This window comes from Barbus barbus (assembly GCF_936440315.1).
Source record: "Barbus barbus genome assembly, chromosome: 26".
Classification (NCBI taxonomy): Eukaryota; Metazoa; Chordata; class Actinopteri; order Cypriniformes; family Cyprinidae; genus Barbus; species Barbus barbus.
Window position 1 is genome coordinate 26,065,872 of NC_136754.1, and position 69,660 is coordinate 26,135,531.

Consider the following 69,660-nt stretch of genomic DNA (forward strand, 5'->3'; position numbering starts at 1 on the left):
TTTCTTTTTATATCATAATATTCACTTTTCATTTCATGAACATGACTTAGTACGTCATCATTTTGTCTTTTAAATGTCATAATTTTGACTTTCATCTCACAATTGACGTTTTATGTCATAGTTTCCATTTATAATCTCAGAAATAGGGCTTATTGCGTCAGAATTTCGACTTTTTGTATCCTTCTTTTGACTTTATGTCTTAATTTTTATTTACCAAAGCACTGTTTTTCTGTGTGGCCTAAATGAGCATAGCTTCATGTGTCTCCACCATGAGCCCGACTGCAGCGCGCTGCTCCGCCAGAGGAGGCGCTCGGTCCTCAACAGATCCTTCTTTCCTCGATCAGCTCGAGTGCCGCCGCTGGCAGTTTAACGCGAGGAACTCCCGAACTACTTCGGCAACCCGTTACAACGGTCGACATGGCGACCGAGGAAATAATCAAGCGTTTTCTTAAGAAAAGATGAAGAAAGCCGATACACAGTAAGAATGAGTGAGTGAGTGAGAGTGCATTTGTTATTTTGCGCCTGTGGCTTGCAGAGTAGCGCATTTTGCGTGCATTATGTGCTCGTTTCTGGGTGTGGACCGCACACGGCTGCTAGCGGCTAATCTGATAGCACGCTTGCAACATTTAGCCGCCCGGCTAGCCTTGTGTAGCTTTGGCTTGAGCTATTTTTTGTGTTTTCAGTCAGGTTTGGTGGTTAGTTCGTGCCATATGCAGATTTTGGCGTTGTCTTTGTCAGTGTTTTGGATTTCAGCCGTGTAGTCGATTGAAATAGCAATTCGGTAGTCAATGTAGCTTATTATCTTAGGGAGCAGAGCTGAATGCTGTGTTTACACGGGCCTCCGCTTACAAAAATAGCCATTTACAGTAATCCACGTATTTGCATGTATTTTTTTTCCACATGTCATGTTTCCGCTACAGTGTTTTGACAGTGGGGTGGATAATAATCTAGTGTTTTGGTCGGGTTCAGCGGGTGCCGTGTTACATAATCGCGGGATCTCTTGTGGTTTATCCTAAACACATATCCCGTAAAATTTCGCCTTTATCCAGTGATTTACGCTCATTTCACCTCATATATTAGGAATGTGCAAAGAACAGCCTTTTGGAGTCGGTTTAACTCATTGTCTATACTCGCAATCCTTGTAAGAATTTAAGAGTGTATTTGCTATTAGCGTATTCAGTCCAGATAGAGATAGGAGCCAGTGAGCATTGTGCTAGCTCAATAGCTAATGGAGATGGACAGAGGAGAACAATATTAAACTTAACCAGTTTGGGTTTATTTTTAGCAGCTAAATTGTGTTAATTATGCACGTTGCTATCAAACGTGTACATGTAATTGCTTGGAACTATATGAAGTTGAGTCTATTGACAGACGAGTTAGCTGTGGGTTGCCTGTTTACTTGAGGCAAAGCACCACAGGTAACTATGGTAACAGTTTTAACTAATAAATACCATCATATCATACCATTTTTCTACAGACAATTTAAAATACAAGGTGTCTGAAATGTTATGTTTAAATATGCTAATTAACTATCTAATTAAATAAGTGTTGCTGAAGTGGAGATTTCTGGCTTAGTAAATGAGGGAAAAAAACGAATTTTGAGAGAATGCTTTACTTTAAAATTTAAATATGTATTGTATTTGTAATCTACAGATGCAGATATAGCAAGTGTAAAGAAATAAAATAATTAAATGTGTATTCTCTGTGTTTTCTTTCCACTAAGCTGAAAGAAGGCATTTTATGGAAGCAGAATAGGCCAAAATCTTAAAAACATTAAAAACAACAACAACAAGAAAATATCAGCTCAACACATTGCTTTTCAGAAATTAAGAAATGATCCCACCTCAATAGGGTTTAAACAATTTCTTCTTGTAATAAATGTTTAAATTGTAGTCTTTTTGTTAGTTTTCTTGTTTGTTGGGGTAGCAACAGCTGCCAGACGTGGTTGATTGACAATGCGTCAGTTGGTTCCTGTATTTTACTGTGTAATTGTTTTGGTTAATAATGTGCATCATGTGAACCCATCACTAAAGATAGACTGTTTTCTAATTTCCATGTTTGTCAGGTTAATCATCAGCTGCATCTCTTTTGTTACAGGTTTCAGGTTTCACACCATGTGATGATCACCCGGGACGTGTGAACTTATTTAAGAACTCCTGTGTTCAGAAGATTTTTTGATTCCAGTGGAATCTTTCATTTTTTTCCATCTATTATTCCCTTTTTGTTAAATGACACACCTAGTCGCACACACACCCAAAAGAAACCCCCCCACCCTTGTTTACATGTAGAACAACCTTGCTACGATGCCTGTACAAGCTCCACAATGGACAGAGTTTTTACTGTGCCCCATATGCACCCAGACGTTCGAGGAGACGGTGCGTCGGCCCATCAGTCTGGGTTGCGGCCACACCGTTTGCAAGATGTGCCTCAACAAGCTGCACCGCAAGGCTTGTCCCTTTGACCAGACGGCCATCAATACTGACATCGAGCAGCTGCCCGTCAACTCGGCCCTGCTACAGCTGGTCGGGGGTCAGGTGAGGCATTTCAACCATGTTTACTGAGTAGCATATCTAGAACTGTGATAATGGTGATTTTTATACCCCAGTGTCTGATTTAAAGCATGCAGAATGCTAGATCTAAAGACAAGATGCCAAAATAACATTGCATGATTTCTTGTAATGCACATCTATGAATTTTCTTATACATGCAGTATTTTTTGTGCAAAGTACATTAAAATTAAACAAAACAACATCCTTGAGCATGGAAACTAGAATTACACAAAAGTTTCATCCAAACTATGCCAACTAAGTTTGTTTCCCAACAAAGATAAAGGTATATACCCTGTCTAGATTTTGCTGGGGAAAACAAATAGTCCTCTCTCTTTTATGGTTTCATATTTTTCCTGATATTCCAAAGCAACTGATGATGAAGTTTGGAAGAAAGATCTTATCTTTCACACAAGCAAGACATTTAATCTACAAACTTACTGGACTTAAAAATGAGGAGAGATAAAGAGTGAAAAACAAGAGATTTTTTTAAACCTGCAAACACACATTGTGACCAGTAAAATTACTAATAAATGTTTATATAGCCTAAATAAATACAAAAAAAAAAGACTAAGAGATGAGAGTGAGACGTGAGTGATTGTTTGGGAAAAGTAACGAGTGATTCCATGTGTAGTTCAGTTTTCCATTTTTGGGAAATACGTTGACCAGATCACAAGACTTGGGCTCACGTACCCCTCCTTCAGCACAAAGTGTTTCCATATTTGCAATATTTAGTTGCTAAAGTGCTGTTTCTTATGTAAATACTTGTGTTCAGTTATCATTATTTTATTTTTCCATTGTGGTGGTGCTCTACCGCTGCGGTATTGCGGTTGTCTCCCTCAATAGCGCAGCCCTAAGCATAACCACAGTTTTTCAGATCTATCACTGTGTGCTTCATTTAATTTGTCTTTTTCTCTCAGGTGCCCAAACAGCAACCTGTGGCGCTCATTACGTGTCCAGAGGACACCAAGCATTATGATGAGGCACGGCAGTGCGTTGAGGAGCTGGCCCTCTACCTCAAACCCCTCAGCAGTGCACGAGGTAATTGACATGCTCTTATTTCCAAGCTTTTTATTTTATTTTTTACGTAGAACAGTAGAACAGAACATTAAAAAAAACAACCAAGCAAACAAAACAAAAAACAAATCCAACCCTAAATACCAGTCAGACCTTAAAAGAAAAAAAAAAAGGTACAATGTACATTCAGTACAATTCTTCAGCAGGAGTGTGGAGGTTAGAGCACTCCACGAAGGTTAGAAAAGGTTGCCAAGTGTTAAAGAATCTCTTATTTGACTCCTTCGTTGAGCATCGGAGCTTTTCCAATTGTATGTTATACATAACATCTTTAATCCAGTGTTTGTATGTTGGAGTCTAAGGCCGCGTGCACACTGCAGTTAAATTCAGTTGTCAGTTTACTCCTTAATCGCATTCTGTACACATAAAATGTGTGTACAGAAATACGGGAGTGACAACCGCATTCTACAACTGCATTAACTCCTGAAAAATACAGGTAGTGACAACTGTGTTTACAGAAATTCTATGCAGTGTGTACAGAACTGAACATCTAGTTATTAATGACGCATTTAAACGTGCATCAGAAATTAGTCTTCGTCTGTATGTGAGATGCAAGAAAATAACAGTGAAAGAAGTCTTAACTTGGCACATTTTGACACGGGGCTAGCTGCGCTCATGAGCCCTGGGGTAGTGTCAGTGTTGCCAGATTTTCATAGCTAAAAAAAAAAACAAACAAACAAGGACAGGCACAAAAAACATACGTCTCATATCCACGACATACTACTTTATTAACTCAAAGTTCCTGCCTTTATGAGCTAAGACCAAACAACATGCCTAAAAGGGCTTGTAATTGTGAGGACATGGCAACACTGCAAGACGTTTAGCGCTCTCTAAAGTAGCCTCCTGAGCATAAACAAAGCGCTGCATGTCTGTTAGCGGTAGTTTAGTTCAAATCGAGGGACAAAAAGAGTCTTTAGCCAAAAAATGGCACATAACAAACGGCTAAATTTTCATTCACTCCTGCAAGATGGCAAAATGTTGCTATGGTTACAAATGTGAGAGTGAGTGCCGTGGCCTAAGAGTCTTTCCATTTATATAAAATTAACCTCCTGGCTAGAAGTGAACAAAAAGCAATAACATCAAACTGAGATCTGCTTAGATTATAGTCTTGAGTGGCAACTCCAAATATTGCTGTCAGCATGGTCGGAACAATAGTTTTACCAAACATTGTAGAAAAGGTCTCAAAAATGTAACCCCATTATTCTAGCAATTTCTGACATGTCTTAAACATGTGATATAGATTGGCAGGAGCTTGCTTACATGGCTCACATGTAGGATTCACATCACTTTTAATCTTTCCCAGTCTGTCCTTAGACCAATGAAGACAATGTACAATTTTAAACTGAGCAACCGTGTGTTTAAGGCTAATAGAGGAAGAATGTATTCTCCAAATTGCTTCCTGCCAAGCACCATCTGATATTTGCTCCTCCATTTCTTTTTCCCATTTTTGTTTTAAAGTTTCTAAAGTATCCAGATTATGTAGATTAAAGGGATAGTTCATCCAAAAATGAAAATTTGTCATTTACTCACCCTCAAGTAGTTCCAAACCTGTATGAATGTCTTTGCTCTGCTGAACACAAAGGAAGATATTCAGAAGAACGTGGGAAACAGAGCAGTTCTGGGGCACCATTGACATCCATAGTATTTTTTTTTTCCTACTATGGAAGTCAATGGTGCCCCAAAACAGCCTGGTTACAAACTTTATTCAAAATATCTTCCTCTGTGTTCAGCAGAACAAAGACATTCATACAGGTTTGGAACTACTTGAGGGTGAGTAAATTATGACAGAATCTTTTATTTTTGGGTGAACTATCCCTTTAAGAAGTCCATAGACTTTGCTAATGGACTGTTTTTCTCCACACCTATGCTCTAGAATAGAATCAGACAGATCGATGAAGACATCTTAACTGATATGCTCTTAAAAGTAGTTATGCAATTTAATGAATTTTATAAAAATCTTTATCTGAATTTTCATTTAGCCAAAAAAGAAAATAGTTTATTTAATAATCTGTTAGTTAATCAAATGTAAGAATCAACATTCAAATAATAAATGTTGAGTTTCATGCAAACATTTAAATTTCATATTAGTCCATTTATATAAACTTATATAATATGATGTTTCTACTCCAATTCGTTGTTGAAATATAAGTATTTAAAGTGTAGCTGTAATTCAAACTTCCATTAAATAATGAAGATATCACTAACAGGTTAAGTGAAATTACATTGAATTTGTAATGTAGTGCACATATTTAGCAAAATGCTAATTTCTAGAGTTATTTATTCTAGCTAACTAATTGCTGTGCAAAGGCAAAAGACTGTAACTTCGATTTTGGTCAAACGAGTTATTGATATTTTTGGGACATTTAAGACATCCTTTATCATGTGCATAACTGATATCCTTTATCATAACTGCATAATTATCTTGAGTCAATTTCGTTGTTTTTCCAAGAACATAATGGGTGGTCTCAACCATAACTTCGAAAAGCCCCGGTGTTCTGTTATACGGTGTTATAGAACACCGTATAACACTAGTTACGGTTCTTTCACTTTGTTTGGAACGCTCAAATTGAGTTACAAGCGTTCTGCCTTTGTTTAACTTAAAATTAAGTTACGGTTACGGCTTGGAGTTATACGGTGTTCTGTCTTTTTTTACTGTCCATTAAAGTCTGCCGCATTTAAATTACGGTGTAGACAAACAAATTAGATCGCGATCTACCAAACAGCGCCATATAACAAAGCACTGTAAAGACTACCTTGGCAGCAATACGTAAACGAATAACCTTTTAAAGAATTGTATAGCCTTTTTTATAATGCAGATTATTCACCAGGCTGTCACTACTAATTGGACGTGTGTGGACTCTTTTACAGTCTATGGTGTGGACTCAATCATAAAATCAGTAGCCTACTAACAGTTCGCAATTAAATCCTTATCCTACCTTTTCATGTAACCAGATAAAATCAATCCATGGCGACGGACGTCGTCGGAGATGTTTAATCCACAAGCATTCTGAGCATTATTCCTGCTTCCTCGTTCGTTTCATTCGGGTCAATATAAAAGCAATTATGCTATGTCTAGCATTCTTTTCAGTTACTAAGCATAGCAAATAAATTGTTTGCAAAACGGTTACATGTTTTACTTTTTGTCTGCTTGTTACTGTCAAAAAAAACTTTAATACAGTTACATTACTATTCAATAGCCTATATGAGACAGCCCATGGTCACTAGATTTTATACAGGTGTTACTGTAACGTTTTTGTAAATGGTGATCAGCAACCAAATATTGATAATGTGGAAGTTACCGCCTTTTGCCTTGGTGTGACTTCTCACTTTTTGCAGACAATGCAAAAGCAGAGTGCAGTAACTTCAAAATAGGGGTAAAAAAAATAGTTTGAGCCCACAATTTTCATTACCAAAACATCTAATTCAGGGTTTCCGTGGGGTCTTAAAAAGTCTTAAATTTAGTTTTATCAAATTTAAGGCCTTAAAATGTCTTAAATTGTACAAGAAAGTCTTAATTATGATTTCAATAGGTCTTCAATTTGGAGACCAAAAGACCAGAATTGCCATATGGCTGAATATGACTATTAAAGGCTTCAAAAGGCTATGATTTCATTAAATAAACATGAGCGCTGCACGTTCAAAGTCCGTTGCTGCGCTGCTTTGTATACGGTCTTTACCTGGAAAACCGTTATTTCCGCCAAACCCAAAACCTGCTGGCAGAGAATGATTCAGTTAGGTTAAACTAGTGCGCGTACCAGTTTCACTGCATGATTCAGTCTATTAAAATACATTTAGAAAGATCACACACATTAATTAAACGTTTAAATGATTCGCTTCAATCACAATGACTCGCTTATTAACGTTGACTTATTGCCACCTACTGGCCCTTTTAATTTCACATTTAATGTATCTTAATTTTTAAAAAATAATTTCAAACATCAGTTTTCAACGTTTTATGTTTCAAATATCAAAACATAATTTATGCATTTGTAACTGTAGGTTAGCATTCTATGTCCCTCTGAGCTGCATTAAACTGTGTAAATGCATCTAAATGCCAATTCAGATGCATTGCAAAGATTAATTTTGTTGATACTGATTTCTTTTGCTTGGTAACAGCCCAAATGCAAGAATTTGACTCAAAAGGTGATGCATACTTTTAGAAAAAATGTCTTGAAGGTAAAAATGCCCATAAAACTTATTGGAAAAGATTAATTACTATCACTGCTGTGAACTGACCACACAGAATATGAAGAATATCAAAAAAATTGAGGAGTCAGCTGTCCACGGTAATCTTTAAGATATCAGCACAATAACACACTCAGCAAAATATCGTCTAATTATCGTTATCGATAAAGTCCCAGAAAATATCAAGATATAATTTTTTGCCAATTTCGCACACCCCTAATTCATGTTATTTAATTTATATAATAATTTATTGATGATAATTGTTCAAATCAATATTATTAATGCTTTTGACTTATCCATTTTCTTAAAAATGGTTTAAAGACTGAAATGTAAAGTTAATCATTTTACAAAACTTTTTGTTTTTGTGAAAACTTGTATCTGAATTGTAAATTATGCTTTTTACAGTCATTTTACAGTTTAATATGGTACTATAGACATTGCCCTACCCCGCTCATATGGTACTAATTTTATTTGTACAGGTCTTAAAAAGTCTTAAATTTGAGCTTAAAAATCCTGCAGATACCCTGTAATTGCCAAATTTCCAGTGTCCTACCTATAATAATTTGGTTGGACAAACAAAAAACTTTAAAGTATTTTTTCTCACTTTCACACTATAGCAAGTTAAGGTCTTTTGCCTTTGTCGGGCAGTATAGATATTGAAATGCAATGTTACATGACATCTTTCTACTGTTGAAACGCTGATTGAACAATTACATAAGAAATGTTAACGTTTAAAAAAATAAATTAATTTAATGATAACGTTTGAAAAATCTTACTCACGGTGTGGGAAAGAAATAGTTGCTGACAGTTAGAATGTGTCAACAGACAAGCACTAATTAAACATCACTGTTTCGGTCATTTTACCAGAAGATTGAGTTCTATAATGATTTAAAAATGCCTCCTCACAATTTTGATTTTTTAAAAATGAAACCTGTTCACAGAAAGCTTGATAAAAATACACTTATTAAATGGTGTGAATTTTTATTTCATGCCAAGAAAGCATGCCAAGTACAGTGATGCACATTTTTGACTGTATCTAGGGGTGGGCTTGAGTAATGCTGCTCAGAGCATGCTGAGCCGCCCCATGCAGAGGAAGCTGGTGACTCTGGTGCACTGTCAGCTGGTGGAAGAGGAAGGACGGGTCAGGGCCATGCGGGCGGCCCGTTCTCTGGGTGAAAGAACTGTTACTGAGCTCATTTTGCAGCACCAAAACCCCCAGCAGCTCTCCTCCAACCTGTGGGCTGCTGTCAGAGCCAGAGGCTGCCAGTTCCTGGGCCCCGGTAAGATGATGCTTTAAAATCCTGTTCACACTAACATGAATAGTCATCGCCAAAATTTGGTCTTGTTGGAAGTTCTAGTGTCTTATATGTGACCCTTTTTTATCTACAGCCATGCAGGAGGAGGCACTAAAGCTGGTGCTGTTGGCCTTGGAAGACGGATCCGCTCTTTCCAGGAAGGTTTTGGTCCTCTTTGTGGTCCAGAGACTGGAACCAAGATTTCCTCAGGCCTCCAAAACCAGTATTGGACATGTAGTTCAGCTCCTCTACCGTGCCTCCTGCTTCAAGGTAGGTGCCTATAATTGAGCACTTGATCTCATCTTAGCTTTTCGCAAGTATCTTATGAGGTGTTTTTTTGCAATATGTTTTCTAATTCATATCCAAATCAGTTGGGATTATTTCGATTTTGATGTTCTTAATGTGCAGATTAACTTTTTCTGCACCTCGACAGCTTATTTGCAATAACATTAACAGCTGTAGCTGTGAGGTTTCAGTTGAGTCTCTTCTGTCTCGTAGGTGACTAAGCGAGATGAGGATTCTTCGCTGATGCAGTTGAAAGAGGAGTTCCGCACATATGAGGCACTTCGGCGGGAGCACGACTCTCAGATTGTTCAAATCGCAATGGAGGGTGGCCTCCGCATCGCTCCTGATCAGTGGTCTTCTCTGCTGTATGGAGACCAGTCTCATAAGTCTCACATGCAGTCCATCATTGACAAGGTATAACAGCCATCTGTCTGCACGGCTTGGGAATTTTCTGCACTTTCAAATGCCAGAAATAGTGTTATGTCTCAATAATGGATGAAGGGAATATGACTGTTTGCCTTTCAGCTGCAGACCCCGGCGTCGTTTGCTCAGAGTGTGCAGGAGCTGACCATCGCACTGCAGAGGACGGGTGACCCTGCCAATCTCAACCGGCTAAGACCTCACCTCGAATTGCTTGCTAACATCGACCCAAGTCCAGGTTTGTTAAGACAGACAAAAATAATATGATGACTGAGCATCTGAAATACTGAATTAAAGCTTAGCGGTATGACGGAATATGCAATGACATTGGAGACATTTATTCAATTTATTCAAAGAATTGAAAAATTGTATCATGATTTACACATGGATGATTTAAGTAGGATTATGCTGTGGAAAATTGATATGCTAATTGGCATAACAGGAATTAATTACAATTTTAAAATAGTTTACAGTAGTAGTTTTTTTTAACTTAATGCAATAATATAAAAACATTTAGAATATTCGCTAGAATAAATTAGCTTTTAAGGTGAATTTAAAAATGACTATATTCTGATATATACTGTGAAAATAAATTTGTATGAAATTACTCCTAGTGTAATTTAAGGTTTAAGATCATGGCACCCACCCCTAGAGTGAATTAGTAACGTGCACCTGTTCTGTTCTGTGATCAGTTTTGCTGTGATTCCTCTTTATTCAGATGCTCCTCCTCCTACCTGGGAGCAGCTGGAGAAGGGGCTGGTGGCAGTAAAGACGGTGGTGCACGGCCTGGTGGACTTCATCCAGAACCACAGCAAGAAGGGTGCTGACACGCAGCAGCCACCACAGCACAGCAAATACAAGACGTACATGTGCAGAGACATGAAGCAGAAAGGAGGCTGTCCCAGAGGAGCCAGCTGCACCTTCGCCCATTCTCAGGAGGAACTGGAGAAGTGAGCGCCGTTGCATGTCTGCTTAGTTTTAAACCACAAACTTGCTTAATACTCAATCTCATTTGGTGTTCTCTTTGCAGGTACCGCAAAATGAACAAACGTCTTGCTGCACGAGTGCCCTGCACCCCTGGCCTGCTGCCTGAAGAGGTGGTCGCACTGGAGCCTGGGAGAAAGGTCTCTACGCTTACCAACGGGGGCCCTCTTCCCCATCTTATCCCCAGAGGCACAGACCCCTCCACATATGACCTCTTACTCAAGCCCAAGATGGACGCTACTAGCCTGAGTGCTCCTGGGTCGCCACCCGACTCGTAAGCCTTTGCTTCTCGTTCCCTGCTTTTCTGTCATGACTACAGTATCTACATTTTTTTTGACTGAAAGAGCAACAGCAAAAGTGCTGAGATAGTGAGAAGTTGTGCTTAGGTTTGGCTTTAACAGGAAGGGACAACATTTTACCACTGACTCCTTTCTTCCTCTTGTTTCTCTTAAGTTTGGATAAATCTAGCTTGGCCCTGACACCCCACCCTGGGCCTCACCTCAGGGCGGAGCACTTACCCATGCCCAAGCAGGTGCAAGTCATGCCCAGAGGTGCGCCACAGATGTATCCACAACAGCAGCCCGAGCTCTTCTATCCAGAGCAAGCCAGACCTCCTCCCTCAGGATCTCAGTATGATGCTCAGTACCGAACAGGTGAGTGGATTTGCTCATATGGATGGTTGTCTGAACAGATTATGAAGTCCTCTGCTCACAAGATTCTTGGAGCTATTTAATGCCAGTGTTTTTTTTTTCAGAGTTTCATGCTAAATTGATATTTAAAGTTTTCATTTAATACTGCAGGGCTTAAAGTTCTCCGTGCCGGATCTCCGGCATGCAGCGTTTGGCTGTGGAAAAATATAATCCTACATTAAAAAAAAATAACTTGTTGATCTCACTTTCAAGTCCATGAGTTCGCCTCAGAGGAGCACAGCTTTCACTCTCAACCAAACTAACATTACTAGCCAATCAGAATTTTTTGCTCTTATAAACACAAGATGCGCATAATAGTATTCAATTGCAGAGTCGCAGCCCTGATGAATGGAGAAACGAGACGCGTTAAAAAAGCTGTGAGGCGCAATGGTGAAAGATGTCCATCTAGCATGGCGCATATTTACATGGTGAAACTAATTAAAAAGCAGCGGAGCTTTGTAAACAGCTCAGAGTAATCATTTCATCTCCATAAGAACGATATGATTCCCAGATCAAATTTACAGGGATTTTTGAAAAGACTCTGTTCATACATGATCTCTTAATGGTAATTTGCTGGTAATTTACCAGTAAAGACTGTATGTGTGAAAGGGGCTAAACTCTTCCTCTGCATATGCTGTGAATTTGAATTGCTTAGCGTTCATCTGGGATTACAGTGTGCATTATCTCACTAGATTTGTAACGTAAATCATTTATAAACATTTGCCAACACAGGAGAATACATCAACCTATGTCTAAATATGCCATGTATTGTATATCACGATTTCAAAATAAAAATTTGAGTTTGCATGTGGCCAAATATTAAAATTTAATGGAGTTAAACATTGTTTAATCACGCTGTAAAGTGAAACGTCTCCATGCCGTTGGCGCCCTCTGCAGGTATTTGTTATAATACTTAATGTACTTAAGTTGGTTATGTTCATATTATGTATGTGCAAACTACATTATGTATTTTAGCAGTGTTCTTCAATAAAACCATGCAGTTACTTGGTTTAGATATTTTATTTGAGCCAATTATTATTACCTCATCGTTAGTGTATATATAAATAGTCATACTAAAGCCTGGTTTTCACTTAGGCCTGTTTGTTACTAAAAAATATCAGATTACTCAATTGTCAAAATAATCAGTAGATTAATTTACATAGTTACAGCCGTAGATTAGTTGAAACATTTCAAAATACAACTGCATTGTTTTACTTTTTGTAATTAAAAGACAAATATTTTGTCATTGAAAATTTCTTAAAAATAGTATTAAAATATTGTCTCGTTCTAGTGAACCAAGTATCTGTATCTCGTGAGCTAAGTGTGTTGTGACACCCCCTAGTGTCGATAAGCAGGAATATAGCTCATAATTTTCCACTTGTATGATATAGCTTTCATTCTTCAGGTCAACATATATATTCATGAAAAAAAAAAGTTTGGATAAGGAAAGCAATAACTTTCCCATAGTATCCTTTCAAATATTTAAGTTGCCACAGTCATATGCTGCCCCCCGCCCCTCCCCCAGAAAGAAGTTCAGACTCAGGATTTTTATTTTTTTTGCTTTAACCCCTTAATACTGTGTACGACTGTGTCCAGGTCATTATAAAAAAGAAGTAAAGAAGAATTCTGGGTACTGCTGACCAACAAATTGAAATTAACTAGGCTAATTTGTTAAAATGAAGCTGTGAGGATGTATATGCTAAATAATTAACTTGAATGTCTCAGTTGATAATTGTCTTAGGGTGTATTTACACCAGAAAAGTCCGATAGTTCACTTGCTTTGGTCCAGACGAAATATAGTTAAATATAGTTATATTATATAGAAATAAAGTTTTTTTTCTTTTTCGTTTGGTGCGGTTCGCTTTCACACTGCCCTTTTTGCAAGTGAACCAGAAATTATAAACAAAACCACACGTGTGCCAAGGTCATCCATTCATTGGACAGAAATTCTCAAGCATGGAAAACAGGAAGTGCAAAAACAGGCTAATCATGGAGATCTTTTGTAGTGCAATTTTTATTCTTTTACTGATTTGCTGTTATGAGATAGGCTACTAATGCAATATGAAGAAACTTATGAGCATCAAATGAGACAATGTCATACGATGTATTTACGACTTGCCGAAAATAAAATCTATAGATATAAAATACTTAAAGCATATCAAAATGTTAGTTTAAACATTTAACCTAGATATATGTGCGACTCAGAAAACACTAGTTATTTAATAAATAATTAAAATATCTCCTGACTATTTTTCCCAGACACATTCATTGTAACTTTTGCTGCGGCTTTGCGCCAAGCTTTAGCCTGTTTAGTGCGCTCATGTCTCGTTGCTATGGGTGCTATATGGTCACAAACACTCATAATTTACACGTGTTTTAAGGCGATTGCTAGCAACAGCATTATATGCGCGACTCGTGAGCTGTGTGTTTCCGAGCGTGCTTTCTGCAGTTGGGTCGGATCGAGGCCGGGTTCATAGTCACATCTTAAACGGACCGTACCAGAGTTTGTTTGGAACTGAGACCACCTCTTCTGCTGGGTCTCGGTTCGGTTGTTTGGTGCGCACCAGAGTGTGATTGCTGTATTCACACCTGCCCAAAAGATCCGCACCAAAGGGGGAAATGATCCAGAGTTCGTTTTAATCGAACCAAACAAGGCAGGTGTGAATACATCCTTAGTTTGAAGTTTACTTAAGTCTAGTTGCATATTTCTGTTGAGGGGAATTAGGCCTATTTTTAATTTTCAGTTTAATTGCACATTTATTGTTTGTATAAACAGATAAAGCAATAAAACGCTAAAAACTGAAAAGTGAGTTCAGGCATCACAAGATTATAATTTACCTAATGAATAATGGATATCCATTAAAAAATTAGCTTAAAGGCATAGTTCACCCAAAAAAAAAAGAAATTCCTGTTAATTTACTCAGCCTCAGGACATTCAAGATCAAGCAACACAAAATTAATACCTTTGGCTCCTGACGATATATTGAGGTCTTATGAAGCGAAACAATCAGTCTGTGCAAGAAGCCACTGTAATTATTTACAACATTTTTACATGTAATCCATAGTCTCAGCCAGAGTGATGTCCGGTTTATGAATGAATCATTCTTTTGAAGATGTTTTTGTTAGTGAACTATATAAACCAGTTCGCCCAATTGGAGTGAAGTGTCTGAAACTGTTTGTGGCTTGAGCAAGATTGCATTTATTTGTGTTATTAAATTATTTTTAAAGATTAACTTTAAGTGAGCATTAGGTGGTGACAAAGGTAGTATAAAAAATAGCAGAAAGATTTAACAATTACTCATACAACATCAGCCAATAATAAAAAAGCCATGTAAAACTGATATGATTCCAATTTGTGTATAATGTCTAGACATGTATCTATCTGTGCAACTTTCTGTTTCTGAAACCTGCTTTTAACAGATGACAGTCCATTTCAACAGTATTTAAATGGTTTTAAACAGCTCTTGCTATTTTTATCAAGTAAGACCAAATACAAGAGTACAAGGACAAGAGAGCTGTTTCTGTATTCTGTTGTCCAGTCTATAGACTGTCCGTGAGCGCCATCAAGTCATAGTTTTAAGGAACAGCAGCAAAACCGTGCATGTGACCAAGTGCAAATCTTATGAATTGGCAAATTTTCTTTGCAGTGTGAAAGTAGATTAAAACAACTCTTGACAGCATGCAAATTCACGATGGTCTAAATCAATGTTTTGTCAGTTGTAAATTCAAATCAAAATGTTTATTGCACCAATTTTTTTTTAACTGAATATTAGTCTTGGCATGTCATTATGCTCATAATCTCTGTTTTCTTACAGGCAACCCCTACCCGTACCAACCTCCACAGTACGTCCCTCCCCGCTATATCCACAATCCGCCGCCTCCGGGTGAGCCACCTTACCCAGAGCCGTACCCGGGATATGGCCCAGATCGCCAATATCCGAGCCACCACTCTGGTCCCCCTTTCTCAGCCCACACATACGTACCACCCTCCCATTACAGTCGCAGACACGGACACTATCCTGCACCCCCACCTCCGTTTGCCCAGCCCAGAGATGACTTGGTCAGGATGAGCCCGGTTCCTTTGGACGTTCCCCCAGCCGCTATGCCTCCACCTCAAGCAGGGCCTGCAGGTTCTCTGTACCACTCCCAGGAACCGTCATCCAGAGACAGATACCCACCAGACGGGTACTACACAGCTGGACTGCATCCCAGCCAAATGAGGTCCCACATAGGAGTGAGTTCTGTTCTTCTTAAGGTTTTGGCATTCTAAACAGTAGTTCCTCTTGTTTGATATGCATGCCTATAAGCATTTGTTTTTTACAAATAAGGTTTCATGAATGAACATTATTTTAGTATTGTGTTTAGTATAATATTTATTGCTATTTTTCCAACCAATTATGCCTATGTAATTGCTATAATTATGACTACAAGTAATACAAAGACTATAAGAATTGAAGTTGTTCTTAATAGTTTTATTTTTATTTTTACAGCTACCAAGAAAAGAATAGAATAACGTATTATTATTATGTGTGTGGAATAATTAAAATAATTAAGAACATAAAAAAATCAGCTTAACCCCGTTTCTGAATTGTGCACTTGTTGCTTAGGAACCGCTTTAATGAGTCTTTAAGACTTTAAAACTTATGAGTCAGCATTTTGAATTCAAAAAGGTTCCATTCTTTAACATTTAACTAATGCATTAACTCAAATTTATCAAATAAAAATCATATTACACTATTTATTAATCATTGTTAGTTCATGTCAGCTCATGTCCATTGAATAATGTTAACATATCCAAGTTTAGTTCTAGTAATCAATTAGTAGATATTAAAATTAACCAAGTAGGATTAATAAATGCTTTAGAATTATTTATGTAGTCAACTAATGTTAACATTTGAAAACGTGTTGTAAAGTTTTTTAACATTTCTAAGCCATTCCATGTCATTTCTGTAGTCTTGAGCCCTGATAGAAGTAGATTAGTTTGTATACCAAGTCACTTCACTTGAGTACTCATTGTGCTGATTTCCTTAACCACCAAGTCAGTTCATCAATGTAAATTTCCAAATCTGAGTTATTTATATGTTCTCCCCTGGCAGGACCCGTACAGTCGCTCTCAGCCCAGTCTGGATGACTTGCATCGCAGGCGCAAAGAGCTGCTTGTCCAGCTAGAGGAGAGACAAGTCATCTCTCCTCCCCCCTTCGCTGCCTCTCCAACTCTCCCTTCACACCCGTTCCCCAACGACTACCCTCGGGAGGTGAGTCCTGAACGACGACATCCTGTCCTTCATGGATCATGAATATAATGCTCAACATTGCTCTGTTTCGTTTTTGAATTCTGAATGCTTGCAGTATTTGGAGGACGGCTCTAAAGCCTTTGGGAGTCGGGAGCCAGACTACGCTGGGCAGTATTCTCCCTGGTCATGTGACACCATAGGATCATACATTGGCTCCAAGGATGCTAAACCAAAAGATGTCAGTAGTGCTGTGGAGATGATGGCAAGTGATCTATCTTCTTTGTGTTCCCACAAATCAACAAAGACTGTCAAAAACAGAGGTTTTATTTGCTGCTTCATTCCTGTACTCTCCTGTGACAGAATGCAGAGGGGAAAATTCTTCGTGAGCCTCCACTGGACACTCAGCGGCGGTCTGCAGAAGCCAAAGATGACGATCCCATCATTCCCTTTGGCCCTCTGCCCACTGTGTCTCCTTTTGGTGCTATTTCACGTACCTCTAAAACGGGTTACCAGACCACTGGGCCTGTACAGGCCATAGCATCCTCACAGGCCTCGGGCTCCAAACACATGACCATGACAGGTGACCGGACATCTTTATAATACCTAATACTTCATCATAAATAGGGATGGGACCTGAAAGGTGCTATTAACAATTCTTACTTTTGAGTTCATTTGTGATTTGTTTTAACTGACTCGTTTAGAAATCTGCTGTTAATTTGTTCATGAAATACTACTGGAGTGTTTTAGTAATCCTGCCTTGATAAAGAGTGCAGGAGTTCAAGCCAGGAATAAAAACTAAAATCATAAAAACATTTTTGTTTCTTGAAATAAACATTAACTGAAATAAAATATTAAAAGACAACTTTTTTCATCTAGCCAAGGCAACAGTTTTCTGAAATAACTAAAACTAATTAAAAATTAATAAATACTATATAAACATTGAAAAAATACTAATTAAAATGACACACATGACGCATAAAATTACTAAAATTTTAAATGAGGAAAAACAATCTAATTCAAACATTAACAAAAACTATAATTGCATATCAGTGATAATAAAATATCTCATGCAGTGTTAACAGAAAGATATAAAAAAAGGATATAATTTAAATACAAAAACAGTTCTCATTTCTAGCATTCCTGTAGCTCAAATGGTAGAGCATGGTGATAGCAACGCCAAGATCATGGGTTCGATTCCCAGGGAAAGCAAGAGCTGATTTAAAAAAAAAAAAAAATGTAAAAACTGTAACTTGAGTGTAAGTCGCTTTGGATAAAAGCGTCTGCTAAATGCGTAAATGTAAATTTCCCAACCCTAGTTGTAAAGCAGAAATTATTAGGGGTGGAAATCTTTCAGTATTTCACGATTTGATTCATATCGATTCTTGGGGTCATTAATCAATTCATGATTTCGAATCACGATTTTTCAACCATTTTATTTGTGCACTCTGGACATGAAACGCACCAGTATTTTGATACAAAAACACACCAGTCTATAGTATGGGTAGTCCTGACTCAAGAAATCAGTGTTTCCTATTAACTTCCTAATAAATCCAAAATATTTTACACTTCCCATTAGGGCTGTGCCCGAATCTGAATACCGTGTTTGGAAAGGAAATTTAGAACCCCTAAAGGGACTAAATACGAGATGGGAGTAAAATATACATTTCAATTATATCGTTGGGTTATGATAATATATTGTTATACTGTACATAAACTAGCATCAGGGAGCCGTTAATAATATGTGGGGCATTGAAACCACTTTTGAATGCACGCTCGCTTTTTACTTTCACTTTCGATATTTCACAATCACACGTACTCTGTGTAATGTTATGCTATGGAGCGGCAGTACTTATCACACATTTTACAAGATTAGATGTTTGTCAGTGGTGCTCAGGATCTGCAAATCATTCATCGCCCTATCAGTGTTCTCTACTAGTTCTGTTTATTTGTTAAGTGAAATTTTAAGTTATGTAATAACAGGCAACGCCTAGCAAGTGGCTAACCATGTCCCTTTAGTGGCTCCATAGAATGTGTTCCGTGCCTTTCTGAATGCGGATTCACAATTCGGGCACATCCCTACTTCCAAAGTAGAACAAATGATCAATAATTAATATAATTTTTTTTTTCAGACACTTGCCCTGACTGAAATTGGATCGGGATGTATTTGTTTTTCCTCCTCCATTGCTGTTGCTGTTTTGTTCCGACAACATTATGTTGTTGTTATTATTATTATTATTATATTAATTAGAATTGCTAGAAAACTGAATCGCGAATAGTATGTGAATCAATTTTTTTCCCCCTCCCCTGGGAATTATGTTGGCAAATCTTCAAGAATAATCAGTAGAGATCATAATTTGATTCAGAATCTGAGTGTATGCTACTGATTTAAGGTGTAGTCATATTTAGTCAAGTCAAAATCCAGTAATTTCAAAAATAATCTGTGTTTAGGAATTTTGGGCGAAAGATTTCCACATGTAGAATTTGCAACAAGAATTTACAAGTTTGCCCAAAAATTTTCTAATTTTGCTACTTATAGACTTTCATAGTGTTTAACAGTTGGGGAATTGTTGTTTTGTTTTTGGTAAATTGCGTTTTCCTCACAGCAGATTATCCGTATGGAAACCACAGCGGATGGGGTGGAGCGTCGTACCCTCAGCACCAGAGCATCAACTCTCAGGGACACTTCAGCGAACGGTACTTAACCTTACCTCTTGAACAAAAATGTTTGAGAGTGCTGTTTTTGTTTTTAATTAAAATGTTGTCGTTGATAAAATATGCATCATGACGATACTAGATTTTTTTTTTTTAATTCGAACATATTGAATCAAATACCTCATAATAAGCAGGGCTTGACATTAAGCATTCTCAAGTGGTTGTCCTTCGGACAAGTAAATTTGTCATTTACTTGTCTGAGTATAAAAGTTACTTACCTGGAGAGAGAGACCTTTTTTTTTTTTTTTTTTTAGTTAGATTTTTCTTTTTAAATAAAATAATGAAAAAAATAATAAAGTGTGATTATACTGCTATATTTTAACATAAAAAGACAGTATTAATTACTAATACAATTATTTTATATTAAACTTAAAAAAAAAATGCTAATATTTACTACTTTTTTTTATATTTGAATTTTCAAACTTAAATTTTAAATTTTTTAATTAGTTAAATTTAATCAGACATTATTTTATAAGACATTTGGGCTGTTACCAAACTAATGAAATCAGTATCAACAAAATTCATTTTTGCAAAGAACAAAGAAACTGCATCTGAAATAAAACGTTGAAAACTGATATTTAAAATTATTTTTTTTTTAAATACTGTAAATTTGAAATTAAAACCACCAGTAGGTGGCATCAAGTCACTGTTTATAAGTGAGTCATTGCGACTGAACCGAATCATTTAAACGGTTGATTCATTAAGGAACCAAACACTGTCATGTTGCTTAGAGACGCAAAACAGTGCTGTGGCTGTGTTTGGAATTATTTTTGTTGTTGACATAGCGCAAAAACAGGCAATAGGGTGTCTAAAGCGTAAGTCTCTTAATGTTAACTTCTTGTTTATTGAACTGTTATAAATTCACATTTGTAATCATGATGGTCTTTGGAGCAAAAAAAGGGCACTCGATCTTCATGTGAAACTATATGAAATTATATAAATATAAATTGTCTGCTCCTATCTTTAATTTTCTGATCATTCTTCATGCATTGTAATACTGAATTATGCAGCGAAAGAACGCTCTTGCACGTGAGCTAGTCTAACCTAGACGATTTTCCGTGTGCACTCTGTATGTGTTTTGTTTGATTCTTGCAATACACTCGTTAAAACAACAATTACGAAATTATCGCAAACGATATATATCGCACACCCCTATAACAAAGGCTAAATCATAAATAAAGGCAGTTATTATTGTTTTTGGTATTGACTTGTTACTTGTCCGATTGGGCAAGCAAATTTCTCTTTCACTTTCCCGTCCAAAACATTTACTTGTCCCGGGCAAGCGTTAATGTCGAGCCCTGATAAGTTTTGGGTAATGTATGAGTTAATTTGAGAATACAGAACATGATTATATCCTGTGTTTTTGCCAGTCTGCCCGTGTCTGCCTCTGACCGCGAGCAGCTCAAGATTGAGCTCCAGCAAGTCAACCAACAGATCAGTCAGCAGACCCGCGGCATGGAGGTGTGTTTGAAATCTCCATCCAAATTCATGACTCTCAGTGCATGGCCTTGTCTTTATTCAGTAATATTAATAAACATCTCGCGAACACACACAGGCTGCCAGTAACTCTATGCTCCTGCAGAGGGAGGCGTCTCAGCCCGCGGCTGGAGTAAAGTGGTCTTCAGGTGGTACTGTGTCCAGTGAGCAGCTCAGCCTGGAGCTTGATCACGTAGAGCTGGAGATCAAGAAGAGAACCCGTGAAATTGCCATGGTGAGTGAAACCAGAAACTCGTTGGCCAGGACCAGTTTTTATTTATTCTCATATGAACAGTCTAAGCTGATTGAACCCGTTTCCATGATTGAAGGAGAATCAGGTGGCCCATGAATACAAGCTGAAGGCCACTGAGAATGGGCAGCCTGACCGTAAAGCCCAGCTGGAGGAACTCTCTTTAGCATTGGGGTGAGTGAAGAGGCTTCTTTACTAGCTTTTTAAAGGGGTCATATGATGCAATTTCAAGTTTTCCTTTCTTTTTGGAGTGTTACAAGCTGATTGCGCATAGATAAGATCCCTGATGTTGCAAAGACTAAAGTCTCAAAACCAAAGAGAGATTCTTTATCTAAGTCAAGACTCTGCCATGCCCCCCTAAAATGGCTTGTTCAAACACGCCCCCCACATCTCTACGTCAAGATGTGGAAATATTTGCATAATGCAGCCCAAATGTTCACGCAAAGAAAGAAGGCGTGGTTTCCGTAACCGCAGTAGTGTTGATGCAGGCAGTCATGTCAGGGAGACGCTGGGTGTTTCTAGGTGAAAGCACTATATTTGGCCTTCTGAAAGTACATGCAATTAGAAATCATTAAGATTACTTGCAACAGAACAGCAACGCATTTTATGGACGACAGTTTCATGAACCTAGGAGAGGAGGTAATTCTGACTTTGCTATGACAATCTGGCGCTTCTGAATCAGCGACTGTATGTTTTGTTATTAGTTTTAAGTATTTGCTATTGACTGTTTAAATGCGGCACTTTTGCATGTGTAAGTGTGTGTGTGTGTGTGTATGAGAGAGAGAGTTGCAGCGTAGCCTCGTTTGTGTGTGTGTGTGCCTACAATAATGTACAGTATTTGAAAAATATATTTTTTTTAAACAATCATGTCAACAGATTCTGTTACACCAAATACACAAAATAATGATCTTTAAAAAAGCATCATATGACCCCCTTTAAGAGGCCGTTCACACACAGTGTTTTTGCATTTTATTACGCTACTTTCCCTTGTTTTTCTATATAAACATGCACTAGACCAGGGACGTCCAAACCTGCTGCTGGAGGGCCACTGTCCTGCAGAGTGTAGCTCCAACCCTAATTAAACACACCTGAACCAGCTATTCAAAGTCTTCTGACTGACTAGAAACAGAGTATGTCTCAATCCACTCCTTAGTTCACTTCTTGAAAAATCCCACAATGCACTCAATCTCTTTAATAATGGTTAGATTAAATTATTTGCCTGTTTATTTCAAATTACAGGTGCATCTCAGAAAATTAGATCTCAAAAATCTCAAAAAATAATCATGGTGAAAGTTTTTCTTGTAACTTATTTCAAAAAGTGAAACTTTTTTTGAAATATATTTTAGATTCATTACATGTAAAGTAAAACACTTCAAAAGTTTTTTTTGTTTGTTTTAATTTTGATGATTAATGCTTACAGCTCATGAAAGTCAAAAATCAGTATCTCAAAATATTAGAATATTTGCATTTGAGTTTCAATTAATGACCATCCATACAGTATAAATTCCGGGTATCTCTTGTTCTTTGAAACCACAATAATGGAGAAGACTGCTGACTTGGCAATGGTCCAGAAGACGATCATTGACGCCCTCCACAAAGAGGGTAAGTCACAGAGGGTCATTACTGAAAGGGGTGGCTGTTTACAGAGTGCTGTATCAAAGCGCATTAAATACAAAGTTGACTGGAAATAAGAATTTGGGTAGGAAAATGTGCACAAGCAACAGGGATGACTGCAAGCTGGAGAATACTGTCAAGCAAAGCTGATTCAAACATTTGGGAGATCTTCACAAGGAGTGGACTGAAGCTGGAGTCAGACGTCAGACGTCTTCAGGAGAAGGGCTACCAAGCCACTTCTGAACCAGAGACGAGGTCAGAAGCGTCTTACCTGGGCTAAAGAGAAAAAGAACTGGATTGTTGCTCAGTGGTCCAAAGTCCTCTTTTCAGATGAAAGTAAATTTTGCTTTTCATTTGGAAATCAAGGTGGCAGAGAGAGAAATTGCAAGCTCGTAGAGAGGAGGGTGTTCGACCAAAGTCCCTTTCTCGGTTCGACTTGAAGCAGCACTGCGCAGAACGATCGCTGTATGATATCAAAGCACCGCGAGAGCTAGAGAGCAGACGGCTCCACACGCTTTCAAGTCGCTCTCGCGGTACTTTGATGTTAAACGCCGAGCGGTCTGTGCGGTGCTTCTTCAAATCAAAAACATCTCCTCTCACGAGCTTGTCACACTTACGCTCACATCCGCATGTAAACATGTCATTGGTGTGGAACTACTTCATCGTGAGTGAGGCAGACACAAAGTTCGCAATTTGTAATACAGTATTTACTGTTTTTGCTCAAGTTCGCTGACGAAGTTTCAATCAAAGCCACAGCAGAACTGTTTGGTGTCTCCGAGCAACACAGCAGTGTTTAGTTACTGAATGAATCCACGTTTTTGAGTCAATGATTCAGTAACCCATTCATAAAGACAGTAGTCACTTGACTCGTTTTGGAATGAACCAGCTGTTTGAATGAATGACTAATGACTCGCTCATTAAAAGAGTCCTTTACCGCCATCTACTGGTGCTTTGGTTTCATATTTAAAAGTATTGCATTTTTCCCAACATTTTTAACTTGTATGTTCAAAAACATTTAAAACATTAATCTTATAAAATTATTTATGCATCTGAAATTTTGTGGTGTAAATGCATTTATGGCATCTCAGCTTCATCATACAGTCTGTGTAAATACATCTAATGCCACTTCAGATGCAGCTTCTGTTTCCTCTGCAGTGAAAAGATGGAGTTTGTTGATAGTATGCACACTCTGTGAACATTAAAATTTACAAAAATAAATTACAAAGTGAGGTATGAACACAGATGACAAGAGAGTTGCACTGTCCAAAACGTTTATGGTATAAATGTGCTTATTTAACTTGCAGCATATGTTGTCTTTTTCCTTTATTTTGTTGTCAGAGTGCACCAGAATGCTTCATCTACATGTTAAATTCTCAAAAGAATTATTCTGGGGGGATGCACCCAGACCCACCTACAAGGGTTAAATTACGAACTATGTCACCTTTTTGACCTCTTGTGAGTTTGCAGGTATAAAAAATTAAAACACAAAAACTTGTGTTTTACTTTACATATGATGAATCTAAAATATATGGAAGTTTCAACTTTCTCCATATTCAAATTTTCTGAGATGCACCTAATATATTTCAATTTTAAATTACTTATAAATAACCTTCCATTATATAGACTTAAAATTTTATTTGAGAGAACTGTGTAAGATTTAAAATATTTATACAATTAAATTAAGAAAGATCTGTAATCAGACTACAGCCCTAGATAGAAATGTCCTCTTTGTACATCTGTTCACTATTACACTGACTTGGTATTCTTGTTAGGCTCAGCAGTCTATTCCCTCAGGCTACCATCAGCAAAGGCTCTTTTGTTGTCTGTTCTCATGTTGCTCTGTTAGCCAGTAGGAATGTTTGAATAATGTTTGCACAAATACACTCATTCTCTCTTTGTTTATTTTGTTCTCCTCTTCTCTCCATCAGTGAGGTGTCTAATGGATCCAGTGGCATGAAGCCAGCCAGTAGTATGGGCGGAGCTATGCTCTCGCTGACCAATAAGACGTCTTCTCTCACCCTCTGCTCCGCCGACCAAGCAGCGAGTAGCTCAGACCTTCAAAAGAATGGTGTTGTTCACTCTTGCTCTTAGGAGTGTATTCACACACGCACACACACACACACACACACACACACACACACAGACAACCTCTCCAGATGTCAATATTCCTTCTCGGAGGGCTTTGAAATTGATCTCTTGACTAATTCGGCCAGTTTCAAGAGATGCAAGATGTGTTTTTAATATTCAGACGGAGCTGATATGAGGGACACACACATACACACACCTGCATGCTGCTACGTGCATGCACCGACACAAACTTCTCTGTTGTTTTATTTAGAAAAATGAGCAGTATCTGCCGTGATATAAATTTTCTTTCTTTTTGTTCTGTGAATGAGCTTTTTGTTTTAATGACTTCTCATTGCCTGGAAACCAGGGCATTTGAATAATGCTTACTTTGTTGTTTTCCCTATATATCAAGAAAGAACAGTCAACCCAAAGTTAGCACCGACAGGATGACGCAAACCAGTGGAATCAAAACAAGAATCGAGCGCACTATTTTTAGCATCGGGGCTAGTTGCTGATTGTGCGGTCGGGGCCCTGTGGAAACGTTCAACTCCCTCGATCTCTGCAGCCTTGAATATGATCTGACTCACCAGGTTTAAAGTAGCATGGAGAACCTTTTATGAATCCATTTTTATGGACCGTTAACACGGGTCTCCCCACATGACGCTCGACCGTGCCAGTGTATCGCTGTAAGGCAGTTCGATCGGGCTCTGGAGGACACAAGGGGGAAGAGAGATATATCAATATATAATCAGTTGTCAGGTTTTGTTTAATTTATGGTTTGGCTATATAACTGTTAAGGAATTTGTAAATGTGGGGTGACGCGTCTCTAAAGTGTTCTGTTTTATAGAATGCACACAGATGTCTTGAAAAATTAGCACTTTTTTCCATGTTTTCCATGAGTGTGTGCTTTTAGTAGAAGAGGTGCAACACATCGCTTCCCTTGTGTTCTTCAGAGCTCTGTGGTCGGGATGAGTTTTGTTTCTCCCAGCGCCACAGTCGTTTCGGAAGATTACGGACTATTAGGAAATTATTTCATCCGTTTTCCCTAACTTCTGTGAAGTTGCATATTTGGCTCTCCTGGTCGAGTTTGCATATTCGGGTATCGCCGCTAAATCGCTGCATAGAAGTACACCAGGGCAGTAGTTTCAACAACGCAGGGTCCCGTAGCGCTAATCGACCGCGTTACAGTTTTGACACTCGGTTAAAGGGATATTTCAACCAAAAAGGGAAATTCTGTCATGATTCAATTGCCCTCACGTTCAAAATAGATATTTTGGAGAGAAAAAAAATGACAGATAAAAACATTCGTCTTTTGTGTTCCACAGAAGAAAGTTAGTCATGCAGGAGAAATAAATGATGACACAATTCTCATTTTTGGGGGATGAACTGTCCCTTTAAATATAATCCAGACAGGTGTTCATTATAGATGAGCTATTTAATGTCTTTCCTCTTTATAAACTCAAAATTAGTTTGGAATCAATTCTTCAGAGACTCTTTGGAATTTCTGCAGAATATTTAATGCGACTCGAGGCCTGTTGAGTTTATCCTCCATCAGCCTGCTTTGACCTAAATGTGTTTTTACACAACATATTCAATGACCGTTTCCGAACGTGGCCCCGTAAACGAAGAGAACAAGATTATTTGAAGTCTGAAGTCTTCCTATAGTGATGACATTCTTCACGTGTGACATTTTGTTCTAGTCTCTTGAGACCGACTATGATATACAGCTCCAATTTTGGGTGCAACCTCTTAACGTGTAATCTTTTGTGGTTTTTGTGCTATAGCCGTGGTGATGTAGTTGATTTCTCTTATTACGATGACTTGTAGTCACGGTCATTATTTGATGTTCTTGCTCGTCAAAGAGCACACGCAGCCTTTTCAAGCAGTCGCCGAGATTGAAATCGAGCTGTGCCGACACACAGAGATGACGTCAACCTTACTGTCGAGGATTAAACTTATCACGTGATGTCCGTCGCACTCGCTGAACAAATTCTCCAGAATGTTGTCTTTCTCCATGCTAAATTGCTGCCTCCTCCCTCTCCTCAACGTGGAAATTGAATTCTCGTAGTGTTTTTATTTCATGCTGTTGAGATCCCATGAACTAGTTAAGGCTTTGCCTGATCTGAGATGTGCTGTGTAGGGTTAGCTTATGATTTAGCTGAGCTTCTGGTGAATCTGGCCTCTGACAGAATCTAGACCTTTCCACTTTCTCCTGTGGTTCAGCCCAATAATTTAAGTGAAATTCATAAAAACACGTCCAGGTCACATTTCAGCAAGAAATGTATAGGACCAATAATGTTTAAGCAGATCTTTTGTCCCCCAGTTGTTCATAAATTCTTAATTCCCGTCGCATTATTACTTCAATATGGTATTTTTATATAGTATGCTTTACACAAGAAATTCTTTAATGCAAAGACAGATTTTTATTGAAATCTGTGTAAAGGTTATAGTAAATTTTTGTATTGATTTACACTGACAAAAAGGAACTGTACTTTATTTTCAAGAAAATGCGGTATAAATATATGACAAAAAAATTAAAATTTATGATTTCATCCCATAATAATAATTTGACCTGGGCATGTTCTTGTGAGGTTTCATGAGATTCACCATGAAATTCTGTGTCACCTCACCTATCCTATTAGCAATTACGCTCAATGATTAAATTGAAAAAATATTCTAAATTGAGGAACGTTACACCAGGAGGATATGATGCGCTCAGTGAATTCACTTTTATATTTAAACAGGGGAAAGCAAAACAATTGCACACTGCTTAAAATTGCGCAGGATACGTTTTAATCTTGACGTGTCGTCAGTACAGACGTGTGAACGCGGCCAAGCGTAGTTACATGGCAAGGCTTTTCTATATTTTCTGCTTAGGGGTCTGAAAATGAAAATGATCCAAATTTTCCTGAGCTAACACAATTTTCTTTGTTAGGGGCAAGCGCTAGCATGACAAGCGTTCTGTTTCGCATCGCTAATCGCTGCTACGACGGGCAAATGTTTAGCCAGTGCTTGGTGTGTTGAGACTTTTGGCTTTCACAGAGTGCCCAAAGCTGTACTAATGTAAGCATTCTCGAGTGATGCACTGCCAGGATGCTGCTTTTATTTGAATCTTTGGATTGTATGGGAATGTGCTATCTTGTATTTAATATTTGGCACTTGCTTGGGTGCTGTAGAACTGTTTTTCTTTTTCTTTTTTCTCTCTCTAATGATCAGTGATCTCACTGAGCTAATTCTGCGTGGATATATATATTTTTTGTTTGTTTTACAAATTAGTGTCAACCATCCACACATAGCAATTTATGGGAAACGGACTCCGTAAGGCTCATTTACAGTTTTCTGCATGAGGTTATTTTTCCTCAAGTGAGAAATTGCAGGATAATTTCTTTGAGAATGGGTCTGTTCCTGATGGATGATATTCATTTCTCTGACTGGATCGTGTCTGTTTTGAGCAGACCTGTTGAATTCATTTAAATGAAATGCAAATTAACTCATTTTGAACCTTATAACACTGATATGGCTGTCTTTTTTTGTCGTTTTGTTTTATTCCTAACTTTTTGGGAAATGTAACGGCTTTTTTATGATTACTTCCAAGTTGTCTTGTAAAATCTCTTAAATTAAGGTACAGGCTCAATTTCAACAAGGAAAGGTTTTATATATAAATATATATTATACTCCATTAAGGAATGTTTAGAACCATCTTACTCCAATGTGGATGTAGCCATTATTACGCCATTTTATGACTTTGTAAAAGAATTCACTGTGTGAAAATTCGTTTGCATTTTTGTATAATACAATCTGCTTTTTTGTTTGTTTAAAAGGAGAGAGGGAGGTGAAACTGGATGTTAAGAGGACAAGATAAAAAAAATAAAAAATTGAACAGAAACCTGTGATATTGAGAAGAAAATGTAACTTGTGTACAACAATGATTCTAAATGAGAGGGATGGAATAAACAATATTGGTAACACTGCTATAAAGATGTGTGCTGGCTCCAATTCTTGCGATTTATTTCAGTTCCTCCAGTGCAGTTTCTGAGAAACTCAAAACATACAGAGCTGCTTTAACCAACATTTTGACACATTTCAGCATAATAGAAAATTACTAACTGTTAATATAACATCCACTCAATGTCAACTTTAAACTGGTAGTTTAAAATTGTCTTTTGAGATCATCCTTCATGCTGTAACCTGTTAATATCCCGTACATAAGTACCTTCAGACATAATACCATTTTTGATTAATTTGTTTTAAATCGCAGACTAGAGCGATAGAGCCTCTGGTTGTTTTCCAAGCTCACCTGAACAGGTGGTTTTCTTGGAGATTTGGTCATTCCACATGAGTTGGGTCCCAGCTCACATGTCTCCCATCATGCAGCAAACTCAGCGCCTCCATGTCTGAATCATCCAAGCTGAACCCAAACACCTGAACAGCACAACATTGTGAGAGCGGCTTCAGAAAAGGATGATCTCAAAGATAAATTATTTATGGCTTCTGTCATGATAAAGTACAAACTGAAAAAAAGTATTTAAAGAGAACTAAGAATAAAATTTAAATTAGCAGCTTAGTAGACCATGGCCCGGTTCCACAGACAGGGCTTAGACTAAACCAGGATTAGGCTATAGTTCAATTAGGACATTTAAGTAATTTTTATTAACATGCCTTAGAAAAAACTTTACTGGTGTCCATCTTGAGACAAAACAAAGGCACTGATATGTTTTAAGATCAGTAAGTACAAGTTTATTTCAGTTGAAACAGCTCAGGATTACATTTTAGTCTAGGACTAGGCTTAAACCTTGTCTTTGAAACCATAGGCATAGCTCAGCCTCTGTAAATTGGTACAAACATTTATATTATTACTTTTTTTATTTTACTTCTGTGGATGTCATTTAGTAAGTGGGGGAAATAAGTAGTTGTAATTTTTGCAATGTATACAGTGATGGTCAAAATTGCAGCTTTAAGATCGAGATACAAACTTACTTGGCAGGTTTCATGGACCCTTTCTGGTTTGGTGGACTTTGGAATTGTTACTGACTAGGGCCTTGACATCCCAAATAAAATGTGCCTCCAAACTTGGCCTGTTTATGCAGTCCCAGCCGTTGCAAGAGTCACATGCAATCTAAACAATATAAGATTTACAACACATGAGTATGGTAGTGCAACTTTAAAATGCACTGTAGTGTTTATATATAATAATAATAATCTAACATGCCCAAGTGTCTACCTTGTCTGGTGTGTGGGGATATTGTTCTCCACAAGCCAGGCACAGGTTATCCAGGTGACATTATATTCTTTATCACATGTAATACATCATCCGTTTTTATATAATGAAGAAAAACCTGATTCATTCAAAAGGCATAGACCCAGGTCTTCACGCATCTGTGCAATGTTTGCGTCTGTGCATGATTTGAAATAAATGATCTTTCCTTCCTGAGGATATATTTATTACCTGGCAAGACATTGAATTTAATTTTCAATCTTAAAGGAAAAAGTCCACTCTCTTATAATGTAACAGAACAACAGAAACCAGCAGTGTCCAGTCTGCACCACTCATTTAGCCATTCAGTCAATAGAATAGAATAGAATAGAAATAGAGGAGGGGTTAGGTTATATTGTCTTCTCTATACACACATTTGCGATTAAAACTAGATCAAAATAACCTGCTGTCTTTGTTGTATTCATAAATGCTAAATAGCCACATAATGATTTTAACTTTTATCATCACACCTTGTTTCTAACCATTGGAACACTGTTCATATTACAATTTAAATATATTACAAAAACATGAATTTATTACTAAAGTTGTGTTGATGTTATAGAAGCTACCAACAATAAGAAACACCACAGAATGATCACAACTGAAACTTTATTATGTCAACAACAGCAAAGATACATTTATATCAGTTATTAACAGTTTTAAAGATTGTCAAAATAAATTAAGTACATAAAAATGTTTGTTGGCTCAGTAAGTTGGAGTGTATCCTCAGGCACGACACAAAACGATTCGGTTAAGGCTAGAAGAGATACAGCTGCGGCTACTGCGCATGCGCACAACAATTCAAGCATTTCCTTCAAGCATTAATCAAAATGTTTATGAGTCACACAATAATTTAAGTACTTCAAACTGTTATCATGCATGTATTGGCACATTACTCTTTGTTTGCTCGACATGGGACGTTTTATTTGGGCTATTAAACAACAACTTTTAATGCATCTGGAGCGTTTGGGAATAGATCCTGGTGTGCAATCAGTTATACAGTCAGGTCCATAAATATTGGGACATCGACACAATTCTAAAATTTTTGGCTCTATACACCACCACAATGGATTTCAAATGAAACCAACAAGATGGGCTTTAACTGCAGACTGTCAGCTTTAATTTGAGGGTATTTACATCCAAATCAGGTGAACGGTGTAGGAATTACAACAGTTTGCATATGTGCCTCCCACTTGTTAAGGGACGAAAAGTAATGGGACAATTGGCTTCTCAGCTGTTCCATGGCCAGGTGTGTGTTATTCCCTCATTATCCCAATTACAATGAGCAGATAAAAGGTCCAGAGTTCATTTCAAGTGTGCTATTTGCATTTGGAATCTGTTGCTGTCAACTGTCAAGATGAGATCCAAAGAGCTGTCACTATCAGTGAAGCAAGCCATCATTAGGCTGAAAAAACAAAACAAACCCATCAGAGAGATAGCAAAAACATTAGGCGTGGCCAAAACAACTGTTTGGAACATTCTTAAAAAGAAGGAACGCACCGGTGAGCTCAGCAACACCAAAAGACCCGGAAGACCACGGAAAACAACTGTGGTGGATGACCGAAGAATTCTTTCCCTGGTGAAGAAAACACCCTTCACAACAGTTGGCCAGATCAAGAACACTCTCCAGGAGGTAGGTGTATGTGTGTCAAAGTCAACAATCAGGAGAAGGCTTCACCAGAGTGAATACAGAGGGTTCACCACAAGATGTAAACCATTGGTGAGCCTCAAAAACAGGAAGGCCAGATTAGAGTTTGCCAAACGACATCTAAAAAAGCCTTCACAGTTCTGGAACAGCATCCTATGGACAGATGAGACCAAGATCAACTTGAGTGATGGGAAGAGAAGAGTATGGAGAAGGAAAGGAACTGCTCATGATCCTAAGCATACCACCTCATCAGTGAAGCATGGTGGTGGTAGTGTCATGGCGTGGGCATGTATGGCTGCCAGTGGAACTGGTTCTCTTGTATTTATTGATGATGTGACTGCTGACAAAAGCAGCAGGATGAATTCTGAAGTGTTTCGGGCAATATTATCTGCTCATATTCAGCCAAATGCTTCAGAACTCACTGGACGGCGCTTCACAGTGCAGATGGACAATGACCCAAAGCATACTGCAAAAGCAACCAAAGAGTTTTTGAAGGGAAAGAAGTGGACTGTTATGCAATGGCCAAGTCAATCACCTGACCTGAATCCGATTGAGCATGCATTTCACTTGCTGAAGACAAAACTGAAGGGAAAATGCCCCAAGAACAAGCAGGAACTGAAGACGGTTGCAGTAGAGGCCTGGCAGAGCATCACCAGGGATGAAACCCAGCGTCTGGTGATGTCTATGCGTTCCAGACTTCAGGCTGTAATTGACTGCAAAGGATTTGCAACCAAGTATTAAAAAGTGAAAGTTTGATTTATGATTATTATTCTGTCCCATTACTTTTGGTCCCTTAACAAGTGGGAGGCATATATGCAAACTGTTGTAATTCCTACACCGTTCACCTGATTTGGATGTAAATATCCTCAAATTAAAGCTGACAGTCTGCAGTTAAAGCACATCTTGTTCGTTTCATTTGAAATCCATTGTGGTGGTGTATAGAGCCATAAATGTTAGAATTGTGTCGATGTCCCAATATTTATGGACCTGACTGTATATCCACCAATGAATCCAGACATGGATAATTCTGCAAATGCAGTAACAGATGAAACTGATCACGTATGTCTCCTAATTGAAGTCCCTGAAGTTTAAATGAATTGGTGTAATATTGTGATTGAATACGTGCTCCCTTTTTTTTCTTTGAGCTGTAATGTGTGTATATTCTGCAAAAATATGTTTTTGTGTTCTAATGAAGAAAGAAAATCGACACACTTTATCATTGCGTCTATACTGTTGCTGCTTCTGGCTGGAGTCTCTCTGACCTTCTTATTGCCTAACAATGAGGACAGCAGCATTCTCCGAGAGCTCCGTCAGAGCTCCAACAACTCACTCACTCTACTGGACCCTGAGGATAGTTTTACTGTAATTATGCAAACCTATAACCGCACTGATGTTCTCCTCAAGCTCCTCAACCATTATCAGGCTGTGCCTCACCTGCAGTGCATCATAATAGTGTGGAACAACCCTAGCGAGTCGCCGCCCAGGAAACTGTGGCATGACCTCGGCCCACACCCTGTGCCCGTCACCTTCAAAGAGCAGAGCGTCAACAGAATGCGCAATCGCCTTCAGCCGCACCCCGAGATCAAGACTGATGGGGGGTGTGTGATTCTCACATGAACGAGAGGGGATTCGTCAGATAGTTGACCCAAAGATAACCTAATCGCCTTTTTCCATTTAGAGCCAATAACAAGACGGCACACCATAAGAAAAGAAATTATCTTTTAAAATCTAAATTAAAACACACATGAGTGTACATATTTTTAAAAATGTATTTTAGGACAGTGCAGATTAACAACACCATAAATGGGTCAAAGATGAGATGTACCATTTTGGTGTCCACATCAAATTAAATTTACAAAAGTGATTTTATATACCTAAACCTAAAAATATTAAATGTGTTAAAAGCTGTAATAAACTTTTATTGTTTTGATGCTTAAACTCATTTTTGTGTTGACCCAAATGCACCAGTTAGCCAAAGTAACGTTGACATGACACTTTTTAAATGCATGTTCCAGGACTTATTGGGCATGAGTCATTGATGCATGTTATTCTGAAGGAAAGAATAAATCATAACTGGCTTTGCTTCTGAATCAACTTTTGTTGCTTTTGCTCTTTTATTTTCATCCCTTTTGACTCCAACCACCTGTCATATAACAAACACTTCACAATCCAATCAGCTCCTGACAGACAAGCGCTGGCTAAGGTCTACATTTTTCACTCAGAAGTATGGCATTTCAATGACATGTTTGTTTTTGTCCTGCCTATTAATTTATTCCGACGTACAAAACATAAAAAAGGAATGATGTCATAGAGAGGACCCCTGCAAGCCACTGGGATGGTGTCAAGGTCAATAGGTCTCTTTTTTATTATATATATATATATATATATATATATATATATATATTTATGTCAAGCTAAAGTTAGTTCAGGTTGCTAAATGTAACCCTGGACCACAAAACCAGTCATAAGGGTACATTTTTTGAAACTGAGATGAACTGAAAGCTGAATCAGTAATATTTCCATTATTATATTGTTTGTTAGAATAAGACAATATTTGGCTGAGATACAACTATTTGAAAATCTGGAATCTAAGGGTGAAAAAAATATCTAAATATTGAGAATCACATTTAAAGTTGTCCAAATGAAGTTCTTAGCAATGCATATTACTAGTCAAAAGTTTAGTTTTTATATATTTACAGTAGGAAATTTACAAAATATCTTCATGGAACATTATCTTTACTTAATATCTTAATGATTTTTGGCATAAAAGAAAAATCGATAATTTTGACCCATACAATGTATTGTTAGCTATTGCAACAAATATATCTGTGCAACTCCTGGGTCACAAATGTCCTGTGGTGCAACTTAGCAAAATATATGAATTTATGAATAAATAAGAACTGCAAAGATGTGTTTACCTTAAAAGTAATTCAGTACACTTTGTACAAATTTTCAAAACCATTTTAAAATTAACATGAATGCAAAGAGTAATTATTTCTAATAAATTGGTACATTTATTTTAAACTGGGTTGATATTGCTAACTGAATAAAAAAGACTGATACAATATAAATATTATATAAAAATATAAATCTAAATGTCACGTCATCTCTCACAGGCGTCCGGACTCAAGCGGCTCTCTGGGGTGTTCGTGAAGCCCGTAGACATGCAGAATCTGGAGACGGAAGCCAGCAGCGGGTATGTGGGTATGTGGCACAGAGCGGAGCACATGCTGCAGCGCTCCTACTGCCTCAACAAGCTGACACACATCTACGGGAGCATGCCGCTCCGCTACTCCAATATCATGATCTCACAGTTTGGCTTCCCCAGCTATGCTAATCACAAGAGCAGGATATGATGTCAGCACATTTGAGAGACAGGTACAATCGGAGTTCTGAGATATTAGATCAACTTTTTTTGGACACATACCATCTCAAAATGTACACATCTCAACCAAAACCTGTTTGACTGAATTTTGCAATAACATTTTTGACATTCACTGATGGTTTAACATTTAAAATAACTAGACATTTAGACCTAAATTCTTCATTTTTTTATTTATTTAATGCGTGTTCTTATAAAACAATCCAGTAAACACTTTTTTATTTTATAAATAATTATGTGTCTTGTATATCTCACATATGTCCAGTAGATGGAGTGCGAAATGTAGTGCCTCCACATTTACCAACATAGTATAATGTAGATGTAGTGTAATTTAACACTAATTATTAAGCTGTATTATTTTGAGTCATAAATATTACAGACCATCTACATTATATTTCCTTTTTTGTTGTTTAATTTAGTTTTGATATTAACTTATGAATAATTCTGAATGAACTAGTATAATAGTAAAATTTTGTGGTAACCAGTCATTTAAATGTTTTTAACACACTTGTTTTACTTCAGAATCCAGATTTTCATTGGATTTACCAAACGGCAACCCAACATTACGACAATTGTTCAGTGAAAGTATGCTAAATTAAAAACTGAAATGAATATCACTATAAACTACAAAGGATCTGCTATAAAAAAAAATCATTTATTTAACAGTGGCTACATGGAGAAACAATGAAAGTAAAAGAATAAACACCAGCAGATGTGTGATGTACTGTACAAGACTGACTGCTGCAAAAGGAACCAAAATATAACATGCCAAGAACATCTTTTCTTGCATTAAAAAGTGGTCTAAGCGACAGGAAAGCACTTTAACTCTCATTGTGAAACTATATATGCTTCCTCTAAAAGCCTGTAAAAATCCAACAAGCACAAAGTTCATATAATGGAATTGTTTGATAAATTAACTTTCGCTTTAGATTTGATGCGTTCAGAAGCAGAACACAAACATTCAGTGTTATTCTTGCATCCCTGGAGGAACACAGTCTATGTGCTAAAGGAAATGTTCACAATGCGGCGATCACAATCTGCCTCTGCTTCTCAAAGGAGTTTGATATTTTTTCATATGTTTGAAGTTTATATGCAATAATAAATGTATACTACCAGTCGAAATTTGGAAATAAATAAGGTTTTTCAGTGTTAAGATAATTTTTTTTTTATTTGGCTCCATTTATTTGTTAAAAAATACAGTACAAGCAGTCATATTATGAAATATTATTATTATAATTAAAAAGAACTGTTTGAATATATTTTAAAATGTAATTTTCTTCCTGCGATGCAAAGCTGAATTTTCAGCATCATTACTCCAGTCTTTAATGTCACATGATCTTTCAGAAATCTGTCTAATATGCTGATTTGGTGCTCAGTTATTAATTCTTATTGTTAATGTTGCAAACAGTTTTTGCTGCTTAGTATTTTTGTGATTGTCGTTACTGTCACTTTAGATCAATTGAATGCATCCTTGCTGAATAAAAGTATTAATTCTTTATATGTATTTGTCCCAAATTTTTGAAACATTTTTCAAAGTTGATAGTAATAATAACGCATATTAGAATGATTTGTTAGGGATCATGTGACACTGAAAATGGGCATAATCTTTACTTGACCCTCTAACTCTTGCACTCTCTATTCTAATTTTATCTATGCCTTTTTATTTAAAAAAATAAATAAAATAATAATTATCTGTACTGCATTAGGCTAACCAAGACTTGTAATAGCACTTGCACGGTGTTGCTCTTTTGTTGGTTTTGATTGCTTTTTATGTCCTCATTTGTAAGTCGCTTTGGATAAAAGCGTCTGCTAAATGACTAAATAAAAAAAAATTATGCTGAAAATTCAGCACCATAGAAATAAAATAAAAAATGTAGATTTTTTAATCAAATAGATATAGCCTTTATGAGCATAAGAGAAATTTCAAAAATGTAGTTTAGTCGAGTGTGATGTTAGTGGAGTTGCTCTCGGCTTTCTTTCTGCAGTGTCGGATCAGCAGTACAGCAGCGGTCAACAGCGACACTGACCCTACAGCCGGCAGTATGGCCACAGGCAGGTCTGGCTTTCTCCAGATGTCATGTGCTGCTGGATTAAAAAGAGTAAAAATCATATTGGGATATTCCATCCTCACTGCTATCATTTCAGTATAGTCACTGCAAAAGGGTGTTGTAGATATATTTGTCTTTTGTTCTTTTTTGTTCATGTGTTACTTAATCGCTAAAAATAATCTATTTGTTTTTCTTTTTATTATACAAAAAAAAAAAAACCTTGCTACGTGTACTGCTTTAAGCTAACTGAGACTTGTCATAGCACTTGCATATCATTGCTCTTTTGTTGGTTTTGATTGCTTCCGTTGTCCTCATTTGTAAGTCGCTTTGGATAAAAGCATCTGCTAAATGACTAAATGTAAATGTAAAAAAAGCCACTGATTTTCCTTTGGCTACAACTTATTTGATTAACCTAAAACGTTCTTACTCCATGTATGCCATTACAAAACCGCGCCTTGGAGTAAGTTCAGTCATACTTAGGGTACTAGTAACTTCTTACTATTAACACACAAGTAATTTTCATTAGAACACTGGATTCAAGAAGTATGGCAAGCTGTTTTAATGCAAAATGTTCCCAGCGATACTCGTTTAAAGTAATGTTTAGGGTACAAGACTGCCCGCCCTCGTTTGAATTACACCAGAGTTACCGACCACTACCACGGTTTTATTTGGAAATTTAATCCCGATATGTGAAACCCTGTGAAACGCATACGGGAGATGACGTATGTGGCCCTGATCGTAGGCGGAGGCCAGACACCTGGATGAGCGCCAGAGACAGATCCCCATTGAGGACCCCGCCACTTAGACAGCCATCGGAAAAGACCACTAGAACCAGCTGAGCCCATTCAATCTGACTTGCTGCAGTTTGGAACTGAACTGCTGGTTTGTTTGGCCAGAGGAGAATTGGCCCCCCGACTGAGCCTGCTTTCTCCCAAGGTTTTTTCTCCATTCTGTCACCGATGGAGTTTTGGTTCCTTGCCGCTGTCGCCTCTGGCTTGCTTAGTTGGGGACGCTTCATTTCCAGCGATATCGTCGACCTGATTGCAAAGACACTATTTAAACTTATTGACGCATTATTTTCCTTTTTTGATATTGTGCAGTGCTTTGACACAATTTGCATTGTAAAAAGCGCTATATAAATAAAGGTGACTTGACTTGACTTGACACCGTGGTTTTTCTTGCGACACGGGATTAAATTTCCAAATAAAACCGTGGTAGTGGTTGATAACTCTGGTGTAATTTGAACGGGAGCGGGTGGTCTAACAATATCTCCTGACGTCCTTTCAGAACAGCATATCTGCACTTTACTCACTTATGGACCACCGGTAACCATCTGGACCATCTGTATCATGCATTTTATTTGCAGGGTCTGTGCGCTCAGCATGTGCATAACATGCTAAACAGAAGATAAACGTTCTGTCTGTCAATCAGACAGAACAGGCAGGTGGTCGATGAGTGACAGCAGAATAAGGATGTCAGAGCAAAGTGTGAATGCGCTGTCCTTGAAGCATGTTCAACTCAGTTTTGTTCATATTTTGCTTAGCCTATAATTTTAAATGACAGATGTTGTATTCATTTGTTTTTTTTTCTATGCAACAGAATTTTTTTTTTTCCTACTGTGTTGACAGTAAAATATTGTTACGAAGGGGTGTAACAATAAAAAAAAATTAAAAAACGGTGGGGAGAGGCTGAGTCCCAGGGCTGGTACACAAGAAAGCTCAGCAACACCAGTTCAAGCAAATAAACAGAGGTATTTTATTTAACAGAATGTGGAAAATACTTAAAAGGCTAGTTTAGGGCTAGGCTATCTGTTATCTTTAGGTTATCTGTCAACTTACCCAGGTGTGTCACATAACCTGCTTCTTGGAGTACACCCCAGGTTCTTTGTCAACTGATAATTATATTTCCAGCATTTGAATATACACATGCGAATAGTGCAACCAGTGTTCACTTTGCTATACCATAAGGCCACAGGAGCTGAGCAGTCATCAGATTTGAGAACTAAGAGCAAAAGAAATGAAGGTTACTCCTCATGATAAACTTGTTTAACGACACCTAAATAAAGTATTTTTGTAGTTGTTGATAACTTTTATGTGCAAAGCAGGGTTATTATTGGTAACGCAGACCATTTATTTAAATTCTGAAATAAAATAAAGTAGATGGAAAAACAAACTAAAAAAATATTGAAATGTTGCCTTGGTAACTGAAATATGTTTGGCACTAAAATAAATTGAAATACTAAAATTGCTAATTGTAAATAAATAAAATCTAAAAAGGGGTTTAAACGGGGTTGCCAGGTCTATGAAACAAAACCAGCCCACTTGTTATTTAAAATGAGCCCATAACTAGCCCATTTGCTTTTTCTCCATTGTTTTCCCCTCTTCCCTTCGCCTAATTCGGGAAGTTTGGGGGAGATCGCTTTAACCAGCAGACTAAAACGCAACCAGCAGCACTAGTGTAAAAGTAGCCCTATTCCACAGTAAAGCCCGATTCGGACGGTAATTGTTTCTCAGGGGGACGCAAGTGATTTTCACCATATACAGGGGGTAGTTGGTGATTTAATTGCCGTCCGAATCCAAGACGTCTGTGTTTTTCTCTCACCACCTCCGTAAAAATCCCCGGCCGAATTACCTACTGTTTTTTGTCGTGTGGTAATTTAATTGTCGTCCGAATCCACATCTCTGAGTTTACGAGAAGAAATCGATTCAAAATTCAGCATTTAACCCCTTTTAGAGCACTCCCAAACACCGTAAGGTAACTGTTGTACTTCGGTGTAATTTGCATACATATTTCTGAAATGCTGGAAAGTATTTAAAAGAATAATACTTCATAACTGCTCCAGCACAGCGAGTGAGAGCAGAAAGAGAAGAAAAGCACGTAAACATTCGAAGTGGGTCTTTATTATGGCAGCAGCAGGTATGCAATACAATTTTAAAATGTGTATAAACGGATATATATCGCGTATAATTATATACAACTATAGCGCATATTTTCCTATTTTTAAACAGGAAATTTACATAATCAAATAATAAATAGGATTATACATTATAAAATATGCTTGGAATAATAAGAACATATTTTACATAAGTATTTTAAAATACATTTTACACAATAATAAGAATACATTTGTAAATAAAATTTTTATTTACAGCACACAATCATGTGACTGGCCACGTGAGCAGCGCGTTCTCGGGTTCGTAGGATCACAGAACTCACTCCTCCACTGTGAATAAATCACCGTCCGAATCCATGAGTTTTATCACTCAGGTGATATGTAAATTAATTTTAACAGACGTCCATATGAGAAACAATTACCGTCCGAATCGGGCTTAAGACTGTGGACTTGCGGAATCAATGGGGAAATCGTGCGGCGGTGGGACATGCTTTTACATCAATGAGAGGTGTAACTGTGTTAAAGGAGATGTGCTGTTCAGATCTAGAAACGCTCTTCATTACCTGCAAGCTCGTTCATTCTCGTGAGTGTCTACATTCCACCGCAAGCACACATGAGCACAGCTTTACAGAAACTCGCTGATCTGATCACAGACACAGAACAACAACACCCGGACACAACATTCTCTGGGACTTTAATAAAGCAGACCTCTCCCGTGAACTGCCAAAATACAGGCAGCACATCACATGTCCCACCAGAGACAGTAATATATTGGATCACTGTTACACAGCAATAAAGGATGCATATCACTCGGTTCCACGAGGAGCTTTAGGATTCTCTGATCACTGTTTGGTTAATCTTATTCCGACCTACAGGCAAAAACTTAAGTCTGCAAAACCTGTATTAAGATCAGTTAAAATATGGACTAATGAAACAGAGCGGGATTTACAAGCCTGTTTCTCTCTCACTGATTGGACTGTTTTTGAAGTTGCTGCCACTGATCTGGATGAGCTCACAGAGACTATATCTTATATCAGTTTCTGTGAGGATACGTGCATTTCTACCAGGACTCATTTAACCTACAACAATGACAAGCCATGGTTCACTGCGAAACTCAAGACAGCTCCGTTAGGCCAAAGAAGATGCTCACAGAAAGGGGGATGAAGTCTTGTATAAACAGGCCAAATGCACACTGGAAAAGGAGATCAGAGTGGCAAAGAGGAATTATTCGGATAAGTTAAGGAACAAATTCTCTTCCAGTGATTCTGCTTCAGTGTGGAATGGTATGAAAGATATCACCAGTTTCAAGTCACCATCCCCCAGCACTTTGGAGAATCAACAACTAGCAGACGACTTGAACGAGTTTTATTGCAGGTTTGAAAAATCACCCCACACCCACTCTGAACACCTCTCCACACAACCATTCACACCTCCAGCAACCCCCCTCTCCCCCACACCTACAATTCAGATCAGTGAAGATGACGTGCGCCAGGTCTTCAGAAAGAACAAAAGAAGGAAAGCACCAGGCCCAGACAGTGTGTCACCAGCCTGCCTAAACATCTGTGCTGACCAGCTGGCCCCCATCTTCACACAGATCTTCAACAGATCACTGGAGCTTTGCGAAGTCCCCTCATGCTTCAAACGCTCCACCATCATCCCCGTCCCAAAGAAACCCAAAATTACTGGACTTAATGACTACAGACCTGTGGTTCTAACCTCTGTGGCAATGAAATCATTTGAAAGACTGGTTTTGGTTTATCTGAAGGACATCACTGGACCTTTACTGGACCCCCTGCAGTTTGCCTACAAAGCAAACAGGTCTGTGGATGATGCAGTCAACATGGGACTGCACTTCATCCTGCAGCATCTGGACAGACCAGGGACTTATGTGATGATCCTGTTTGTGGATTTCAGCTCTGCCTTCAACACCATCATCCCAAACACCCTTCAGAATAAACTGACACAGCTCTCTGTCCCCACCTCTGTCTGTCAGTGGAACAACAGCTTCCTGACAGACAGGCAGCAGTTAGTAAAGCTTGGTAAATTCACATCCATACCCACACCATCAGCACTGGAGCTCCTCAGGGCTGTGTTCTCTCCCCACTGCTCTTCTCCCTCTACACCAGGGGTGTCCAACCCTCTTCCTGGCGATCGACTGTCCTGCAAAGTTTAACTCCAACTCTAATCAAACACACCTGAAGCAACTAATTAAGGTCTTCAGGATCGTGTGAAAATTAAAGGCAGGTGTGTTTGATTAGAGTTGGAGGTAAACTTTGCAGGACAGTCGATCGCCAGGAACAGGGTTGGGCACCCCTGCTCTACACCAACGATTGCACATCTAAAGTCCCCTCTGTCAAGCTCCTGAAGTTTGCAGACAACACCACACTGATCTGCCTCATCCAGGATGGTGACGAGTCTGCTTACAGACAGGAGGTTAAGGAGCTGGCTGTCTGGTGCAGTCTTAACAACCTGGAGCTTAACACACTCAAAACTGTGGAGATGATCGTGGACTTCAGGAGAATCCCCCACTCACCATCATGAACAGCACTGTGACTGCAGTGGAGTCATTCAGATTCCTGGGCACCACAATTTCTCAGGACCTGAAGTGGGACAATCACATTGACTCTAACTCGTTAGCCAAGTTATATTTTATCTGCAGTAAACTTTTATAATGATAAGTTTGGTCATTAATTTTTAAATGCATCATGCAAACACATGAGCAAAATTCTCAGCATGAAAAACCTGCAACTGGCAGATCAACGTGTCAGTTCATTTCTCTTCAATAGAGTAGCAAATAAAATTAAACAACATGTGGAGGATGTTGACTGTGACAAGATGACAGACAGGGCAGTTTAAACTGACAGGTTGCACGTAACTAAGCAACAGAGCATACTTGAAGACACCGTTATGACGGAGTAGAATGTCCTAAAGCTTGCCTACTATTCTGCTACATACTCAAAAGTATGAACTTTTTTGTCACAAAAAGAGTACATACTTTTTGAGCATAGTATAAGTAAGTGAATTGGGATGCAGAAATAGATTTTGTAACAAATCTAAAAAAAAAAAAAAAAAGATAACTGGGATGTCATGAGGGTGTGTATTTGATGAAAGAAGTGTAATTTTAAAATCAAATCAAGTCATCTTTATTTATATAGCACTTTTAACAATACAGATTGTGTCAAAGCACTTAACAGTATCAAATTGGAGGATAGAGTGTCAGTAATGTATAATAATAAGATTAAACACTGAATTTTCAGTTAAAGGCATTTCATTATTGAATTCAGTGATGTCATTGTCTAGCTCAGTTTAGTTTAAATAGTATCTGTGAAATCAAATTGAGGATAATCGCTAGAAATGAAGTGTCCCCAACTGAGCAAGCCAGAGGCGACAGTGGCAAGGAACCAAAACTCCCTCTGTGACAGAATGGAGAAAAAAACCTTGGGAGAAACCAGGCTCAGTTGGGGGGCCAGTTCTCCTCTGGCCAGGATATTATTATTTTTAATTAATTATTGATTTAATTAAAATTTTAAATGTATAAATTATATTTCCATTTTTATATTGTTGCAATTTCTAACAATAATAGTATTATGTAGTTAAGTATTTTATTATATTTTTAGTTATTTTCTTTTCTTTTTAGTTTTATTGTATTTAAGTCGAGGTCTTCACTGGGGATATGTCCCTGGGGCCCATCCAGGTGTCCGGCCTCCACCGACGATCAGGGACATCATCTCCCGGCGCCGATCCACCTTCTGATCCGGACATGGACTGAGAAACAGAATAAGAAAAAACAGACAAATATTAGCGTAGATGCCATTCTTCTTACAATGTAACGAGTACATCGTATGTTATGAAGAGTGTTCCCAGTTCCTGTTGATCTAATTAATGCAGCCTAACAATGCTTTAATGGATTTGAATAATAGAAGTGTATTAGTGTGTTATGTGTAAGCCAGGATAAAGAAATGTGTCTTTAATCTAGATTTAAACTGACAGAGTGTGTCTGCCTCCCGAACAGTGTTAGGTAGATTGTTCCAGAGTTTATTAGTGACAACTGGATTATTTGAGACTGCTTAAAACTAGGGGAAGTTGACAACACACAAGTCAAAATATGTTTCTGTATGCACCTAGGGTGGACAGTTGTCAGAGTAGCTATCCCTGTTCCAAAAGAGAAGCTTATGAATGTTGCAGGCCCAATAATATTGCTGGAAATTGGGGAGTGCTAGGCCTCCCTTAGCCTTAGGGAACTGTATTGACTTCTTAAGACGCGCAGGCTTATTTCCCCACAGAAATGAGTGCAAAAGACCATCTAAGCCATTGAAGAAAGATGTATTTATGCAAATCAGTAACTGTTGAAAGAGGTAAAGAAATTTGTATGCCCTTCCGCAGAAATATACAGAAATTGAATAAGGTTATCAAACACTAAATTCTAAATTAAATATATCAATCATTAAAGCTATAAAACTGATTTCTTCTTTTTTCTTGGGTGTGTTAGATGAAGGAGATAGTGCTGGGCTGCTCCAGGACAGTTTTGAAAACCATTTCAGAGACATGTTCTTAAATGTGACTCATAACATATTACATGCACAGTTTTAAGGCAGCTTTAATCGACTTTTTGGTAACTTCATGACTTAACTGACCACTGACTAAACTTCGTTCACACTTTGCTATATGAGCACAGTAGCCTATTCTTTCTGCGCTTGCTTGACTTGCGCCTGTCGCTGAGGTGAAGTTGGATCGCGTGTCTGAAACATCTCCCATTTGATCTGGTCATAAGACGTTCTGCAACTAAATAAATGCACTTTGTCAAGAAGAAAAAAGACAGAGCCAGCAGTTGTGAGTGGTGGCCAACCCTAGCTCCACCCCGCGATAATTGCATTAAATATTTTTAATATTCATTGACCCATATTTATTATGAATTTTAAATGTGCAGCTTTGCAATACAGCAGACTAAATGTCATTTTATGGTTCCTGTAGGTATTCAATGATCCTAGTGGGTGCAGCGTTGACCCATATCTGATTTTCTTATGACAGTCTGAACAGCACAAATCCGATTTTTTCAAATCAGGTCCAGGCCACTTTCATATGTGGTCCTAAATCGGATACATATCCGATGTTTTGCAATGCGACTTCAGTCTGAACGGCCATGATTTTTACGTCATTTAAATGCGACAAACGTCACAATTCTGCGCTGGAGGAGGCGGGAAGATTAAAATTACAATGGCAGACAATAATATCACTTCGTTGTTTAGGCTCCGATTGCACATTAACTTAAAAATTGCTAATACGAGCAGCATCCGTTTTTATTTCCACAATCACGGTGCGCTGCATCTGACGTCACTTCAGAGCCGTATACGGTTCACACATGAGTGAAGTGAAGTGACATACTGCCAAGTATGGTGACCCATACTCGGAATTCGTGCTCTGCATTTAACCCATCCAACGTGCACACACACAGCAGTGAACACACACACACCGTGAACACACACCCGGAGCAGTGGGCAGCCATTTATGCTGCGGTGCCCGGGGAGCAGTTGGGGGTTCGGTGCCTTGCTCAAGGGCACCTCAGTCGTGGTATTGAGGGTGGAGAGAGTGCTGGACATTCACTCCCCCACCTACAATCCCTGCCGGCCCGAGACTCGAACCCACAACCTTTGGATTACGAGTCCGACTCTCTAACCATTAGGCCACGACTTCCCCCTGATGGCAGTCACATTTAAATGACAATGTGAACGATAGCGCAAAGAAAAACGGATTTCAGCAAAAAATCTGATCTGAGCATTAAAACCTGCAGTGTGAACTAAGTCTTAGATCAACTTTTTTTGGACACATGCCATCTCAAAATGTACACATCTCAACTGAAACCTGTTTGACTGAATTTTGCAACATTGTACTATTGTTGACATTCACTGATGTCGAGGGTTTGGCACAGCAGATACTAGAGAGAGACCCAGATGCAGAATTATCAAGGGAATGACATTTATTGACAAGATTGAAATTAACAGGGCTGAAGTGAGAGTCCAAACAGTAGAAAAGGGCAGTCTGCTGGGAAACAGGAGGATGACCGAAGTCAGACCTGGACCAAGCTTGGCTAGAGAGCAAAGGAGATAGAGCAACACCAGTCAATGATCTCAATGGAGATCAGGCAGCAGCTTGAGTAACCAGTGCTTGAAACTTAGAGCTGTAGTGAACCCAGTCCAGTCAGATAGCCAGGTCTTGAGAACGGCAGCCGGGGGAATCAGGACACAGAACAAGAACAAACACTAAACAAAACACAAGACAAGACCACAAGACAAAACAACAAAATAAAACATCTATGACTACATGCTAAAAAGGAAAAACCAAATTCAAGCTGCAGACAGCAAATAAGTCAAAAGAAAGAACCAAAAAGCAAATTCCAGGAATCTATAACTGGAATATAAACTGGCTAAGACGAAATCAAAATAAAGAAAAGCCAAACTAAAGGCTAAAGAAAACTAGAACAAAATTAAAAAACAGGAACTAGACTAGAGCAAATTAACAAAAGCAAAGGAATCTTGATAAACCTCAAGAGAACCAATGCAAAGCTAGACGGATAAGGAGAGTAAAAAAAAAAAACAACAACACTACTCAATACGACTAGTAGACTGACAATAAATTCTCTTTCACACAAGGAACTCATGCAACAAACCAGCAAAGACATGAGGGAAAGGAGTACAATATAAAGGAGCAGAGCACATGAGGATCAGGTGGACACAATCACGTAAACGAGGACTAGACAAGGACTAAACAAGGGGGCGTGACCATGGGAAACAGGGAGGTTGGACAAGAGGAGCATGTGGCAAGCACAAACAGAGACAGAGCCATGTGCTCAGACACAAAACAAACAAAGAAACATTGAACAGGGCAGAATCCTGACAACTGATGGATTAACATTTAAAATAACTAGAAATTTAGGCCTAAATTCTTCATGGAGTGTGAAATTTAGTGCCTCAACCTCTAGTCCTCTACCAACATAGTATGTATGTAGATGTAGTGTAATTTAACACTAATTATTAAGCTGTATTATTTTGAGTCATAAATATTATTATTATTACTATTATTAAAAGTGGAAAATATAGAAAAAAACATACTACTCATACAATTTAATTCAAAATACTACAGCATCATAATTAGTTTAACTGTGACAAAAAAATCTGAAAAACTTCAGCAGACCATCTACATTATATTTCCTTTTTTGTTGTTTAATTTAGTTTTGATATTAACTTATGAATAATTCTGAATAAACTAGTATAATAGTACAATTTTGTGTTAACCAGTCATTTAAATGTTTTTAACACACTTGTTTTACTTCAGGATCCAGATTTTCATTGGATTTACCAAACGGCAACCCAACATTACGACAATTGTTCAGTGAAAGTAAGCAAAATTAAAAACTGAAATGAATATCACTATAAACTACAAAGGATCTGCTATAAAAAATCATTTATTTAACAGTGGCTACATGGAGAAACAATGAAAGTAAAAGAATAAACCCCAGCAGATGTGTGATGTACTGTACAAGACTGACTACTGCAAAAGGAACCAAAATATAACATGCCAAGAACAACTTTTCTTGCATTAAAAAGTGGTCTAAGCGACAGGAAAGCACTTTAACTCTCATTGTGAAACTATATATGCTTCCTCTAAAAGCCTGTAAAAATCCAACAAGCACAAAGTTCATATAATGGAATTGTTTGATAAATTAACTTTCACTTTAGATTTGATGCGTTCAGAAGCAGAACACAAACATTCAGTGTTATTCTTGCATCCCCTGGAGGAACACAGTCTATGTGCTAAAGGAAATGATTTGCTGTGTTCACAATGCGGCTGGTAACATATATATGTATAGACAATCCAAAGTGGATTTACAGTATTATTCCTTTTTCCCTTCAAACTCTGTTTTGATAAAGTTTCACTTGAAAACTACATTGTTGGTGGGAAATTTTGCCCTACAATGAATAAATTCTCAGACAGCAAAATGATGGCTAAATTGTGCAGTGTAAAATTTACTTTTGCGAGTTAGTGGATTTGTGTGGATAGATGTTTTTATGGAAGCGTGACAAACTACAAAACCTAAAGTGGGGGGAAATGTGCCTTTCTGAGATGGTCTGTGATCATGATTTAGTCTTGTTTTTAAAGTAATTTTCACTCCTTTTTGATGCAGGAAGGCCAACAAAAACTATTGTGCTTAGAAGCGCCCATAACATTAACGTCTGACCCAATTTATACAACGTTACGAGCAATTCTATAAGCATAATTGTTTTGACGCCCTTCCTGCATCCTTATCAAAAGGGGTGAAAACTTACTTAAGACTAAACTAAAAGCCATGATCACAGACCATCTCAGGAAGGCACATCAGAGAGTTCTTGGGACGTTAGAGCTCAGTCAGCACCTACTTAATTCTAGTCATCATAGACAAAATGAAAACTTTTTTCTTTTGTATTCATGTTGTCAGTCTATTTTCAGCATATTGGGTTTATAAAAGCCTGTGGTATTTCCACAATAACAATTTAAATCAAGACCTTCTGAAATGGCATTTGTTTGGCTGTGTTAAACTGCAGCAGTACATTTCAGCACCTAGAGTGTTGGATCAGGGGAGGAACTTCACGATGAAATCGTGCCTGATAGACTGATAACAGAAACAGGAAGAGAATTAACAATGCTAACCAGTAACAGTTAACAGCTTAAATCTATTGTTGCATTGTTTGCACAGGAAAAGGAGTTTCCTTTCATCTGTGCCAAATTTTTATCTGAACTTGGATGAAACGTATGAATTTAGTGAATATGGTAAAACAATTAGTCTGTAAAAAATAAATACAATTTTTAAAAAAAAATCTACTTTTGGCTATTTGCTGTGTGCAGTTATGTGCAGACTTATTAATTTGGTAAGTTCACAACCTACCTCATGCTTCTCAAAGGAGTTTGATATTTTATCATAAGTTTGAAGTATATATATCCAATAAATGTATACTACCAGTCAAAATGTTGGAAGGGTTTTCAGTGTTGAGCGATCTTTTTTATTTTTGGCTCCATTTATTGGTTAAAAAATACAGTAAAACAGTAATATTGTGAAATATTACAACTGAAAAGAACTGTTTGAATATATTTTAAAATGTAAGTTTCTTCCTGCGATGCAAAGCTGAATTTTCAGCATCATTACTCCAGTCTTTAGTGTCACATGATCTTTCAGAAATCTGTCTAATATGCTGATTCGGTGCTCAGTTATTAATTCTTATTTCTTATTGTTAATGTTGCAAACAGTTTTTGCTGCTTAGTATTTTTGTGATTGTCGTTACTGTCACTTTAGATCAATTGAATGCATCCTTGCTGAAAAAAAGTATTAATTCTTTATATGTATTTGCCCCAAATTTTTGAAACATTTTTCTAAGTTGATAGTAATAATAACGCATATTAGAATGATTTGTTAGGGATCATGTGATACTGAAGACTGGCATAATGATGCTGAAAATTCAGCACCATAGAAATAAAATTACATTTTTAAAATATTAAAAAACCTACTTTTAAATATTTACAATATATATATATTTAATATTGCTATTTTTACTTAATTTTTTAATCAAATAGATATAGCCTTTATGAGCATAAGAGACATTTCAAAAATGTAGTTTAGTCGAGTGTGATGTTAGTGGAGTTGCTCTCGGCTTTCTTTCTGCAGTGTCGGATCAGCAGTACAGCAGCGGTCAACAGCGACACTGACCCTACAGCCGGCAGTATGGCCACAGGCAGGTCTGGCTTTCTCCAGATGTCATGTGCTGCTGGATTAAAAAGAGTAAAAATCATATTGGGATATTCCATCCTCACTGCTATCATTTCAGTATAGTCACTGCAAAAGGGTGTTGTAGATATATATATTTTTTGTTTTTGTTCATGTATTATTTAATTGCTTAAAAAAGCCTGTTCAGACAGAACAGGCAGGTGGTCGATGAGTGACAGAGCAGAATAAGGTTGGCAGAGCAAAGTGTGAATGAAATTGGTAACACTTTATTTTAAGTTGTCCTTGTTACTCATATTACATGTACTATTATAATAACAATAAATTATGCAGAGTTACATGCAAGTAAGACAAACCCTAGTCCTAACCCTACAGTAAGTACATGTAGTTAATTAATATTACTCAGTACTTAAATGTATAATTACACTGTAAGGACACCTTATTTTTGTACAGCCTACATTTTTATTTTCTCCGCGACACTTTTTTCCTACTCTGTTGACCAAAATTTTAAACGAATTTTGTATTTTGACAAGACGAATAAAATAAAAAATGTAAAAACAAACTAAAAAACAAATATGTTTGGCACTAAAATAAGTCGAAATGCTAAAATTGCACTAAAATTGCTCATTTAAAATAAAATCTAAAAAGGGGTTTAAGTGTTGCTAGGTCTATGAAACAAAATCAGCCCGCTTGCTATTTAAAATGAGCCCATAACTATAGCCCTATATTTAATTATATTATTTAACTATAACTATATTTGCTTTTTCTCCATTGTTTTCCCCTCTTCCCTTCATTTAATTGTATTTCGGGAAGTTTGGGGAGATCGCTTTAACCAGCGGACTAAAACGCAACAAGCAGCACTAGTGTAAAAGTAGCCCAATTCCACAAGACCATGGACTTGGCAACACTGAAAATCGAGCTAAAAGTCAAACTGAAATAAAAATATATTAAACCAACATATTAATATTTAAATAAAAGCAGACATGAATGAAAAAGACAAACATTCTTATGAAAACTGAAAAATGTGAAAATGTAAAAACAAAGCTAATTCATAATATTAATACAAACTATAATGGTGTATAAATAATATTAAAATAATACAGGTGCAAACTGACTTCCCAATAATGTTTCCTAAGCATGACCTCCAGAATGTTATAAATTTACCTTGGACTGTAATGTTGATCGTGCTTCTTTCAATGCCAAAGTCATTTTTTGCTTCACAGATGTAAGTCCCTGCATCTCTTATTTGGATTGATGAGATGTTTAAAAGCACAGCTGATTTGTTTGGATCTCCTGTCGCAATGCTCTGGGACGGTCTGTATAGTTTCAGTTCTGCTGGCCCGCCGTCTGTAGAACAGAATATGCTTATGCTCTCTCCTTCTTTGAGCTCTTCTCTATGGCTTAACTGGATTTTGGGGATGTTTGGAGGACCTGCATTTAAAAAAAAGGTTAAAGATCATAGCCAGGTTTAAAATGATTATACAAGACATCAGCTGATTTCACCGTGAGTTAATTTACCCACCTACAACAGTGACTTTTACTCTCATTTGCTGGCTTCCCACGTCATTGCTCACGTCACACCGATACCAACCTGTCTGAGACCAGGAAGCATTATTTATTATCAGCTTGTGGTTCTGACTCTGGAGTTCATGCTCAGTCTCCCCTAGTTTCCTCCACAAGATCGTTGGTTTGGGGTTTCCGTCTGCATGACATGTTATCTCCAAACGTTCGCCAAGCTTTACCGAGGTATTATTACTAGAAACTGTTATAGTCCCTGGACCATCTGGGAATAAAATGTTGAGTTTTCATTGACATATGAAAAGTGATTTAAAAGGGTCATGAACTGAGAAAACAAAATTCCCTTGACATATAAGACATATTTTGACATAGAGGTCATTATACTATAAGGTGACCTGACGTGCCACTTCCCATGGACGCGTTCTGCACTGGATGTGTTGATTATCAGTGCCTGGCTATTTTAGGCAATTTAAAAATCCTGTATAGAACGTGTCCTCGGGAAGTGGCACGACTGGTCACCTTATAATACAATAAAAACATCCTGTAAGTTTCGGAACTAAAAACTTCCTTGTTAGTCTAAAACGGCTTATAATGAAGCCAGTCTGCCAAAATGGCAGCTTGTGGAATGTAATAGTGTGGATAAACACCTGGTCCACAGAAGATGATCAACGCCTGCTTCTACATCACTGCCTCTTTTTTAAAAGAGCTAATTCATTGCTAATTCCAAAACGTCATTTTAGACCAAGTAACGGAGGCCTGAGCCGTTGATAGCAGACTTATGCAATAATGCAATTATTAATAAAGTTATTGGAGAGACAGAGAGAGAGAGAGCATGTGAATTACGTTACTTTTGAGAGTCTGTGTGTCTCTCAAAAGTGTTCAGCAGCAGCGTCTCTACTAAACAGTGCCGTCGTTACCTCGATTGTGAGAAATGTCATGTAGCTTTTAAGTTGCTAAACTATTTTACTGATAAAACCGTTAGGGTTAACAACATAAGCCTTATGTATCAGTGTGTGCAAACTATGTGTGTGCGTCAAGGGAGCGAGAGTGGGAGAAATAGAGTATGTGCTTTACGTACATAATAAAACATTATTTCCATGTTTTGCCACAAAATTATCTCTTATCCTATTGATTACTATATTTATTTGTTTGGCCAGTGTCATTGTGTTTTTTTTTTTTTTTTGCTGTTGTAAGCTGTAAGGACCTTTGAAATAACTGAAATTATTTGGCGAAGTGATATTTACATGTAATGCGGTCAAGAGCTGCCTGGAACTACGGTCGCCGTGCGTTTACCTGAAAATAATTGCACACCTTAGAATGTTGGTCAGCCAGTCAGATTCAAGCATTCAATGGCCCTGTAGCATAAAATAATATAATGTGTTGTATATGTAACTTATATAGTTTTATTGTACATTACAAAAAAACAATCATTTTATTCATTTCAGCACATTTACTATCAAAACAGATGCTGCATATCTGTTGTCTTTGGCTGCGTCCATTGCATCTGACACGTTTTCTCACTGACACGCCTCCAACTCGGAATCTCTGGGCTTAAAGAAAATGTTGAGTTTCCCACTTGTAACAATGACTTTGTGGTGGCGTTCATGTGTTCAACACGTAAATACGATCGATCTACCATGACTTGAATGCACCATAAGAGGGCTTTAATGAAAGAGGAAGTTTTACTTGGTAAGAGATGGTCTTGCTGAACCTAGCAGCAGTCCGTGGAACTCACCGTGCCTTTATGTTCCAAAACATGATGAACTTACTAGAGATGCACCGATTGCAATTTTCTTGGACGATTCCGATTTCCAGTTTTTTTGGAAGTGTGACCTGCCGATACCGATTTTTGCCGATTCCAATTTTCTTTCTAAGAACAATAATTGACAGCATATACAAAAAAAAATCTATGCAAATTTCAATGCTAAATTGAAATGTATAATTTACATAATAAAATCAATTATTCAACATTACAATTCCCCCAATCTGGACTAAGTTACAGATTTTCTCTCACTTAAACAACTCTCAAAATAAAGTGCTCTGTGACTGGAAAGAGGAAGAAATAGTTAACTTAAAATGAGTTGCTGTATGTAACAAAACAGATGTCATTTCCCACCGTTTATAAATGGTCATTTTTTTCCCCCTAACCTAACATTATTAAATGTGTCAACTTTCATATCAAATTCTTACTTTGTTTCAATTAATTCAGTTAGCATAATAAGAAACTGTAGAGTCGTTACTATTCAAATGAAATTAGCATTAACAAACTCCATCTTTCCACTGCTGAGGAAACAGAAGCTGTATCTGAAGTGGCATTAGATGCATTTACACAGACTGTATGATGAAGTTGAGGTTCCATAAATGCATTTACACTGCAAAATTTCAAATGCATAAATAATTTTATAAGATTAATGTTTTACATATTTTTTTTAAACATACAAATAAATGTTGAAAAAAATGCAATGATACTTTTAAATATGACTAAACCACCAGTAGTTGGCGGCAAGTGTCTGTTTTAATGAGCGAGTCATATATTAATTCATTCAACCGATTAATTCAAACGGCTGATTCATTCAGAAACGAGGCAAGTGACTGTCCTTATGAACGGCTTACTGAATCATTGACTCACTCGATTCTGTCACGGTTCATGGGTCTGTGTGTTCATCTTGCTTCATGTGTATGTGCGTATCACTTAGTAGCTGCAGCTGGCTGGCTAATCAGAGTGCACCAGCTGCAGCTTGTTGCGCTGCCTATATCAGGCTGGCGTTTTTAGGCCCCGTCCACACGAAGACGGGTTTCTCTGTATACGCATACATTTTTTACCTTATAGGCGTTTCGTCCACACGAAACCGGCGTTTTCGAAGAGTGAAACCGATCATTTTTGAAACCGGGTCCCAGGGTGGATAAATTTGAAAACGCCGGTTTCGTGTTTTCATGTGGACGGCGAATCCGTATATTTTCTGAAACGATGACGTCATCAGCCCACGTCGCGCTCCTAATCAGACACCGCTACGTCACATAACAGCGACAACAACAACAACAATGTCAGACTACGTGCCTGTGTTCGTGCTGCAGAACCTACTGAGCTCATTAGTTTTATTAAAGCAAAATCTTCTGCTTTGTGTGTTAGTTTATATTCAGCGCGCAAGGTTTACGCACATAGTCCAAGTCTTCTTCTCTGTTTTTTTGTGTATCTCTGTGGCAGAATTACAGCGCCACATATTGGTCTGTTATGTGTACTACATCGTTTTCAGTCGGTTTCAGTGATTCCGTGTGGACGCAGATATTTCCTGAGACGACTCCGTGTTTACGGAATTTGAGGCAAAAAAAAAGATCGGATACGGAGAAACCCGTCTTCGTGTGGACGTAGCCTTAGTGTGTGTTGTCGGTTCGTTAATGTTGTCTTGTTTCTTGTCAGCCCTCCGGGTTCCTGCTTCACGTTCCAACCTGCACTGGATTGTTCAGCACTCACCTCGGATTTACACGCACAGAGTTGGATACTCTTCACGATTCAAGAGCGGATTGTCTGTTCCTGGTTGTTACTAATAAACCTTTTTTGCACTCGCACTTGGATACTCGTCTCATCATTGTGACAGAACGAACCGATCATTTATGGATCCAGCGAGTGCGGCGGAACTAAGAGACTTTCTGGCTAGCAGCAACACCCGCATGGAGTGCCATGAGGAGCAAATGATGGCCATGGGGCGTGCGATCCAGGCCCTGGTTACTCAGGTTTCTGAGTTAACTACTCAGTTTCAGCGCTTGAAGGTGGAAACCGCTTCGGCTCAGCAACCGCTCCCGTCTAACCCTCCTGTTCTTGTGGATCAGCCTGTCCGTTCAGCCGAACCTCGTCTACCACCTCCAGCATTTATTCCGGGGAGCCCCAGTTATGTCGCCCTTTCCTGGCCAAATGTTCTCTCTATATCTCCCTCCAACCTTCATCGTTTCCCACTGAGGAATCTAAGGTGGCTTTTGTTATCACGCTGCTCTCAGGACGGGCAGCTAGTTGGGGAACTACCGTGTGGGAGCAGAAGCTTCCGTGCTGCTGTTCTTTCCAGGCATTTTCTCAGGAACTTAAGAAGATGTTTGATCGCGCTGCCTCGGGCAGAGAAGCAGCGCGACTGCTCGCGGAGTTGCGTCAAGGGGAATGAGTTTCGCACGTTGGCTGCGGAGAGTGGTTGGAATTCGGAAGCTCAATGGGACATGTTCTTATATGGGCTCTCTGATGCCGTCAAGGACGAAATATACGCGTCGGATTTACCCACCGGAGTGGATAAACTCATAGACCTGGCCATTCGGGTGGATACCAGGTTGCGGAGGCGGGGCCAGCAGACATTCCGGGGACCTTCGGTCTTTCCACACGGTCACTTTTCATCAGTCCATGACGAGTCTGTATTTTCTCCTCTAGATCCAGAGCCCATGCAGATGGGCAGGTCTCGTCTTTCACCGCAGGAGAGGCAGAGACGCAGGGAAAGGGGTCTGTGTTTATATTGTGGAGCTGCCGGTCACATCGCTCTACAATGTCCAGTAAAAGCCAGTGCCCGCCAGTAGGTAAGAGGTTACTGACGGGTGGGATTACATTTAACAAATCCTCTTTTTCAGCCAATCATCTTCCGGTAAAGCTGAAGATGCAGTCTTGGACTCATGATTGTGAGGCTTTAGTGGACTCGGGAGCAGAGGGTAATTTTTTAGACATTGGTCTCGCCCACAGCCTCAAGATACCTGTGGTGGCGCTCTCTCAACCTATCTCTGTGGTAGCGCTTAATGGCCAATCCTTACCTTCAGTCACACATGCTACTGCCTCTTTAAGACTCATTACCTCTGGACAACACTCAGAGAATATTGACTTTCTCCTGACCGACACTCCCGCTGCTCCTGTGGTCCTGGGACACCCCTGGCTCATGCTCCATAATCCCCACATAAACTGGGGCAAAGATGCTATTCTCGCTTGGAGCGATTTATTGTCATTCTTCCTGTTTGTTGTCTGCATGTTCTCCTGTGTCTTGTTCTGTGTTTCAGGATGAACATACGGACCTGTCTAACGTGCCATGAGAGTACCTCGACCTGAAGGGAGTGTTTAGTAAGTCTCGGGCCGCTTCTCTACCTCCGCATCGTCCCTATGACTGTGCTATAGATTTATTACCAGGTACGTCTCTGCCTAAGGGCAAGTTATATTCGCTTTCCACTTTCCACAATACTTATCCTTTGCCGTTGATGATGTCGGCTTTCGAGCGTCTGCAGGGGGCGTCATTTTTTACGAAATTGGATCTCCGCAATGCTTATCATTTGGTTCGCATAAGAGAGGGGGATGAATGGAAAACTGCTTTTAATACCCCCAGGGGGCACTTCGAATATCGTGTTCTTCCTTTCGGCCTGTCTAACGCCCCCACGGTTTTTCAAGCACTCGTCAACGATGTTCTGAGAGATATGGTAGATCAGTTCATTTATGTCTACCTGGATGACATACTGATATTTTCTCATTCTCTCCAGAAACATGTTCAGCACGTCAGGCGAGTGCTTCAGAGACTGTTAGAGAATGGGCTTTTTGTCAAGGCGGAGAAATGCGTTTTTCATGCACAGTCTGTTCCCTTTTTGGGATACATCGTCTCGGCTGAGGGGGTGCGCGTGGATTCCGACAAGGTTCAGGCTGTGGTAAATTGGCCAACCCCAGATTCCCGCAAGGCCCTGCAGAGGTTTCTGGGCTTTGCCAATTTCTATCGGCGTTTTATTTGCAATTTGAGCCAGCTAGCCGCCCCTTTGACTGCCTTAACCTCTACCAAGACTGCCTTCAGGTGGTCCAGTGCAGCAGATGCTGCATTCTCCAAACTCAGAAGCTGCTTCGTTTCAGCCCCCATCCTTGTTGCCCCTGATCCGTCCCGGCAGTTTGTGGTGGAGGTTGACGCGTCAGAGGTGGGGGTTGGTGCGGTTCTATCCCAGCGTTCCCTCGCAGACGGCAAGGTGCATCCTTGCGCGTATTTTTCTCATCGTTTGTCTCCCGCCGAGTGTAATTATGACATTGGTAACAGAGAGTTGCTGGCAGTCAAGCTTGTCTTGGAAGAATGGCGTCATTGGTTCGGGGGTTCCTTTTGTCGTTTGGACCGACCACAAGAATCTTGAATACATCAAGTCTGCCAAAAGGTTAAATTCTAGGCAGGCCCGGTGGGCTCTTTTTTTCGGTCGGTTTGATTTTTCTATTTCTTACCGTCCTGGATCTAAGAACATCAAGCCGGACGCGTTATCCCATATTTTTGATCATTCGGAGCGCCCGTCTTTTTCTGAGCCCATTGTACCGCAGAGGGTTTTTATTTCTGCGGTCACCTGGGAAATCGAGTCGAAGGTCCGCACGGCCTCTCAAGGGGTAACGCCCCCGCCCGGATGCCCACCGGGTCGTTTGTTTGTGCCAGAGAATTTAAGGTCCGAAGTTATCCGATGGGGTCATTGTTCCAAGGCAGCCTGTCATCCTGGAGTTAATCGTACCATGTTTCTAGTTAAACAACGGTTCTGGTGGCCAGGTATGGCTCGTGACATTCGCCTTTTTGTTTTGGCTTGCTCAGTCTGTGCTGTTTCTAAGTCTTCCAATCGACCTCCTGCTGGACTCCTTCAGCCGTTGTTAGTTCCATCGAGACCCTGGTCCCACATTTCGCTAGATTTTGTTTCGGGCCTCCCACCCTCTCAAGGAAACACGGTGGTTTTGACCGTGGTGGACCGGTTCTCGAAGGCAACCCATTTCATTCCTCTGCCTAAATTACCCTCTGCCAGAGAAACAGCGGTTGCTGTCATTAACCACATTTTTCGCATACATGGCCTCCCGATGGAGGCCATGTATGTCTCTGACAGGGGGTCTCAGTTTGTTTCCAAATTTTGGAGAGAGTTTTGGAAATTTGTTGGGGGCGACTGTTAGTCTTTCTTCTGGGTTTCATCCTCAGAGTAACGGTCAGACGGAGAGGGCCAACCAAGATTTAGAACGAATGTTGCGATGTTTGGCTTCTCAGAATCCCTCCTCTTGGAACCAGCAACTTTCATGGGTTGAGTACGCATATAACTCGTTACCAGTTTCAGCTACGGGCCTATCTCCGTTTGAGTGTAGTTTAGGGTACCAGCCACCTCTTTTTCCGAGAGGAGTCCGAAGTCGTGGTTCCCTCTGCCCACGCCTTTGTCCAGAGGTGCCGCCGCACCTGGAGCAGGGCCAGACAGACCCTCCTCCGGGTGGGGGTGCGCACCAAGGTTCAGGCCGATCGCCACCGGTCGAAGCCTCCCGTCTACGTCGTGGGTCAAAAAGTGTGGCTTTCTTCTAAGAATATTCCTCTCCGATCCGTCAGTAATAAGCTTGCTCCCAAATTTATTGGCCCCTTTACTGTCACTAAGATTATTAGTCCGGTGGCAGTCCGCCTCAAACTTCCTCCGGCGTACAGGAGAATTCATCCGGTGTTTCATGTATCCAAATTAAAACCCGTTTTTCATTCTACCATTAACCCGCCTGTCCCGGTTCCTCCCCCGCCGCGTCTCGTAGATGGGGAACCAGCTTATTCGGTAAAACGTATTCTGGACTCGAGGCGGAGGGGACGAGGATTTCAGTACTTGGTGGACTGGGAAGGTTACGGTCCTGAGGAGAGAAGTTGGTTTCCTGCTAGAGACATACTGGATCACTCTCTCATCGACGAATTCAATCGCCAAGTAGGTTCTCGTATGTGCGTATCACTTAGTAGCTGCAGCTGGCTGGCTAATCAGAGCGCACCAGCTGAAGCTCGTTGCGCTGCCTATATCAGGCTGGCGGTTTTAGTGTGTGTTGTCGGTTCGTTAATGTTGTCTTGTTTCTTGTCAGCCCTCCGGGTTCCTGCTTCACGTTCCAACCTGCACTGGATTGTTCAGCACTCACCTCGGATTTACCCGCACAGAGTTGGATCCTCTTCACGATTCAAGAGCGGATTTTCTGTTCCTGGTTGTTACTAATAAACCTTTTTTGCACTCGCACTTGGATCCTCGTCTCATCATTGTGACAGATTCGTTCAAAAACGTGGATTCATTCAGTAACGAAACACTGCTGTGTTGCTCGGAGACACAACAGTTCTGCTGTGGCTTTGATCGGAACTATTTTCGTCAACGAAATTGAGCAAAAACAGTCAAAGTCACTTCATTTGAATTTCTTGTTTATTGAAATACTATTGTATAAAATCAGTGTCACATTGCAATCACGGTCACGTTGTAGGCATTCCCAAAGCATTTGTCTTGTTCCCTCAGGGAACTAAGGTTACATACGTAACCCAGAGACGTTATTGCAGATTATTTATTCAGCAACATTACCAGTGTTGCCAAGTTTAGGGCAAGTTTTTTTTTTTAGGGCGAGTTCCAGTCTCGGGTCCAGCAGGAATTGTAGGTGGGGGGAGTGAATGTACAGCGCTCTCTCCACCCTCAATACCACGACTGAGGTGCCCTTGAGCAAGGCACCGAACCCCCAACTGCTCCCCGGGCGCCGCAACATAAAATGGCTGCCCACTGCTCCGGGTATGTGTTCACGATGTGTGTGTGTGTGCACTTTGCATGGGTTAAATTCAGAGCACAAATTCCAAGTATGGGTCACCATACTTGGTCGTATGTCACGTCACTTTCACTTTCAATCGTGTTGATATGCGGGGAAACATCATGGCCATATAATGTTGCTTATCTAAATCATATTTTGTAAATATCTCTTTTTTTTCTACCGAAGTATGCATCTATAAATTTCTGTGAGTTACTTTGTGTGTGCTGTCTCTCTCATGACATAAATACATTATCAGTCGCCGTTTACACTGAATGCAATTAAAATTATAATCATTCTCACGCGAAATGAAGTGTTTACACGCGACTCGGCAAGACGTGAACCTGACCGGCCAGTCACCGATCCGGGCCAGTCATGCGAAAAATCGGCCGATTCCGATCACTGGCCGGGCAATCGGTGCATCTCTAAGTCTTACCGTTTTTGTAGATTATCACAAGCTCAATGCTTTCACTGTACCAGGTTGTTTTCCCTTGCCTCAAATGGATGATTGTTTTGACAGTCTGGGCATGGCTGAGTTGGTGAGTAAATTGGATCTTCTTAAAGGGATCCTCGGGTATTAAGACATGTATAGCTTAATATAATGTAAATGATGCAGTGGTGGATGAAGTACACAAATCAAGTACTTGAGTAAAAGTACAGATATGTATTTTAAAATATTACTCCAGTAAAAGTAAAAGTACTGCTTTTTCAATTTTTACAAAAGTACTAAATTTTTTATGTACTTAAGTAAAAAAGTACTGATAGATTTGCAATTTTATATAGTCTACTTAATTTAATTTTATATTTGTGCATATTTTTATAATCCTACTGCTCAAAATACCAGGGATTTTCCCAAAATAACCACTATATGGAGTCAAGAAATATATTTTGTTGTTGATATGGACTATGTTGACGAGAGTGATGTAGTAATGTTCACTGTGAAGCTTACATTGTAATGTACCCGAACAGATTTGATCATCTAATTTACTAAGAAAACTACAAAACATTTTTTTAAAACTTGTTGTTTTGCAGAACGTCACAGTTATATAAGACATCAGAATAAGGCCTGAAGTTAAGAAGAACATTTTAAGGAAAATATAATTATAGATTCATAATGATTTTTTTCTTCTCAAACCTTGTCTGTGGTGTAAAAACACCCCTGGCCAAATGCCCCCAGAAGGCATCACTTCATAATCACTGTAGTTACCATGTTCTGAACATCACACCCTTTCTTTTTCCCTCAGCTGTAATCTATCTGGTTGAATAAAAATATTTGTATTTTATATCTAAATATTTCCTCAACTTAGCACTAGCAAGCTTGTTAGCTAGACAGTTAGCATCAGCTAACAATATTGACTTATTTTCAGTATGATTATGAATAAATATGTTTATCAGTCTACTCGGCTAGTTGATCTAAACAATATAAAAATGTATACTGTTGATAAACAATGCATAGCATTTTAATAAAACTGCTAACGCTACAGCAGCGGGGAATATGAACGTGCATGAGTTATTTTATTTAATCTGTTTTATTTTAATCTTTCGTTTTTGACCTAAAACATAAGAGACACTGACATGGATCTGACTGCATTCAAGCATTTCAGTAGGCTTAAATAGATCACCCTTTACAGCAGATTTAGTTCACAAACAACTGACAGTTTTGACCTAAATATGATTTTCAGTTACAATAATTCTTACTTGTGAGTTCAGTTCACTGGAGACTCGCTCTAAACCGATCATTTGAATCAGTGAGTTGTCGACTCGAGAACAGCTGCAATTGGATCATTCCAATTCGTGAATGAATCGTTTGTTGCGATTTGCGAACCGATTTAACAGGTTCATTGAAAAGAATCAGTTTGTTCATGAATCTGACACCGCTTCTGCGTCTCGGAGCACGTGATATATTATAATGAGTAACGATATGTTTTATGAAATGTAGTGAAGTAAAACGTACAATCTTATGCGTTGGAATGTAGTAAAGTAAAAGTTACTCAAAATAAAACTACTCCAGTAAAGTACACTTGAAAAATGTATTTAAATATGTATTTAAAAAAGTATTTAAAGTATTTAAAAGTATTTAAATATGTAGTAGAAAACCCATGAAAATGTATGTTATTTAGAAAAATCAACATTGTTTTTGGACTATGGGGGGCACCATTATTTTATGTGCACAGTACATTCTGTGTCGATGACGTCAAATGGTTGCACTCAGTGAGCTACTTTTACCGCAACACAACTCAGAATACCAATGCTATCTCATGGCAATTCGTACGTATTTTACGAGGTGGCTAATTCGTACGAATTCGTACGACCTCACTCTACGATTTATTACAATTTGTCTAAACTCCAGTGACGGGTATGTTTAGGGGCGGGGTTAGGTAGGTCATTCATACAAATTCATACAAATTGGCAACTCGTAAAATACGTACGATTTGGCAAAAGTCGTATGAATTTGTACGAGTGAGGTCATACGTAATCGGACGAATTAGCCACCACGTAAAATATGTACGAATTGCCGTGAGATCGGGCTGAGAATACACATGTCAGAAAATAAAATACTGATACAAGACCACATTGTGTGGCTTTTGGTTGTAATTTTCAGTCGAAGGGCAACAAGAGAAGCAATGTAAGACTTCACTGCTTTCCTAGCAATAAGAAGAGGAGAAAAGAATGGGAAGATGCCTTTTGACGAATAAAACTTCCTAAAGACCCGCTTCTTTTTTCTCTCCACTTTAGCCCTGATGCCTTTGAGTCTTTTAGTAGACCACAGCTACTGAAAGAGCTTACAAACGACTGAGACAAGAAATGCTAGATGCCATCTGTTAGGATGTAAACATGCCGACGCTAATCATGAAGCGCGGAGGAGTTTCTCAGCGTGGATTTCCCTCGATATCTGGGGCGTTTAGACTCCTTGTGGGGAAAAATCGATGGTACAGCCAATAAATCTTTGAATTGTAACTTCTGGAATATGACTCTTCATGCTTACCTGGACTTGAAATGCTACAAAATTGGCGACAAGGATTTTACCTTTATGAATGAAAGATGGCTGCAGTTGATTCATTTCCTACGCCTTTCCTGCCATGTCCTGGTGAGCCTGCATTACCTTTTGATGTTTGGCTGAAAATGTTTAAGAATTATTTACTGGTCGTTAATGCATCTGGAGATGAATGGCCTGCTGCACGAAAGAGAGATCTATTTCTTCATTGTTTGGGCACAGAAGGTCAGAGATTATTTTATACTTTGCCGAATCAAGGAGAGATGATGGAGGAAGCTATTGAGGTTTTGCAAGCATACTTTGTTCCTCGACGGAATGTAATTGCAGAACGGCATGCTTTTAGAAAGCGAACTCGAGTACCTGGTGAAACAGTCATATGGCGCTTTTCTACTGTGTGGTACGACTCTGCTCGGCTCAGTTCAGAACGGCACAGCACGGCTCAGTTCGGCTCGGTTTGCATTTCCACTGCAGTTTAGTACCGCTTTTAGATTGGGCAGGATTATTCACGTGTTGTTATAGTTGCACCACCTCTACTGCCGTGACTCCTGAAAAACGTTTTAATTCCGCGTCGCTCCATCAAGCTCTCGCTGGATCCGCTCCTCGGCTGTCAATGAGAGGGACATCTGTACTTCCTCAACAGACAACGAAACAGCCATTTTTGGTTGTTAAAAAAGGTGCGCTCATTCAAAACAGTTGCGTTCGATCCTTCGCTGGCTGTGCTGATTTAAATCTAGCGGGTCTGTTGTGTCTCGTGCCGCAAGTTCAATGACGCAGGCAGAGACAATTCTCTCCGGCCAATCAGTGATCAGCAGAGTTTACACGTCACGTTTTGGTAATGGTACGGCTCGCTTGGAACCTCGGCCGAGGTGGTACTAAAACAAGTACCAGGTACTGTACCCAGTGGAAAACCCCCCAAAAGTGTGCCGTACTGAACTGTACCGTGCAGTACTATGCAGTGGAAAAGCGCCATTACAGTATGTAACCTCACTCCGAGATTTAGGTGCCACATGTGAGTTTGGATCAATTTTTGATGAAATGTTCCGTGATCAATTAGTAGCAAATACCAGTCATCGTATTAGAGAAAAACTGTTGCAGGAGACTGACTTGACTCTCAGTAAAGCCATCACAATTGCTACTCAAATTGAAGCTGCTGGTGAGCAAGTTAAAAGCATATCAGACCAGAAGTGGGTGCCTGTGCAAGCAATACAAGGAAAGTCTATGGCAGTTGTTGGTCAGTATAAATCTAAATACTCTGCATCTACAAAGTCTTTTGGTTCCTCTAAGACTTTTAAGACTTCTAAAGCTTCGAAGATGACTTCATCAGTTCATGCATGTTATCATTGTGGATCAACAAAACATCTTGCAAATGATTCTAGATGCCCTGCTGCTTCAGAAAAATGCCATAATTGTCAAAAGATTGGACATTTTTCAAGAATATGTCATTCACAACAAACACTCTCAGTACATGAAATTGAATTGAACGTCAAATTTTGTACATGCAAATTGTGCTAACTGATAAGATTAAATGTACTGTTACAATCACGACTGCTTCTGCTTCTGTACCTGTGGAGTTGATAGTAGGGCTGTGTATTGGCAAGAATCTGGCGATACGATACGTATCACGATACAAGGGTTGCGATACGATATATTGAGATACATTGCGATACTGTAAGCAAGGCGATATATTGGGATATTTCTTATTTTAGGAATAGGATATATAATTTTTAGGAAAGCTGTCATTAAGAACACACCATCATATGCAAACCTTAGCAAAAAATAAATAAATAAAAATAGTTTAACCAGAACACACTGCACAACACACTGGGATATGCATTTGCAGTAATCAGTCCCTATAACATTCAACATTATTGAACCTCTTTTTGTGCTGTACGAGTAAAGGGGGAAATATTCAAGTGCTTGCATGATTCTTTAGTTAAATGTATGTATAAAATGTATTTTATAAAAAGATAAAAATATATATTTATAGACTCTACTTTAAAGTTTCACAGTTTAAGTTTACAATTGTGACATGCAATGTCATAACATTTGATCTGAACAAAAAATGACAAAATAAAGTGCTTGCAGGATTTCTAAAGAAAACAAAACAATTGTAAAACAATTAAATAAATACAGATGTTAAACATTCTCAGAACTTTTTAACTTGGATTTCACAGGTTTTTCAGTTTGTTTTTATGTTCCGCGTGGAATCGCCGAGACCGCGACGCGAGCACCGCCCCAACTGCACAAAACACCCCGAATTACGAGAGAAAGCTGCAGCTGCACGGCGACTCTACCGCCCGCCACGCAAAGGCTCCTCAATATGGGACGCGGCAAGCGGCAGAACCGAGGTTGTATTTTTTGCGCCAAACAAAATACAAAATACAGTCACGTGTCATCGATATTTTCTTACACCCCTAGTTGATAGTGGATTCTGGGTCCTCTGTTCCCATTCTGCCAAAATCTGTGTACGAGACATACTTTAAGAAAGACTCTTTGCTGCCTCCTTCTGTTAAATTGGTGACTTATTCCCGTGATCCAATACCAGTGCTTGGATGCTTACCTTTTATCTGGTCTACGCATGTGCTGATTTGTGACTGCGTGTTTTGAGTTTGAGCTCCATCAAATTGATTCTTTATCGTCTATTTTCTATCTTAAAAAATTTTTATACACTATAATTTTCGTTTCTATAACGTGTGAATATATCCCCTGTAGCATTCTAAAACAAAACCAATCAGAGCGCCTTGTTATCACTAGTTTTATTTTGATTTCTCGAGTCTGCTATTAGCTTATAGCTTGTTAGCATCGGCAGCGTGGCTGCCGCTAATCTCGCTTAGATTGCTCTATTCACACACATTACCATTGTTTCACTGTTACTTGCTTAAATGGCGGATTTGTGTCTACCTTTGAGTGCAGGTGAGGACACACGGGATGCCACGGACCCTGGGTGCACCAGCAGCGAGCCAGACGCGAGCCAGGCCCCGGGCGACGACCTCTCCCCCTCCGCCGCCTCCGATCTTCGAGATCTCCACCTGGAACCGCTTCACTCTCCTCCGCGAGACGGAACGCGACGCTGTGATCGTCGGAGACTCCATCATCCGCACGTCCGTGCTACGTTAGCTGAAGGTAAAGTGCACACTCACTGTTTCCCCCGTGCTCGTGTTCTCGATGTTTCTGCGCCATATCCGCAAACTCATAGATAACCAAAACAATCCAAGGTTCTTATTTAGCACAGTGGCTAGATTAACAAATAAACACACGCCACCCGATCTAAATATTCCCTCACGGTTTAATAGTAGTGACTTTATGAATTTCTTATAAAATAGATAACATCAGAAATACAATAACAAATGTATATTCTACTGCGTCTAGTATTTCAGCCTCATTCATCTCACCCAAAGAAAAACTGCAGTGCTTTACAACTATAGGACAGGAAGAGCTAAATAAACTTATCAGTGCATCTAAACCAACAACATGTTTATTAGATCCTGTACCCACTAAACTACTGAAAGTGTTGTTACCTGTAGCAGAAGAACCGCTTCTCAATATTATTAACTCCCAATATCCCAAAACCTTTCAAGCTGGCGGTTATTAAGCCTCTTATTAAGAAACCACAACTAGATTCTAATGAACTGGCAAATTACAGACCCATTTCAAATCTTCCGTTAAAATTTTAGAAAATGTTGTGTCTGCTCAATTGTGCTCCTTCTTGCAAAAAAATTATCTCTATGAAGAATTTCAGTCAGGTTTCAGGCCTCACCATAGTACAGAAACTGCACTTGTTAAAATTACAAATGACTTGCTTCTTGCTTCAGACCAAGGCTGCATCTCATTGCTAGTATTACTTGACCTTAGTGCTGCGTTCAACACTATAGACCATGACATACTCCTAGATCGATTACAAAACTATACTGGTATTCAAGGGCAGGCTTTAAGATGGTTTAGATCCTACATGTCCGATCGCTACCACTTTGTTCATTTAAATGGGGAGTCATCTCAATTATCACCAGTAAAGTATGGAGTACCAAAAGGATCTGTCCTAGGTCCTCTGCTATTTTCAACATACATCTTGCCCCTTGGTAATATTATTAGAAAATACGGGATTGGTTTTCATTGTTATGCTGATGATACTCAACTATATATCTCAACAAGACCAGATGAAACTTCTAAACTATCTAAGATAATAGATTGTGTAAAAAATATAAAAGATTGGATGACCAATAATTTCCTATTAAATTCAGATAAGACAGAGATATTACTTATTGGACCAAAAAACATTACACAATCTCTTGGATTACAATTTGCAGCTAGACGGATGTACTGTTACATCCTCTAAAGTAAAAAATCTTGGTGTTATATTAGACAGCAACTTGTCCTTTGAAAATCATATTTCCCATGTTACAAAAACAGCATTCTTCCAACTTAGAAACATTGCCAAGCTTCAAAACATGCTACCTGTTTCTGATGCAGAAAAGCTAGTTCATGCATTCATGACCTCTAGACTGGAATATTGTAATGCACTGCTAGGTGGTTGTCCTGCATCTTCAATAAACAAGCTACAGATAGTACAAAATGCAGCGTCAAGAAAAGGTCAAGAAAATATGATCATAGTTCCCCAATTTTACAGTCTCTGCACTGGCTACCTATTAAGTTCCGTATCATTTACAAAATATTATTACTTGCCTATAAGGCCCTAAATGGTTTAGCTCCTGCGTACCTAACTTGTCTTCTACCACGCTACAATCCAACCCGCTCCCTATGGTAGCAAAACTCTGGACTTTTGGTAGTACACTTTCTCTGTTTAAATCTAGATTAAAGACACATCTCTTTAGCCAAGCATTCACATAATGCATTTTATAATCTCGTACTGCAGTTATATCTAAGTGAAGTGACATACTGCCAAGTATGGTGACCCATACTCGGAATTCGTGCTCTGCAACCCATCCAACGTGCACACACACAGCAGTGAACACACACACACCGTGAACACACACCTGGAGCAGAGGGCAGCCATTTATGCTGCGGCGCCCGGGGAGCAGTTGGGGGTTCGGTGCCTTGCTCAAGGGCACCTCAGTCGTGGTATTGAGGGTGGAGAGAGCGCTGGACATTCTGATCAAATGTACATTATTATTATTCTTTAGCTTGGGTTGAACAAATCATTTTTGCTTAGATGGAACAGCAGCTATGCTAATTATGTCTCTATTTGTTTCTCTGTTTCTGCCATGGGATTAACATTCTGTGGTAACTAGGAATTACAGAAGCTTCAAACTGGAGCCAACCCTTAAATGATCTGAGACGACCGAACACCTGAGAAAAGATGATGCCAACCCCTCAGAGGACCTCGGAGGATGTCAAATCTCAGACAACATACAGAATTACCAAGAATTACCATAAGTTAAAATATATTACGGTTCTGCAATACATAAATATATTGTGGAAACTTAATTTCCTGTAGAGATGCTTTGAAACGATTTGTATCGTAAAAACCGCTATACAAATAAACTTGAACTTGAACTTGAAACTTGAACGTGTTACTGTCACCAAGAATGATGTTAACTGTGAGACTTGAATTTTTATAGTTGAGTTCTAGGAATGGATTTGGAGGATCTTCTATTCCGACAAAATTCCAATTCCAATGCTCAACCTCCTGCACATATGATGGGCCTTTCTGCTTCAGTGCCTGTGGCTAAACTGGGATGTGCAAAGGGTTTCCTTCGTATGGTAAAGATCTCTTCTAATGTTGCACCTGTACGTCAAAAACTCAGACATTTACCATTGTCTGTTCGGAATACTGTTTCTGAAGAACTTCAACATCTTCTTGACCTAGGTGTTATTGAGAAAATTGATGCATCACCTTGGGTGTCAGCAATTGTAGTAGTGCAGAAAAAATCAGGAGGCATTCGTATGTGTGTAGATCTACGAGAAGCAAATAAAGCTGTGATTATGGACAGTTATCCTCTGCTACATATTGATGAATTGTTGTCTAAGCTATGTGGAGCAACTGTTTTCTCTACAATTGACTTAGAGAGCGCTTACTTCCAACTCCAACTTCCATTACACAAAGAACGCCATGATTTGACTGCATTTATAACACACAAAGGCCTGTTTAGGTTTTGCCGTGTACCATTTGGCCTAGCTTCGGCACCTTCTGCATTTCAGAAAATGTTATCAACCATACTGCAAGGATTGACAAATGTGGCCCATTATCTCAATGATATCATTGTCTGGGGCCGGACACAGAGTGAACATGATTGCATGCTCAACAAAGTTGTTCAACTCTTACAGAGTGCAGGACTTCAACTGAATGCTCCAAAATGCCAATTGAGTAAGACAAGTCTATGTTTTCTGGGCCATACAGTGTCTGCACAAGGTGTTCATCCAAACGAGGATCATTAATGCAATGCTTCATGCACCAGTTCCTACAGATGCACATCAGCTTTGTTCCTTTCTTGGGTTAATATCATGGTACAGCAAGTTTATTCCAAATTTTGCCACTGTGGTAGAACCATTGCGTGCTTGTATCAGGAAAGGAGTTGACTTCAGTTGGTCGGAAGAAGCTCAGAAAAGTTTCAACACTGTGAAAGAGTTGCTGCTTTGGCTTTATTTGATCCTAATTTGCCCATGGTGGTTTCAACTTGAAATTCTTCAAGTTTACTGTGCTACTCCACATGCTGCTACTGGACTATCTCCATTTGAGTTATTCTGTGGTAGGAAAATGCATACATGTTTGAACATCCTTCTTGTCTCCTTGACTCACATCCAGCAAAAGTGTTGTGAGTCAAAAAGTATCCCTGTCACAAAAGAAAATGAAAGCATATACAGACTCTAGAC

At 38.8% G+C, this 69,660-nt stretch overlaps 2 protein-coding genes across 7 annotated transcripts; both read left to right on the plus strand.

The window, feature by feature from the left end:
• Positions 1-370: 370 nt before the first annotated feature.
• On the plus strand, positions 371-28,806 carry LOC306846597 (roquin-1-like). Of its 6 annotated transcripts, none has more exons than XM_079380066.1 (19): positions 371-488; positions 2,098-2,534; positions 3,467-3,587; positions 8,846-9,085; positions 9,195-9,370; positions 9,599-9,799; positions 9,911-10,043; positions 10,524-10,755; positions 10,836-11,063; positions 11,243-11,442; positions 15,294-15,712; positions 16,575-16,733; positions 16,828-16,974; positions 17,073-17,292; positions 19,316-19,406; positions 20,795-20,885; positions 20,980-21,135; positions 21,230-21,324; positions 24,693-28,806. In XM_079380066.1, exons 2-19 carry the CDS (start codon positions 2,304-2,306, stop codon positions 24,853-24,855), a joined length of 3,303 nt encoding a protein of 1,100 aa, XP_079236192.1. In that variant the 5' UTR covers positions 371-488; positions 2,098-2,303; the 3' UTR covers positions 24,856-28,806. The 6 variants fall into 6 exon arrangements, with proteins under 6 accessions (XP_079236192.1, XP_079236191.1, XP_079236196.1 ...); XM_079380065.1 differs by having other exon boundaries at positions 372-478; XM_079380070.1 differs by having other exon boundaries at positions 372-478; positions 21,007-21,135.
• Positions 28,807-30,036: 1,230 nt separating this feature from the next.
• LOC306846508 (exostosin-like 2) lies at positions 30,037-35,089 on the plus strand (the record flags this gene model as incomplete). Its single annotated transcript, XM_079379941.1, has 3 exons — positions 30,037-30,106; positions 32,929-33,335; positions 34,850-35,089. The coding sequence occupies 3 exons, from the start codon at positions 30,037-30,039 to the stop codon at positions 35,087-35,089; spliced, it is 717 nt and encodes a 238-aa protein (XP_079236067.1).
• Between the last annotated feature and the right edge of the window lie 34,571 nt (positions 35,090-69,660).

Coding starts and splice junctions, on each gene's coding strand:
- LOC306846597 (XM_079380066.1), top strand. CDS start 2,304: ATGCCTGTACAAGCTCCACAATGGACAGAGTTTTTACTGTGCCCCATA. Junction 16,734..16,827: donor CCAACGACTACCCTCGGGAG/GTGAGTCCTGAA, acceptor GAATGCTTGCAG/TATTTGGAGGACGGCTCTAA. Junction 17,293..19,315: donor CAAACACATGACCATGACAG/GTGACCGGACAT, acceptor TTTTCCTCACAG/CAGATTATCCGTATGGAAAC.